The sequence below is a fragment of the Halictus rubicundus genome, chromosome 15 (genome assembly GCF_050948215.1).
Source record: "Halictus rubicundus isolate RS-2024b chromosome 15, iyHalRubi1_principal, whole genome shotgun sequence".
NCBI classification, from domain to species: Eukaryota; Metazoa; Arthropoda; class Insecta; order Hymenoptera; family Halictidae; genus Halictus; species Halictus rubicundus.
This window is the reverse complement of record NC_135163.1, coordinates 3867779-3939867: the sequence shown is the minus strand read 5'-3', so window position 1 is coordinate 3939867 and position 72089 is coordinate 3867779. Positions and strand designations below refer to the sequence as shown.

General features: G+C 43.1%; 1 long non-coding RNA gene across 1 annotated transcript; it reads left to right on the top strand.

Moving 5' to 3' along the window:
* The first annotated feature begins 40592 nt into the window (after positions 1-40592).
* Positions 40593-51671, top strand: LOC143361526 (uncharacterized). The gene is made up of 3 exons (XR_013083481.1): positions 40593-40642; positions 50058-50391; positions 51376-51671. It is a non-coding gene; the product is annotated as an uncharacterized LOC143361526 (long non-coding RNA).
* The last annotated feature ends 20418 nt before the right edge of the window (positions 51672-72089 follow it).

Genomic DNA, 72089 nt, shown 5'->3' with positions numbered 1-72089 from the left:
CTTTGCTGTCCTCTTGTACGTTCGGCGTGGATCAAAGAATCCCTCTCCTGTTCGATATATGTCCACGGATGGACCCGTGTTTTGGACATGTATCGAGTAAACACTGTATTCCTGGGCAACAGAGTTTTCCAGAGCTTTGCTGTCCTTTTCTACGTTCGGTGTGGATCAAAACAGTATGTCCTGTTCGATCTATGTCCATGGATGGACCCGTGTTTTGGACATACATCGAGTAAACACTTGTGACGTTGCAAAATTTGCGTTCACAGGTTTAGGGAGCGTTCTCCGAGGAACTTGCGTATCGATTCTCGATCGATTGCTGACGTATATTGCGCGCGTCGAGTATGGCCGAGTTTCAGGGACGTGCTGCGCGTGCCACCGAACCTTCCGACAAAAACAAAGGGCGCCTTGATTCGTGGAACCGTCCGACGACAAAACCATGGCCATTTCCGGGAAACATTCCGTGCGTACGGGTAATTTGGAAATGGAACCACCGCACAAAGGCCAGACAACCCGAACTGCGCCGACGCGGGACAAAAACTGTCTTTTCGTACATTCGACACTTTCGCGGTCCTGCCGCCGCCTCATCCTGTCAAAAAATAGATTTATGGCGTCGGTAGTATGGTCGTACCGTGGGGAGGGTTCGAGCCTCCCCCTGTCGCGAGGCGCGGCCTTTATGGCATTCCGCGGTATGGCTCGAGGCCCGAGGACCGAGGGTACGGTCCTGCAATTTAGGATTTCGCGTGCGAAGCCGTGCCCCATTAGGGTCGGATTATCTTAGGCAGGTCAAATTCTCTCGGCAGAATTTGTTTACCCTGTTTTTCTGTCTAGCGTTTATAAACCCTCAGCGTCTGACCTCCTATTATAATGTGACCCTTAGGCAAGTCGCGGATAAGGCGTAGCGTGGGGGAAATATGGATCGGCGGAAATCGTTGGATCAGTGTCGTGTTGGCTCCCGCCGCGTATCGATCGTTAAAGTGAATATCGTAGTGCTCCCGCGTCGCGACGCAACAGCATAGAAGCGAAGCGGTCCCACAGCTTGAGAGAGAGGATCGAGAGAGGATCGAGAGAGGATCCAGACAATCCACGGAAACGGTAAGTCAGCACAGTGATCCTTTCGATTCGTTTCGCGAATTGGCTCGATAGTTTTCGCGAGAGAACGACACGTTTCCCGTCTCGTTCTCTATTTCGCGTGTGCCTAATTCGCGCCTAATTTAAAAGCGCTTTGAGCATTTCGGTAGTTTTCTGTCATGAAAAATTCCGGAAGTCTTCCTCGAAAGAGTCGCGGACGTGAGGAGTATGTAACATTTCGTTTCGAACACCGTCTCTTTTAATGAGTTAACGAAGCACAAATCATACAAAAGTGACACGTCTTATAGAAGGGAGAAGATTGAATTTACTTAACACGTTAACTGCCACGTCACATATGACAGTGACAGTGATTTTTGACTAGGTTTCGACGTTCATTTTTATTGTGACATATTACGATAAACCGAATTTGATTAAGATCTTTAGAATTCAAAAGGGTTAGAACAGCATCCTCTATAGTACATTTAAAATTTCTAGTTTCGCTTCCATTAATTAATCTGATTTTGTAAGAATCTCTGCGAATGATATGTGGCAGTTAGCGTGTTGAACTCTGTACGATTTTCATTGTAATAGGTTCTTAAGTAAAGAAGTCAATTCAGTCGTTGCCTATGAAAACGTTTTTATAATTTCAATAATCGTGAAATGGAAAACCGGTCGTTTTGACCGTGGTAGGTTTAGTGTTAATAAATTCAACGCCAACTGTTACATTTCACTCGTTCGCTTTCTTCAAAAGTTAACCATACCAAGCAAAAATAGTAAATGTTCTCGTAAAATAAAAATGGCCACACTAAATGTATCTTAAATGTCCGTAATTAACAATATAAACAGATGCTTGGACGGAACAATGAATTCCATTAATTTCCATAAATGAACTTCTATAATTTCAACAATTGCAAAATATAAAAACCCTTAACGGACCAATGCCGCCATATAAGTGGGGCATAGCACTTTTACTCACCAGGTCCAATGCCGCGTATATGGCGGCAAAAATCATTTTATTATTTTTATCACTCTTATTGTTCTCATATTTACATAACGAACGCGTTAAGCATTCTGCCAGGTCACTTTTGTGAATTTGTTTCTCTCTCTCTTCGTATGAAAAATAGCTTGGACCTGATCGGGGAAGTAAACTCGGAATACCTCGGGACCGTTAAGGGTTAAAGTAATTCGCGTTTCCAATTAGCGTCGTTAGTTGCACGCATCGTAAGCTTCGTTATCTAGGCCGGTGGCGTGAGCGTGGAAAGACTTGACAAGCGCGATTAAATCGTGCAGCAGGGACAGTAAAATATTCACGATCGTCGAGTGTCTGAAAAGAGCATTGAATTCTTATCGGTCCGTTTGCGTGGCCTGAAAGAGTGTCTCTTGAAAAGCTGATGATAAAAGAGCGGGGCTCCTAAGTAAGATGGTTCATCAAAGGGAGAGTAAAATGAGCAAGGACGAGGCGAGGCGTGGCGAGATGCGACGAGAAGGTGCGGTGTAACGGGCGTGACGACGGTATAGTATAGGTGTATCCCTCAAAGGATCTTTCGACGATCGAAACACGATCGGCGACGGATTTTATTTCCCGGTGTTCCCATTCAGCGGCGAATCGCTTCCAGTCTGCGGCGTTGTTATCATTGGCCCTCTTCTCGCTGCGATTGTATCGGTTATTTCAGACAGCCGGCAGAGCGGACAGAAGCGATCGAGTCGATGGGGGGATGAATGGATATTGATTTGAATGTTAACTCGACTGTGCTCGAACAACCCTTCGTTTTGTCTTAAACGAGTACAGGATCGGCGGGCGGGAGGGGGGGAGGGAGCGCGGGACCAGGACTGATGGCGGACAATTGTGGATAGATAGTCGGCGAGAGGAGTCCAGGAGGATAGGGACGACAGGCAGAGGATGGTGGGGACGGATAGAGAAACAGGCGCGGCTGAGAGAAGGAGGGAAGATAAAAGCGGACGGTCGAGAGTAGAGCAGAGAGAATCGAATGTCTGCAGGGATCCAGGGATAGGTACTCGATCGGAATCTATTTACCAGGTACTTAAGTGGACTCGAACTACCGTCCAGGATTAAATTGACCTGCAACCAGTTCGGTACGGCTTCTCGAATCTCGTGCAGTTGCTCCGAACTCTCTCTCTCTCTTTCTCTTTCTCTCTCTCTCTGTCTCTCTTCCTTTCCATCTCCCCTCTTCCTCTCCCCCCTATTTCTGTCCCACCCTTTCGTTTGTCGGTCGTTCATCTCCCTCGTCTTTCTCTATCTCGAATTTTCGTTCCCGACGACTTTTCCATATTTTCAGAAATTCGCTGATTGGTTCCGCGTAGCTGCGACTCAAAACGATCACGAAGATCTATCGGTCGGAAACCGGCGTCACCCATCCGCCCGGGGTGCTGTTGCTGCTGCTGCTGCTGCTGCTGCTGCGCGCACCAGTGCGACCGATGTTACACGGCAGGGTCAAACGTGTCAGGAATCCTGCAATTTGTTTTGCTGCCGCGATGTAACACTTTCATCACAACGCGACGCGATCGTTCCGAGACACATTCCGGAATATATCCAGCCGGATTCAGCGGAGCGTTTTTTTGTTGCTGGAGCTCTCAATTTTCAGCATCTGGTACGAAATTTTAAATCGCCGTTTTCTCAGTTTTTTTTTTTTTTTAATTGACTTGGTCGTCGGTGGATGACTAAATTGTTAATGCCTCGAATAATTTCATCGCTCACTGGTATCAATTGTGTTTTTCGTCCTTGAATTCTAAAGCCGAGTAGAGTATTTTCCATCGCGGTTGACCTTCGACGATCTTAAATGACCTTGAGTCGTAGGCCACTATACGCGGCTTAAAAAGCCTTATTAGATAGATACTTATTAGATACTTTTCTAAGTTTATCATTCTTATTGGATAAACGGAGTTGACCTTCGTATGTCCTCTACGCGTCCACCTACAACACAAAAACTATTCATATGGAATTGTACCACCCTCGAAACCAAGTTTTGTCTGACAAAATAGCAACCGAGTTGTTCAGGAGGCCTGTTTTAGGTGACTCACCCTGTATCATCAATTAGCTTATCAACGATTGCATTGTTTACATTTGTCGTAGGGTATAACTAGGTAAGATGTTTACAAAACACCTCTCGCTTCACGCAGGTAAATAACAATAGACCATCGCGAACGCCGTGTTCAGACTCCACTGATTCGCCAAGGGGCACGATAAAACGAATACAGTCTTTTCTCGATATATGTCGCAAATGTCTGGCTGATAAAAGTAGCAGAACTATCCCCACCACCGGATAGTATACCCCGTGAGGGTCCAAGAAGCTCGAGAGACCTCCGTCGCCGATGTAAGGTCACGTGGATCCAAGAATAGTATCTCCTGGCCGATATACGTCCGTGGCTAGACCCGTCTTTTGGACAAATATCGAGTAAACACTGTACGTCCGTGACTTTTCACAGATGCACACTTTTGGACAGAATTCAACGGCAACGAAACTGCAAATATCTGCGGTAACTTTTAATTTTTGTCGAAATCATATTCAGCAAAGCGAAAGGAGAGTATAGCAGGTGTCAAAATCTTGGAGGTGGGGAGGGGGGCATTTTGAAAGTGTTAGTGGAAAAAAGGAAAGAAAGTGGTTGGAGGAAAGTCCTGTCGATACCTTGTTTTAGCAAATTTGCCGGAACTTTATCCGACAGAGTTCCTCTGGCCCGCTTCGTAACGCATTAATGAAATCTGATCACTCGGGTATAGGGTGTCCCAGATAAATTCGGTGGGAACTTGTTCGGCCACAGGCGTGTCGATTCAACTTTTAAAAGGTGCACGATGATTAATTGGCGGGCCGGTGTAAACGAAGTAATAATTAGGAGGCGAGTGGCAAGTTTGCCGACGCCTGTGATCACTGTTTCGAGGGAAAAGTTTGCCGGGGTTGACGAGAGAGAAATAGTCCGTCGCATTGGCCGTTGATAAGGAAAATCCATTTGGTAATTATAACGCGGCTGGCCGGAAAAACCAGTCGATAAAATTCCTACGACGCGAATCCCGCTGTTCGTCAACGCCTTTAATGAAAATCTTTTGATTAACAACGCCACTTGGCTTTCGGTACATTGTTATTGTCGTTATCAATCCGGCCTTTGTGGACGGGTCCCGGGTAAATAATCACAGAGGACTCGTTTGATGCGGAGAAGTATGATTATACGAGTGGAACGCAATCACCGCCGCAAATTTTCAAATGAGCTCTCCCTGCGCCGCCGTGCCGTGCCGAATTGCTTCAAATATATCGTCGATATTTATTCCAGAAATATCGGCGCTCTTAATGAAGCGTGCGTTCGCATTCAGAATCTAGGCCGAGGTCTCGTTTCGTCGAGGATTGATGATCGAAAGGATGCTTGCGAAGCGCTCGAAAATATTCCATGCAGGGTAAATGAACATGCACCTCGCCAATCGAAAAGTGAGGAAAATTTCTTTGCCCGACGCGACGCCACGCTTGAAAAGGAAATGATCGAATTATGTTTCTTGACAAATGGTTACGACGCGAATACCGGGGTGAATGGGGTAGTGATCGCATTCGAAAAAATGTTCGTTGTAAATTTAGTCTAGTGCAGTAAAAGTCGATACTCGTGAAGTTACAATTGTCAAGATAAAAGAAACATTCACTGTTTTCTTTTTATATTAAAGAAATTCGTTCATTCGAGTGTTTCAAATCTTCCAAGCGACTCATATCAGATACCACTTTTTTGTATTATCTGTTTCAGTATTTTCTGTTATTTTCTCAAGACTTTTAAACCTTTAAATATTGAACTAGTATATTGGAAAATAATTTGTTACACATGCTTGACTATAGAGACCGTGCTGCTAGAGCTACTTGAAAGCACTATATTTTAATAGGATTTATAATAAAATCGTGTTTATTGTCGTAGCACATATCCTCTATGATAATTCGCGGTTCGGAAAAAATGTTTGAAATTTCATTTCAGGAAAATGGCGTATCGTCAGATACTGCGGATTGTACATAAACCCGAGGATATAAAGTCGAAGGAGTATGTAGGACGATTGTAGACCTCTTAACCTCAGCTCCCCAGTTCCCTCGTGTTCCTAAAGGCATTCTCATCCTACTGTGATATAACATGTCATCCTATCTGAGAACTAAAATCTATTACTCTTTCCCTTCGATATTTCTTCTCTATTTTTCCTTCAGCTCTCTCCTTAAACTGTCTATTTTCATTCGGAACGTAAATCATTTCGTCGCGAATCAAATGTTTTCTATAACTTCTACGAAATACGACTGCAAGAAAAAATTCTATAATACAGTAGAATATAATGTGTATATATTTACTATAGAAAAACGATTGGCGTGAAAGCGTGGGCGATAGTTCCGAAACCCGGTCAAATTCGAATCTGAAACTTCGCAAATAGGTTCATTTTGTATTAAAAACATGTTTCTCAAAAATATTTGTGGCGGCTCGAAAAAATTTATTGGACACTCGCTACAGCAAATTCTAGCATTTTTAATTGACGGTACACGTGTCTTAGGGCGGCACCCTTTCAATACCCCAAATCTAATTCAGCCTCAACCAAAATTCGTCGGTAAGGTAAGAAATGATATTAGCATGATAAAATTTTTTGTGGAGTCGCCAAAAATCCTTTTGGGAAACACGTTTTTCCTGCAAAATCGACCTATTTACCAAATTTCAGGTCAATCGGACATGACCAGTTTTCGAAACTTTAGTCAAAGCGTAGATCAAGACGAATTTACTCGGATGTAACACAACGATTTCCAAGGTTATACAAGGGCAATAATATCTTCTCACACCCCGAACAATACAAACATATTCCGTAGAAATTTTCGGTAGAAGACAAGATCCAAAGCAAGTCAGATCCCTGCAACCCCTATTCTGGCTGGCAGGGGGTGTCGAAAAGCGATGGGCTTGAGGTCGGAGGCGACTCGATTGGCTGATATCAGGACTTGAGACGTACGCGGCTACTTAACGGGTGCTCGTTCTTCAAACCTCCGATAATAATCGTGAGGGGAGTCTTCCCCATCTGTCCATTTACTCCCTGGTTCATTCGAGCGAGAAAAAGAGAGAGAGAGAAGAAGAGAGAGAGAGAGAGAGAAATACATCTCGAGCATATATATAGCCTCCATTAATGTACCTTCTACTTGGATTCACTTTACCGTAAACCCCTCGAAGCGGCCGGCGAGGCGGAATCGAAAATCGAACCGCGCCCCGAGGTACTCCCGAAATACCGAGGTAACAATGCCAAATGGAACCCCTGCTATGTATCCTCGGCCGACTTGTCTAACTCGATCGTTGGTCGTCGAGAAAGTTAAAGACTCGGGCGAGATTCTTGCAGAGTTCACCAGCTACCGATGGGGAACGGCATTGTCTCCGGTCTCTGGAATCGGCGCGGATCAGCTCGGCGAGAAAGGGGTGGCGGAGTGCTCGGCTCGTTCCTCGTTCTTCGATTAAATCCGTTTCGGTTATCAAGCGGTGTATTAACTTCCAAGGCTATTATGTCAGCTCGAGCGACAGCGTTTGATTGCTATTGCGAACGGTCGCCCGTATTCTCACGACGATTAAATCTATCGGCGTGCCGCCACCGGCTTCATGAAAGTTCCGATGGCGTCCGGCAACGTTGTCGAACAAGGACCGAGCCGATTGTCTGGTAATTTTTTTCCCCCAATGCGCTTTTTGTTGGAAATACTATTGGACGATTGCTAATGTTCCGAGCAGAGGTCTCGAACAGAGGTCCCAAGTGTGGTTCGTCTGCTACAGTGATTTCTCTATATATGTCGCCAAGGCCTGGATGATAAACGACGCAGAATTATCCCCACTACCACGGGGTATACTTCGTAAGGGGTTGCGAAGCTTGAGAGGTCTCGGACGCCGAGGAGTATAAGATCGCGTGGATAAATGAATGTCCTGGACGATATATGTCGCTGGCAAGGGCGGTGTTGTTGACATATATCGAGAATTCACTGTACCGATTTTCGTAAGCCGCTGATTTAATCCGTACCGCCGGGAGAAACGCAGCAAATTGATAAATAAACAGTTAGCAAATTTTGATTAATTTTCCCTGTTTTTTCGGCCGGACAATTAACGCGCTTCGTGCGAAGGTATAGAAGGTGTAGCACGCTTTGCTAAAATTGTTCGTGTGTAGAAAGTGAACAAACCGTGTTTCTGAAGCGATCCTCCACCCCCGTCGAAAACTTGAAATTTTTCCGGGCCAGGGGTTGGGGCCCGTTGTTCTCGCGGAATAGTACTGCGAAGTCATTAACGCGTTCGAATAATAAGCGAACTCATTAAACGCGGCATAATAAACGAACGAAATAGCGGCCGAGCGCAAATAAAAATGGTGGTACGAAAACTTTTAACATGTTGTTAATTCGAGTTGCCGGGCTCGAGTTAAGTTGTAATTAAAAACGCGATGAAAATGAAGCTGTAATTAAAAAACGTAGTTACTTGGTCGATCGCAAACTTAACAGCCTTGCCTTTTCTTTTTTCTTTTTTTCTTTTTCAAGAAGTTTCCAGTTTGGAAAATGTACTTTAACTTGCCTTGCCGCGGCAACGAAACTTTGAGGAAATGTTGCGTGAAAGGAGTTCACAGAGAGATGCTCACAGATTAATTTCGGCCACAGACTAATAATGGCGGGCATCAAAGGGAACGTCATGAAACGCGCGATGCTTTTTGCGGAGAGGGAACGAGTGTCGTTTTTGTTAATTTCCGACCATTATCACCGTACATACCGATATAAGTTTTGGGCAAACAAACGACGCGCGGCGCCGACACCGGACGAAAACGCGTGCGTCGCTCGCCGGCCTCTTTCGAACAAAATCCGTGCGGGATTTGAATAATTTTTGTCCCTTATCGTGCACGCGGCAGGGAACCAGGCCACCCCCGGTGTAGTTTTACCCGGGAGGCAATAAATTATTCTTGGGAAATATCGAGCAGCTTCGACGCTCCCCCCGAAGGCAACGCGCGCGCAACTTTCGAATTTCGAGCGGGAGTAATTCTACCAGGGATTAACTGGAGTTAATAGTTCGTCCGCCGAATTTCCATCCCCACGTATCTCCGCCGCTAGCGATAGTGCTCGCTAATTAATCGAACGTCCCGGCGAAACGAGCTCTCTGCAATTCCGGCGTGCCCAAACTTGAAGAATTCCCGAAGATAACTTGGCCCTTCCTTCGCCTCGATATTTTTCCTTCCTTGCATCTTACGCCCGCTACATTAATGCTCGAACAATGATCACCAGACTGCGGATCTTTATGCAATTATGACAAAAATGGGCAAGCACTATTTAAAGCAGTGGACATAAAGATTTAAATGCAGCGCATCGGTTTTAGCTGACTAAAATGATTAAAGGAAGAAAGAAATTTTTATTTCGCTCCTGTGTCTTCCAATCAATGCAAATATTTTTTATTTTCCATAAAGATCCGCAGTCCACTGATCGCAGACGAAGAAAATCCCATTTCGATTTAAATTTCGACGAGATTTGCTCTTTATTTCTTAAGAATAAAAGTGGTTAACATCAATAATTTGATTGAACCACAGGTTCATGTTCGGAGGAATATTATAAACTAAAAGTGTGCAAAATTTGAAGTTGACCCGTCATAGTTTTTGCAATTCGGAATGGTACGTCGACGTCTTCGACGAACCTCGAAGAGTTCATCGGTTCGAGATCTCTCGGCGTCGCCTACTTCGATCGCACTCATGCCTGATTTACGTGGCGCATAATTAAAGCTTTCGCCGCTTTTTCTCGATCATCGAAATTACCGTCACGGGTATTTCAATCTTTTTCCCGCCTTTCATCGTGTGTCCTCTGTTCCGCGGAACGCTTCTCGCACCTCCAACGACGACGACGACGACCGGCGTCGTTATGTCTCGGGGTACGCTCGTTAATTGGCAAGATTAACAACTGACTACGCAACCCGTAAAACGACACCGCAACGACCCGAGACGCTCCCTTTCTAGCCTCGTAATCGGAGTCCTCGCCAAGTACCCGGAAAATTGAAGCTGCGTACCACCCTTTGCATGCACTTTTTTCGGAAAGCTCGGTGCTCTTTCGTTAGATGCTACCGTCACGTGAAATCATGTTATTATACATTGACACTGAACCAGCTGCTTTTCATCCCTTATTTAGCACAAAGTCGCACAAACCCGGAATAACTTCAATAATATTCAAGTGGAACAGACCAGATTTATTATTAATTATTCCATTACAAATCGATCACTTTTTGACCCCATCATTGTCTTATTATACACTGACACTCACATTGACACTCAGCAAGCTGTTTTTCATCCCTCACTTAGCACAAAGTCACACAAACCCGGAATAACTTCAATAATATTCAAGTGGAACAGACCAGATTTATTATTAATTATTTCATTCCAAATTGATCACTTTTTGACCCCACCATCGCGTTATTATACATTGACACTCAGCAAGCTGCTTTCCATCCCTTATTTAGCACAAAGTCACACAAACCCGGAATAACTTCAATAATATTCAAGTGGAACAGACCAGATTTATTATTAATTATTCCATTCCAAATCGATCACTTTTTGACCCCACCATTGTCTTATTATACATTGACACTCACATTGGCACTCAGCAAGCTGTTTTTCATCCCTCATTTAGCACAAAGTCACACAAACCCGGAATAACTTCGATAATATTCAAGTGGAACAGACCAGATTTATTATTAATTATTCCATTCCAAATCGATCACTTTTTGACCCCACCATTGTCTTATTATACATTCACACTCACATTGGCACTCAGCAAGCTGCTTTCTATCCCTTATTTAGCACAAAGTCACACATACTCGGAATATCTTCAATAACATTCAAATAGAACAGACCAAATTTATTATTAATTATTCCATTCTAAATCGATCACTTTTCGACCTCACCATCGGCGATTTTGTTCTAAATGAAATACCTTGTGGTCCATGTGAAATTGGGGGGGGGGGGGGTTAAGTCATCATTTTGCCGGTTTAGAATTTGTGTAAAAATTGCAGGTCTTCCAAGTTTGTAATGTTTGTTCATTTAGGAGAAAATGGGCTTCGCTTACGAATTTTTACGAAATGGCCTAGTTTTAGTTATATTCCATGACACAAAAATTGTTCGATTAATTTCACCTATTTTGTAGGAGCCACTGTGCGGCTGCGACAGTTATAGTTATGTCAGCGGCTCGGTCGGGGCGTTTCGCAATCGTCTACAAACACTTCCGCTGACAAAGAATTGGCTCGACATCGGTCAGGTAGGCAAATATTGGAGATCTTATTTTCAACGCGTGCAAACACCTCCGGCCGTAACGAAGGGCGCAAGGCGCGACGAAGGGCGCGGTTGGCGTGCGCTAATTAAGATCTAACATTGAGTAATGGCTATTAATCGTTGCCCTGCGTCGGTGGAAGTATAACTCACGGTGCGATGCAATATAATTCGGTGAACGGGGACGGTTTCCACGAACCGCATTTTCCTTCAGGAGCGTGCTGTGTGATTTAAGCGGTCGCGGGTTAATGAGCACCTGCGTTCCGTCGAAATTGTCGACGTGATTTTACCACTTAATCGCGGCAAGTCGCGTTTAGGCTTGCATGTTGACTGCTTTTTAACATCTTAACTGAAAAAACGCCGGCCAGGTATCACACGTTGCATTCGCTCGACGCTCCCACCTGCTTTTTGTCACACACGAAATTCTACAGTGGCTCCAAAAAGTATTTCAACACTGAATTTTCTATTTAGTCGCGATACACTCGTTTTTACGCTTTTCTTTAAATTGGAGCATTTTGTTTGAGAATTTATTATTGGCTATTTTGGACTAAAAATGAGAAAAAATTTGGGTCTTGTAAGACCTGAAGTCCAGTGAGACTCGCACGATGCCAAGAAAATATTTGTTCTTATGTTATTTATTTTTTTTTAGAGATCTTTAGGTCATTTTGTTAAACAGGGCCTATGATGGTCCCTTTCATTAGGAGAATTCAGTGACTATAACTGCTCAAGGTTACTCAAGGTCATAGACAGAGGAAACTTGTAAACATACACGTTTCCTGTGTCTGTGACCCACAATGACCTTGAGTAATTGTAGTCACCGAACTCCTTATTAAAGGAATTACCATCGTTGGTATTTACAAAGTGGTGATCCCGTTTAAAAAAAATAGAGGTGACCTTGAGATCTTTAAAGACAAAAAAATAACCTACGAGCAAATATTTTTATGGCATCGTGTGAGCCCCACTGAACCAGTCACATTGTCCTTAAGACATCTGACGTATCTTTTAAAACAACAAAGATATTTGGGGTTGCAAACGTCAGGTGACTCACCGTGTATAATGCTTAAACGTCTTGAAAGTAGAGGTTTCAAACTTTAAAACAAGTCAAAATTTCTCGTTGTACGATTCCCCCTTTTCAATGATATGGCGTCGCCATAAACCAGGCAATTACTCCGAAGAAGAAAATTAGAAACAGCCTGGAAATCGTCGGAACGAATAATTCCGAACAAACAACAAGTTAACCCGTTTCTCTCTGTTAATAAATGAAATTAATTTCCAAGAGGAATAACCGTAAGCAAACCGAAAATTTTACGCGACTACAGTTCAAGCAAGAGTGTAATATAATTAAGGCTGAACTTTAATTAAGTTTCACACAAACATCATTTCCTCCATTGCCTGCGATAACGTAGTTAATTCCTCGGATGTTTGAGAAATTGTTACCGTGACACTCTCTGACTTGTGCTAACATTCACTTTTAATTACGCAAATTTGCTTTTATACACATACAGCAATATGCAGACACACTTCGTGAAAACTTTATTTGTACATTTCTACAGGGAGTTCAAAATAGATGAAGGGAAAATGTGTAGAAATAAATTTTCGTTGTACAAACGTTGTTCGTTGAATGTTTGTAGTATTAAAGTTTCCGTTAATCATCATCGATTATTTTTGTAAGAAATACTCGTTTACAATAAATACACGTTTTATTACGTCTATGAAAATAGGGGAATTAAGAGGCAAATTAATGGATGGATGCATGGATTAACGGGTCCAAACAATTCGATCTTTCTCCGCATATATCCAGAACACAACATTTAAAAAATATAATCCTAAATCTTCTTAATCGTATCACAAAAACAAATATACAACGTGGGTATATACAAAAGTGTGACACAAAGTCTCAAATAATTGAGCCATTGGCGTGCTTCAAATAATATTCTGAAATCCATAATTAGAAATCTAAACTATAGTCATTTCTCACTGTTTCTATTAGTCAAAAATGAAATGAATTTTCATGACAACTTGATAATTGCATCCGAACGTATATGTACGTGTTACAACCTAATAAAACACTAATTTATCCATCTTTAAATAAATTCCGAACAGCACGTGTGTATAACGGTGGTAACGGATGAGTTAATATGAAAAACATCAAGAATGTCTGAATTGATGACTGTTGTCATGGATTCGCCAGAAGTCACACACACTGACACACAGAAAAGGGCGCGCGTCGGATGAGTTTTGACACATACGCAGTGCTCGAGGGAAAAGCTTGCGCACGGCTAGCTAAGAGTAACCGAGCGTTGTCACAGGGAGATTTACTCGCGCGTCGTGCGCCACTCAAGTTTTCTAATTAAGTACACCTAATGAGGAAACGCGGCGTCTTGCCGCCTGTCTAAATGGCGAAGTCTACACCGGTGCCGAGGCATTGCGTAACGCCGCTGCATACAAACCGCTGCCATTTGCGGCAATACCGGAAACTGACGCACTTGTGTTTGTCTACACCGTTGCCGAGAGATGGATGGCATCGTCTGCGACTGGGCAAAGATAGTTCGCAAAGAGTCGATGAACAAACACCATTGCCGAACATTTCACTATCACGGTCCCACTCGAGCAAAAATTGTATTCTTCACTTTGCTAAAATTTAGTAATTTTTTCTTTAACACTTTGACTGCCGAACTAGAAACCTCAAAAATTCCATAAAATCAAAGTAAGTTGTTTAATGAAAATAAAAATTGAAAAAAATTAAATGTATGGTATTGAGTAGTCCTCCAAACTTTCTTGCATTTTACAGATCCTAATCAAATTTGATACAATGAATTTAAAACCTGGACAAATAATTCCGTCACCCACATATGGGTGAAATGGCAGTCAACGTGTTAACTAAATGTTAGCATAAAAATGAATTGTCATGGTTCACTCGGAACACTTGACGAGAGCTTCGCAATCAGAGAAAAAATTCCTGTTTTCGCTGAAATTGTCAAATTTTGTGGTATCATACATTTGTAACGATAGAAATTTCGTCAAATTTAAACATTATATCTAAGTTTCCTAAGCGTTTTTCTTTCCTAAAAAATATTAAACGGCTACGAAAATTGCGAGACGAATTGATGACCTGAAATTCTACCGTTTTCATGAAAGTATAATATAAATTCTACTGAAAAAGTACCGTTGATATTAATCACTCCAATCTGTTCGAAATAATGACACGTTCGTGACACATTGAAATTGTACAGAACTGGAGCGATCAAACGACGAAGGTATTCTATATATGAAGGCACCATTATGGCGTTCTCTGTGTTACTCCTCGCGTCAATCTGCGCTAATTAATAGCAGTGTATATTTGGGGGTGGGGGAGGGGGGATGAACAGAGAGCACTCCTCGAAACAGAATCGCAATTATAGATCTACGTGTCCGTAAGACCTTGATATCGTACAAGTGCGGTCGAACGTTTAGTCGTTTCGCGTGAACAATCGGTTGACGATTAAATTAAAATTACGACGTGTGATCGCACGCACGCGATATTGCATTTCGATTCTGAATTTCGATTGGCCTCTTCGCATTTTAACAAGAGCCCCTCGAGTTTCTCGTTCGCGTCTCTACGGTGCATCTGTTACGCGCCCCTTAACCCGAGGCTGCAGCTGTAAAATTGCTTTACGATGCAATCTGTACGGTAACGTATGTAAACCTGCAATTCTCAACCGCTGATATGTAACTAACAATACGCCGCGGATGCACCGTCGCGGGGAGACGTAACTTATAGATAATATAAGACGCAGCTACGCTCGTATGCGGGTTCACCGCAGCACCGTGCAGACTCGGGAGAAGCGAAATATACGCGAGACTCCGTTGCCGCGAAAAGTTGCCAGCAACTGTTGCCAGGGCTGAGCAAAAATTAACGATTCACGAGCTCTACAATCTCATCGAAAATCCTATTTCTGGTAATCTGCGCTACCACCAAAATTCCTTTACCAATTTTTCAATTCGAGTCTGTCGAAGACGTTCATTTCGTTGGGACAAAATCAAGTTTAACCATTTAAAAACTAATTTTTTAAAAATTGGACCATACGACTCGAGTCTTTTCGTGGTAGAAAGATTAGACTACTTGGCAATGTGTAAATTTTCTTTTTTTATTTGCTAGTAATTTTGCAGGAACAAGTGTGAGGGTCACGATTTTTAACTGTTTTGTCTGTGCCTGTAACTGAAAATTTAAAATATGCCTTTCGTAGATCTAGGTTAGATAAAAATCGTTAACGTTGCTACGAGCTGTAAATAATTAAAAATGTGAAAAATTTTGAGAAACCGCGATTTAGGTCAATCGTACGCCCAGAGTTCAAAGATTCTTACAACTTTCAGTGTCTATGCCTTTGTTACGCGCCAACCGATTCCGATTTCTAACATCCGAGAAAAATTCTAATCCTGTGGTCCCATTTAAAAAAAAAGTTATTTATTTCTTAAAGGGCGTCCACTTAATTTTGTTCCCAGCAGTGTATAGATGAACATTAATATTTTATGAAAACTTTTGAATAAATATTAACAGCCTTTTCAAGAAACATTTAATCACAGTGAGAAGTAATTTCTAGCAGGAATTGCTATATCAGTTCGCTATTAGAAAAAGTATAGTTAACACCGTATGTTTTTGGGTAAAATCGAGTCGAAGAGTGAACTGGCGTGGAATTCTAAATGGAGACGCGATGTGACACGAATCTGACACGGGCGAAAGTTCGCGACACGTTGCGCGAAAACGGATATTATGATTATTATTATTATGATGATGAGACACACTGGTTTTTCGAGCGACGTGTTTTTTCTTCTTTTCGAGGGACATAGTGACGGGCCACATTTGGTCTTCCGGGCGAAATTACCGATTCCACTCAGCGAGATTGGAGAAGAAATCTTTGATCTTCAGCGACGGCAGGGCTGGAAACTCGGAGCCTGAATGTTTTACGACTGTCGCACGAGTCTGCGGAACCGCCGGCACAGAAATTCGCGCGGAAGTGTCATCAGATAGTCCTGTCGGTCCCCGCTCGCAAATAGTTCGCGCACGTTCTCTTCTGTCTATGTGACTGTGCGCTTTGGAATAATGATCAACAAAACTGGTCGCGGACGAACGCATTCCTTCGGCTGCGGCTTCGACAGTCCACGTCACTAATTAGGAAATGCTACTACAATATTCTATATTATTTACTCAAGTGGTTGTGCGAAAAGGGTGTCCCCGAAAAGTATCGAGCACCCCGAAAAGGTATTTCGCGCTGCAGCCTTTTGTTTTCGAGTTATTAACGAAAAACACAAATCAGTCGCAGCGTGACAGGCGACGGGCCACGCGAAGCGTAGCGTCAGCGACGCGCTGTCGTCGAGTCGTGAACAAGGGAAAGAGCGGAAATTGATTTCAACTCTTTTACATTGAATGCGTGACATGTCGGTCGAACAACTGCTGAATACATCAATGTAGTGGCGTATAGTTTATAAAAATTTAGATCTCTTTAGCGAGACATCAACATGCATAACTTCCGAACTATGGTTATCCTGGGATTAAAACTTGGATTTTCGGAATTTTCGCGGCAAAATCGACAGGATTACGTTTAGAAATGTTAAAAATATCTGGTTTCCCGAGGTAAAGTTTCACCGAATTGAACAGTACTGTTGTATTACTGATCTCCTGGGATTGAAACTTGGATTTTCGGCATTTTCTCGTCAAAATCTACAAGATAACATTGAAATAAGTTAAAAATTTCTGGTTTCCTGAGGTAATGTTTCGCCGAAACAATTAATTTTGACTAATTCAATTGATTCAGAATGGAAATAAATGTTTGCACGATGTACGAGGAACTGATCGTGATTTTCACTGACCAAAAGCTAATGTAAGAGTCGCATGTTAGTGTCAATAAAAGTAGTAGCCTGATCGATTATTCGTGTTTAGCGCGAGATTAGCTAAACATCGGCGAAACTAATAAAGCCCGGAGAATTTGAGATTCTATTGTCGGTTTAAGGATTTACGAGGTACTGATCGTGATTCTCACGGAACAAGGGGGCTAGACCAAATACCGACGGATTTGTGCGAAGCCGAGCAACGAGAGCTGCGTCAGATTATGTTAGCGTTAAACCGAGTATGTTCGTTCTATTCGCCTGCACGAAAATTGCGAACGTAAATTTTCAGACTTTGCTTATTTTGTAAACGGATCGGGAGCCGGCATAGTCAACTAATTCTAGTTTCGCATAAATTACATTATATTTCAGTGCCATGAAAATTCCAAAAATTAACCGCACCGAACCGAACCAAATCACCTCATACTCCATATTATTTGTGTTCACCAAGAATAAGAATCTCTTTAGTTTCTCGTCAAAAGCAGCTAAATTAAATTCTATTCTTTTTGTACCGAAAAGAAAATATTTTGATTAGCAAATAAAATATCCCTGAAGTATCGAAAGTGAATATTGCATACTGTTTCCATAAAAGATTCCTAAGATTCGCACTAACTTTATTCATTTATTCCAGGATCCCTCCTTAAGGATTTAATAGTTCTCTAACCGGAAGTAACGTGGCATGCCGTTCCACTGAGAACCTCTGCAACTGTAGCGAAGAGATACTGACGCGAAAGGCGGTGCGAGGCATTAACGAGGATCGAGGAAGATCAAAGGGGAGTAGAATCAGCAGATTCGAGTGGGAACTGTGTTGGCATCGACGCCGACGTGCGCAGGCGTTCGCGCCGACGAAAATGAAGAGCATTTTCCAATTTTCGTCTGGATATGACGTGGGTCTTAGCCGCTGGAATCCGGAATGCCTGATACGTGATGGCGTTACCGATTTTTCCCCGCGAAGAAGGTCGGGCACAGCCGCGGAATGATAACGTTTCCAACGAGCTCTAGCCTCCCTGCTTCTCCCTTTTCTTTCCCTTCGTTTCCCTCTCCCTTCCATTCCCTTTCCTCTGCCTGTCCGTCTGACCTTTATGCCTCACATACCGCGGAAGAACCAACGTGCCCCGGCCGGTGTGTCTGTGCGCTACATCAGCTAACGTTCTTCTGCTGATGAGAAAAGATCAACGGGGAACGTGGGAGATGATAGGCGGATTGATACATTGCGCTGGAGCAATACACCTGACGAGCATGAAACGCATTTCGGTTCCTCCTACATCGTGGTCGATTTCAAAAATGTTGTTGCTGTTTTCTAGGCGTGGTGCTCGATGCATGTCCAAACCACGGGTCTATCCAGGGACATATATCGGCCAGGAGGTCATCCGACGGAGGTTACACTACACCGCACGTGTCCAGTGAATGGTTGAAGCGAAGTAAGATTTCAATTCGATTCCTGTTTCTCGTAAGCGAAATAGACTATTTTTATTGTGCGTGAAGATCCTCGGTCCACTGACGAATCTTTGTGTCTCGGATCTGAAACAGAGTGCCGCGTGCGGAAGCGGTCGGAAGCAATCGCGTTCCGCACGATGGACCCTTTAAAGTCAAATTTTCAATTGGCCGTGATCCAAGCGAAACGCGGCGTCGATAGAAAGATAGAAACGGGAGAACGGGGTGCCGTGAAGATCGCGAAGGATAGGGATCGGGTGACAAAGCGACGCCGAAGGGGTTGGAGGTGGCTGGAAAGGGTAGCTCTGATATTACGTAATAAATCATCTGAATCTCGCGGTGTCATACAATATGGGCCTGTGCGAGAGCGAACGACGTCTATACCAATTTTCATTCCGAGCGACATTCGACGTTCCCGTTGTACCTCGGAGTCCTTTCAGCCCACCGTCCCCCGCAACCCCCCGCAACCCCCAGCAGCTACCCGGCAAACCCCGAGCAAGAGTCGACCGGACCAATTCTATAACCCGGGTGCTGGCCTTCCGGTTCGCGCCGGAGATTAATTCGTTCTGCGTCAACCCGCGAGCCGTATTTCAAGTTTGACCGTGCCAGAAAACTTATGGCCCTCAAGGTCCACCGGTAAACCTTCGGCTGTCCTCCTCGCTTCCGGTACCTCTCGGACAAGTTAATCGAACCCGTCCGTGTTTAATTGCTTGCGGTCGCCGAGCGTTTTGCCACGCAGCGGAAACGAATATTGTTCAAACTCGAAGCATAGTCTTTCGTTCTTAGGGGCGGGGGTGCCAACCCCCTTGCACTGCGATTTATTTTACGGTTACAGAGCTCCTTCTTATCGTCCGTAATTTCTTAGAACAAGAAGGAAGGAGTGACCCAAAAATGATGTCTCTCTGCACTCATTGGGTCACTCGAATTTAGTTTTATTTTTTGTGCGAAATAATAGTTTATTATGTCGGGATACGAGCAAATTTTTAGGTTAATTTTATTTCGAGATATTACAGTTCGTTAACGCGTTGTATTGCACTTTTTAGAGCCTTTTAAAACATTTCCGTCACTTCAGAAAGTTTTTCCAGGTTTCTCAAAATTTTAATAACGTATTTATATGAAATGCAATTTCATGTTACACGGAAAACCGAATGGAGGGAATTTTTCTTATCCCTCAGTTCAGACCAAATTCCAAACACAGAACAACGGCTTTGGATTATAGCAAATGCGGCATTGCGGTAGTCCATTATTAGTGGAAGCATATATTGCTTTCAATTGAAATGCCGTATTTGCTATAATCCACGATACCGCAGCGCAAACACGCGATGAAGGCAAAATCGGACGTGAAATGCCCTAGCTGGTACAGTCGTGATTCACATCTCTGGATCGGTGGAGATGTGTAATACAATTTTTCCGTAATAATGCCCTTGATCAATGATGATGTCAAGATTTTTTTCAATGCACTCGTTACGGGGAACAAAAGTCTCAAAGGAACCATCGGACCGCAAACAAACCGTCCTCTTCAGAAACTGCCTTAACACGTTCACTGCCGTGTCACCCATATGTGGGTGACGGAATTATTTGTCCAGGTTTCAAAATGAATTTTTGCGTTAATATATTCGTTGTACCAAATTTAATTAGGATCTGTAAAATGCAAGAAAGTTGGGAAACCTCTCAATATGATACATTTAATTTTTTTCAATTTTTATTTCATTAAATAACTTACTTTGATTTTCTGGAATTTTTGAGGTTTCTAGTTGGGCGGTCAAAGTGTTAAAGTTTCGTAATTTTATTCCATATGTCCATTCTACATGAGAAAATAAGTCGAAAATATAGAATAAATTTTTCTCATTTGACGTGCTACTGAATAGGAGACGTGTCTGACCATTACCGACCAATTCTACTTCCTGCATTTACTACAGCACGTCAAACGGAAAAATATTAATTTTTTTTCGATTTATTTTTACATGCTCGATTTATTTTTCACCTGAAGAGGCCACCGGCAAGGGTCGGCCTTCACACAGTATTAGGCCCGAACGATAGCATAACCGCTTACGAGACAAATCTATTTGCTGGCCTTGGTCCGCGGCGTGCTGATGTTCGGTTCGAAAGATATCTCCGTGACATTATGATTTTTATTTACTAACTACTTTCTGATCACTTTTAAATTTGTTACCGGAAAAATAGCTAGGAAATAATAATATATTGGAACAATAAATTAACGTGGAAAATTGATTCAAATCAAACATGCAATGCATAATATTTCGAACTGGGAAAACGTGTTTATTAAGGCAACGAGCTGCAACCTAATTGTTATTTTAAAAAATTATTCCACAAAAAGAAAAGAAAGAATTTGGATTAAAGTCGGCAGTCTAGTAATGACAGTGGTCACCTCGATTTAACGCTCTAATTGGTTTTCACGGAGCAAGAATAAAGAGCAGGCAAGCACGGTAGTAATTTCCTCCGCAATCGCATTTATCATGCGTCCATGATTACCGCGAGTATAGCATCATCGAAACTGTAACGTGACGCAGTCCATATGAACATTCTCTAATATTCATGACGAACCTCTACACACTCCGTACGTTAGCATGAGCCGATCACGTTTGAACAACGTTTCCAGCTGGTACGAGTGGCTTCAATTGCGCTCTGTTCCCTTTTACAAAATTGAAAAGTAAATTACAGGGCTGCGAGGGAAAGAGGAAAAGAGGGGGGGAGAGACAGAGAGTGAGGGTTGCCGGGAGTAGAAGAAAAACGCTGAGCATCGCGCAAGACTGTCGGAATCCATCGAATTCTGAGGATGATTATTTCATGAGGCACTCTTCGAGCAACTGCATATCTCCCTGGTCCACGAAGATGTTCCTCTCACGCGAGACGGAAAATTATTCGTACAGGTGTAAATTGATTTCGTCCGTGCGAGCAGACTCAAAGAAGACAACCGGCGCTGGATTCTTGAGCATCCCGAGGCGGAAAAGTCGAGCTTCCGCCGGGCTGGTCCCCGGGAAAAAGGCGTACGTTTACCTCTCTTCTTCCAGTCTGCAAGCTAATAGGTGGCTGCGTGGCGTGCAACCTTTTGAGGCTTCGCCTCCACCCTTTACCTTGATTCGCAAGGGTCGCGCGGTGGCCAACAGGGCGACAAAGCCGGGTTCGCTTTGTTCACCGAGAATCCGTCAAGGAGCTCAAAAGCGGCCAGGACTCTGCGGAACTTTTTAATTTCCAGATACTTCCGACCGCCGTCGTCGTTGTAAAATCAATATACGTCCGACGTTCGCCGTACCCGACGAGGATAGCTTCTATAATTGCGGCCTGGTGCTCGGAACGATTCTATCGCGACTGTTTCTTCATTTATAACACGTTCGCCGCCACGCGAATTCTACGCGTTCCACACGAGTCTCGTCGGTTTTATACATAGGAACGATTGGCGTCATTAAATAACAATGGCTCGTTATTCGGTAACGAAGTTCTCAACTTGCACTATGATCTAGTTCATTTCGGAATTTGATATTCAGTGGCACCGATTTTAGGACCGTCGTTTCTAATTCAATAGTACCGAAATTGGCGTGTGGCGAGATTCAAAAATATTTTAATACATTGTCGCACAGTGTCACCGAATGACCCAGTGACACACGTTTCGAAGCAGCAATTAACAAGCGAGTTCTAATTAAATCAATTTCGGCTCCTTCTCTTGTTCACTACTTCACCACGGTTCGATACCAACGCTACGCTCAGCGAAACGCTGCGCTCTGATTGGTCCGTGTTTTTCCTTAATAACTCCTTAACGAGACGGACATTTTTGACCTCGTATATTTTGGAACCACCCCTTAAGCTGCCGTACGACACTTTTGGGACACCCTGTACATGCATAGCCAGAAATCAACTCTTTTTCGGTGTTTTCCAGTAAAAATTCGATGTCGATATACCTTGTAGTCTTTTTTGATATTCCGGTGAACGAAACGAATCGGTCCCGAAGTGCTGTTAAATAAAACGCAATTTCGGATGTAGCTCGACTATGAAACTTCATTAAACTTTAATCCGAAAGTCGAACGTTGAAGTTCATAGTTCATAGATTGCTATAAACCAAATTAGGGAGTCACGGCACTTTTTTATCCAATCCTTTATTGCGCTTCGAGGCTATTTGAGAGTGTATTTTGATCGATTTTTATGTGCGTTATACATAACGCTGCATAAAATTGTTAGAATTGAAGATGCTACATCCGAATATTGCACAAAGACACCTGTTTTTTTTTTAAATGTGGCACTGGTGTTAGAGGAATTGTAGTTGAAACTATTACCATAACCAACTATTAGTTTAGATCATTATAGAGATTATTACAAAGTAATCCCTGAACTTTAAAAATGCTCATGAATTGCTGTTCGCCTAGCTCATGTAATGAAATTATAAATGCATAGCAGATCTTAGTAAACATTCTGAAGATAATAGTTTAGAATATTTATTTCTAATGGAAGAAATCATTTTACGATAATTGTCCTATTAGATTACACTTTCACTTATTTATTTGTTCCAAGGTACACTTTGTTATTACACTGCGGGTTTGTATGGACGATCTACACGATCCACCGTGTTTACTCGATATGTGTCCCAAATGCCTAGCCGATAAAAGTCCCAGAACCATCCCCATTACCGCGGGGTATACCCCGTCAGGGGCCACTAGATCTTCGCTGTCCTTTTCTGCGTTCGGCGTGGATCAAACTATCTCCTGGCCGATATATGTCCCTGGCTAGACCCGTGTTTTGGACATGTATCGAGTAAACACTGTATTCACGACATCAAGCCCTACAAATTTCTTTACTTGTCTACACGTAATTTATTCATGTACACTGCAAAATATCAGTACATACCGTTCATGTTCCCGTTACAGTGTTTACTCGATATATGTCTCAAACGCCTAGCCGATAAAATTCCCAAAACTATCCCGAGGTCACTAGAGCTTCGCTGTCCTTTTCTGCGTTCGGCGTGGATCAAAGTATCTCCTGGCCGATATATGTCGCTCGCTAGACACGCCTTTTGGACATATATCGAGTAAACGCTGTGTGTCTGGCCCGAGGATTGCGCTTAGATCAAAACTTCACTCTACATATTCCCGTCAGCATTTCCGTGTTCCTCGTTGGCAAAATTCGTTCTCGGGACGGGACATATTTTTTGGAAAATCTGTTTTTCGCCGAGTCCAGCTGGGAAATGTTGCGGAACGTTGTATCGGACACGACGCGCGGCGTGTTTCGAAGACACGTACCGGAATCGTGTCCTTTCGAAACGTTTTCGATTGGTCGCCGGTGGAAATGGCGAACACGACGCACATGTAACCGTGTCGCGGGTAGCGGAGTTAGAGGATCACTTCGCAGGACGGTACGGAACGAGGAAAATGGCCGCGCTCGCCATTAATTTAATGCGATCGTTGTAAGGTCGAAAAGTTCCTGAATATAATGCGCGCTTCTGCGTGGGAGGGAGGTGGGGGGAACGCCGGGAGGTTCGTGTCCGAGAATTTCGAATCTGTTCGAGCCGCGGGTGATTGATTGGCGAAAATTACTGACAGATTGATGGGAATTAATGGGTAGCGCAGGTGGAAATTAATGGCTCGAGTGTCGCGAGCCACGGGCAAAGTTAAAATGCCACTCGATCGGTGTACACGAATAAATTCGCCGGTCGGATGACGCGTAATATCGGTACACGGCCGTAAGTATGATCAAATTTATGTGCGGTCGCGAAGTATCGGGATTAACGACCGGCTGGCTCCACCGAAATTCACACCCGCGACATGTTCGCGAGAGAACCGCGCGATTTTTTCCCGACACTTGCTGTCACCGCACAGCGGTCCAGTAACCGCGAAAACGTGGCCACGATTCAATTTTTCAAGTTTAATATTTTGGAGACATTCTGGTTTTTTCTGGGAAACCTTTGAAACTGTGAAACACAAAATATTGGTTATTTTAGGTAGTCGTCTTGAAGACAAAATTCTTAAATTTAAATGGAAATTTATTTTCTTAGGCATTCATTGTAAAATATCAAATAGAAGGTTTGTAAGCATTATTTTATTCATATACAAGTGGCGCAAGGTACGGGACAGTTTGTACTGTGAGAAGCGGTTTAATCTCTTTTTATATGACAATTTAGACAATTTAGAGTATTACTTAAAAGAATATACAAATTTCAAATCCGCTCTCCGGTGGTATTAAATTTGGCGTGTATTTTTAGAACTTTTTACTCCGCCATTTTCCCTTATATTTACTATTTTCGAGGAAAAAGCTGGACAGTAATAACGCGTACACTTCGTATATGGGTCAAGGAGATTTAGAATAAAAACTTAATACATTACACGTTTTTGTGAACAGCAAGCTCTGCAAATAAAATGAGCTTTAAAGCTTCTTCATTGTAGAACAACACTATGTAATCTGCTTAAGAGAAGAACTGTTATTATAGCTTTTTAAAAAGTCTTTGCCCGTTATCCTGCAACGCTGTCGGCTGAATCCGTGTTATCCACCAAACTTCTGTAACAGTCGATATATTCTTACTCGTAGCTGTTGCGCAATAACCCAACAACTTTATTGTCAGAAAAAGGAGTTGTACTTCTGGCTGAAAAAGTAGACAAATTATTTGTCACAGCAGGATTAAAAAATTAGAATCAATGAACCAGTGAAAATAGCTGACTTAAAATCTTTTTACAAGGTCTCAAAAATTGTTTATTCGTAATAGCTTGTCAAGATGGCAAGAATGCATTCATTCGCAGTGTTTTAAAATTTTCTAAATGTTTTCACTATTCTGATCTATTGATTTTTGCCAAGCCAACTTTTGGGAAACCTGTGGTTCCAATGTTAATGCATTCTCTGTCAAAAGTGGACAGCACTGAATTATTTTCATAGATGCATAAAATCTCTATCGAGTTTATGCATTCTCTGCTAAAATTAGGCAACACCGAATTCAATTCACCCATTAACTGCCAAATTTTAGAATGAAAGAATGAAACTAAACTGTCAGGCGTACCAAATATATTTCTGGCGCCGAGTGGTGTAAAATTCCAAAATCCCCAAATGGGGATCGTGGCAGCTAATAGGTTAATTATGGGACTAAGGCTAATGGGACACCGTGACGGCGTCCACGGACGATAGTTTATTTCAAGTTTGGTACCGGTCACGTAGCCGCGAGGAGGCTGCACCGGACGATTCTGGACCGGAAAGAAAACGACGAACCGAGAAATTAAACGTTATCGATGACGGGGATTCCTATGCACGTGTCCAGAATTCCGTCTCTCGGTGCACGCGTGTAAATCCGTCAGCGAAATAACACCTGGTCGGCTTGTTAGCCGGCGCAGAAAACGAGCCAGTAACTTTTTTCGCAAATACCGTCGCAATTTCGGCGCTGTTTCGAGCGATCGCGTCGAGATCCACTCTTGAATCTCGACAGCTGTACAGCTATCTCTCTCGACATACACCGGCTCGAAATCGTATTTCAACACAAATATTTCTGATTTGAAGCTGGTAGAATTCCGCAAAAAAAGACAACAGATTCGCACAACAATAAACCCGGATTCATTTTATAGCTTGAAACCTCTACTTTCCCAAATGCAGCGATCAACAAATTTTTCCAACGTTTTTGGAGACTTTTCAATTTGCAGCATTTTCTATCGGCTTGCAAGTTTACCTCTCTGTATCATGCAGAAACGTTTTAGAAGAAAATGAATTAATACTACCGGATGAGTCAAAATGACTTGCTCCTAATTTTTGCTTTTAGAAGTAATGAAGTTATAAATGTGTTTTCATGAGAAAATTTTTTAACAAATTTCTCTGTCGAAGCAGATATTTAAACAAAACTACGAAATCTAAACTACGAAAATGCAATTTTGTTGTTATTATAAGGCAATGTATGCCAGTTGCATTTACTGCTTGGTAGTTCTAGTGTTAAGTAAATTGCAGGAGCAATGGATCGTGGAAGTGCTGGGTTCGAATATTTTTACGAAATCATGTCAGGCTGAGCATCGACAATTTTACGCTGTATGTGCATAAAAATTGGGACCACTTGAACATTTTCAATATTTTCTAAACTCGCACGTTTGCGTAATGAGCAATTTGTGTGTTGCCACCCTCGATTGCAGCGTGCACTTTTCTGATGCAGCCTGATCGACTTACTGATTGATCATATCTTTTCTGCTTCTATTGTTATGTCAAATGTGTTCAAAATTTTGTTTTCTTAATTCTTCAAAAACGATTCTCGGTTTGTTTCGAGTTGTCTAGTGTTGGAAACGTTACCGTGACACGTTGATTAAATTAGACATTCGTATCTATCCACAACTTCAAGAAATAATAGCAATAACGGATGAAAGCCTGTCGTAATTAGTAATTTGGCCTCGAGTAATAAATTTTGGAACGTTCGTTAGAGTCAGTACGGTGCTCAGACGTCATCCCTGAAGGGTTAATTGGATTTTGCGGCGATCGGTGATAGACAGACAAGCGATTTGACTAGGTACCTGGTGTTTTCATTGCCTGCTACAGGAATGAATTAATATCTAGTAATAAACAGTGAGATATTATGTACATGGTGTCAAACTTAAACGACCAAACTTCGAGGGCTTAATCTCCACCTAAAAAGAAGAAAAAATGTTATATAAAGTTAGTCGGGAAACGATTTGTTACAGAGTTGTGAACAAACGTTGTACAGTATAGTACTCTTATAACTTCTCTGAGAACACGCTTTAACCTAGTGCAAAAATGGCAGCAATTCTCCGAAGATCCTTACTTTAATCATTTAGCAAGTATCAGGAAGAACTTACATATAAAATAATTGGAGTTCAACCGAATAATTTCGTTCTACCCGAAAATAACCGGTACAACTACCATGCCCACAGAGAATACGATCGCGAAGAGTTAAAATCAATTTCTGCTGCTTCTCTTGTTCACGACTCAACCACAGCGCGGCGCTGTCGCTACGCTCCGCGAGCGGGCCTCAGCCGCGCTTTGATGGGTTCGTGTTTTTCGTTAATAACTCGAAAACGAAACGCTCCGGCGCAAAATGGCAAAGGAAAATGGTGCTCAGAATCACCTCAGGAACCACCCCTTGCAGGGTTTTCGATACTTTTCGGTACACCTTGTTGTATATATTTTATTTTTATCCTATCGATGGGCTGGTCAATTTCGATGATAAACACAGGAGCCTCGGACGGCAAGGTTCGGCGATTTCGCCTCATTTCGCGAAAATTGATGCGCGACAAACAAGTCGATGCGGCAATATAAATAAATCGGCCCTCGTCTCCCGTTGGTTGGGCTCTCGTTGAAAAACGGATTTCAGATTTCAATTTGTCCCTCGCTGTGAAAGGCCGATAAATAGTTTTCTATCCCGTTCCGTGCCACGTACAAGAAGCTTCCATTATTTTTTCCGACCGGTGCGGCCGACAGGGTGGGGGGAAAAAGAAAGAAAAAATAGAAAGGAAGCCGGGGCCGAGCTTTCAGCCTTGTTTCTCGTCCCCTCTCTTTTTTTCTCTCTCTTATTTCCTCGATATTTTCTCTACTTTCGGTAGCCCCGTGTTCTTTTTTTTTTTCGCAACCGATTGACGTCAGCGTGAATCCATCTACGCGACTGAATTGATCATACTCTCGTGGTACGGGAGGCGACAGTACGCGCTCATCGCGCACGCTATCCGCAGGAAGCCGTAGCCCGTTCGAACGGATACGATAAATTCGGGAATAGCAGTGGAACGACGGTATTTATTTTTATTCCGAGTTACGGTGACGTGTAAAATGCTGCCTATCGATTAGAAAGAAAGCACCGAGAACGGTTCATCCGGTGACGATTCGGACCACCACGTGGCTTTTTCGAAACGCGACGGACGCGCCGCGCCCCTTTGTTTCTCGCCGTACGCGTGCAAATATGACGCCGCGTTTCTTAGGTTTTCCCGGTGAAAAGATTGTTTTCGGAAAACTACGGAATCGTCTTCAATCCCGATGATAGGATACAGCTGTCTAATCTGAGACGTTTCTCGTAAATATCAACCGAGATCACTATTGTTTAACCTTCGTTCTGTATATACGATGCCCCAAAAATGTATTTCCTTGGAAGGGGTGATTCCTGGCGTCATTTGAAGCAACTTTTCCCTTTGCGAAAATGTTCTCCGCAGCTTCGTTAACGAGTTATTAACGGAAAACACCGACCAATCAGAGCGCGGATACAGCAGGCGGGTTCTGACGCAGCCAGTGCCAACGCCACGCCCAGCGGACCATGATTGGTCCATGTTTTTCTCGAATAACTCCTTAAGCAAGCCGCGGAGAACATTTGCGGAAAGGAAAAAGTTACTTCAAATGATCTCAGGAGTAATTCCTTTCAGGGAAGTACAAAATTTTTGGTACCCGATAAATGTCCCAAATATATAGCCTGTAATTGTCACAGACATGTCCCCACTATCCCGTGAGAGGCTTCTAGAACTTTATTATCCTTTTCTATGCTCAGCAGTGGATCAAAGAATAGTATCTTCTAGCCGATAATTGTCCCCGGCCAGACCCATGGTTTGGACAATTATCGAGTAGTACACGGTTGAGCTGGTGTCTTTCCTCTACTCATCATGGTCACTTTCTGATACACTTCTAATTGTTCTCAAATGTTCCAGAGATACTGATAATAGTTGCGTAGAAAACTTTATGGCTACAGAGCTGGCTACCACTTCCCCAGAACCCGGTCCCGATCCCGAATAAAATCGTCGACCCGCCCTAACCCGACATTTCCGGGCTCTCGCATTACCCTTCGTTTCCCTTGAGCCCTTCCGAGTCTCTTCTTTCCGGTCCCCAACGATAGCAAATGACCGCCACTGTACGCGTCCATAGCACTTGAAAGGGAATCCGTTGATCTCGACTAGACTGTCTTCGTTTCGGATAAATGTCGCTAAACCCTCCGAGGTTTGTCAAATCTGGCTGGTCTCTGCACACGATATCACGATCCAGCGGCGAGGACTCGCGTCGCTTTCGAGCGTTCGCGCCGATATTATGAAACTTACAAACAGTATCTTGGCCCGTGCTCGCCACTTCTGCCAGCACGTATAAGCCAAGGCGCGGGAGGGAGGGGTGTGTGGGGGCGGGGGGGGGGGGGGTGGTTGGGGCGCATCGAATTCGTGTCGGCTCGAAGGAGGGAAGGCCGCAAACTCGACCGAGATAAAGTTAAAATTGACTCTTCAACATCGATGCGGAGAGCCTTCGGAAGTTGCTAAGTAGTTCTGAGACGACGAGGTGATCCCCTCGTGGCCCGGCCAACCATCCCCGCCAGCCCAGCCAGCCGTTTTCCATCGTTCCATCGTGGAACCACCGAAATCTCCTCGCTCGCTCGCCGATCTCTCGATCTTATCCGGCGTGGCGTTCAGATTTTCAGGATCCGCGACACGGTGGATCGGTACTGTACGCGGGATCGAACGGGGTTTGCTCCCGGAGGCGTGTTCGATCAGGGACACCGGGGTCACGGGACGGTGTCCGCTGGCAGAGGATTTATGTAGTAGAACGGACTGATTGCAGCCGCGTCGTTGAATCAATGGAGGGATAGGTGAAAAGCCACTGGACGAGAACCAATTTAATCGCGAACGGAAGGCCGCCGCGCCGTTGCCGCTCGAAGAAAAGGAAGACCCGATTCATACTGTATGACCGATATTGGAGGACCTTCGAAACGGTGCCCGGAAAGGACATCCGATCGCATGGAAGTGTTCGCCGCAAGGAAAAACCACGGCAACCTGCCAACGATGAATCTTCACCACCATATCCCCCCCACCCCTCGCCGATGTTCCCGATCCGAGTACCTTCGTCCCGTTCCTCCTTATTTCCCGCCGAACACCTTTCGTGTCCCCGCTTGTCGGCGTAACAAACCCCGCGACACGTTACACAAGCTTACACACACTGTCTTCCTCCACCTAATCCCCTTGACAGTTGCTCGATCCATCGGGAATGGAGGATCTCGTTCGCGCAGTCTTCCGAGATCAATAGACCGCTGGCCTGTCCCTCTGACAAGAAGAGAACCTCTCGATCTTTCATCCGTCGATTGGAATGCTCCCGCCATATGTCCCCCTCGTTCTCTCTGTCATTCTCGCGGTCTTGTCAGCGAACCTATCCAACTTACACGAGCCCATTTTGGCGAAACCGACACATAGTCCATGGAAAAATGTTTGATTGATACACAATGTTTACTCGATATACAATTCTCTATGTATGACGCCGAAGCATGGACGATAAATGTCGCGGAACTATCCCCACTACCGCGGGGTGTACCCCGCGAGGGGCCGAGAAGCTCGCTGTCCTTCGTTCGGCGCAAAGTATAGTGACTCCTGGACGATAAACGACATCAAGTTGCTGACATATATCGAGGATTTACCGTGTGTCCAAAACACGGGTCTAGGGACATATATCGGCCAGGAGATACTATTCTTTGATCCACGTAGAGTGTAGGACAACAGTGAAAACAGGAAGTAATGAAAGATTAGAAAGTTTTGTTACTGGATTAACCCTTTGCACTCGAAGCCATTTTGACTTCAAAACGAAACTTTTTTTCCGACCTAGAATATTTCCCTTCTATATATATATTTTTTAATGGTATACATACGAAAATGGTGCAATTTACTCGTACAATACCGAAGTGTTCAGTAATTGATCAAGTACAAACAAATTTAGTAATGTAAAAAATATTTTGAACAATGATACAGCAAATTTTAGTGGCGCCTTACAGTCGCCATTCGAGTGCTAAGGGTTAAAAATTGTTGCACCAGTTTCCAGCTTTATAAGTTTGAGCTTTCATTTGTAGATCGTGGAATAAACTAAGAAAATTGTGTGTTCCGATTTTCACAGATACTGGCTTTTTACAGTAATGTTAACATTTGTAAGATGTATTTTCCATGAATTGTGGGCTAAATTTCGCGTCAGTCAGAACAAGTTAGGAGTTAGTGGTAAATGAGGATGCGCGAGAGCGAGAGAGCGTGAGAGAGACAGTCTGGCAACGGATATTGGAACGGTTTAGGTTTACAACGGAACTATTAACTGAGAGGCTACGAGACGCAGTAGTTTAATCAAGAACAGTCAGCCTTTGAAATAGTCGCGTCGTAAATTAAAGATCTACCGCAAACATGAGACCAATTTTATGTTAAACACAAATTCACGCTATTCAAACATGACACCATAAATTACAGTTTCCTGCGTTCATAATATACCGGGTGTCCCGCCCGTCTCGAGTACCTATAATATCTCTTGTATTTTTGACAATGGAACAAACACAAAGAGGAGTCATGACATTAAAAGTGCAAATATTTCGACAAGCGAACAATTTTTCTCAAGGTCTTACTACCCAAGGACAAATAAAGTTCATTATATTACAGGTCACTGGATTCGCGTTAACTTCGGCTATCGTATAATGTTAATCAAAATATCCACAAACCTATGAAACAAAAAGTTGACTCTAAAATATTGAAAAAATTTTCATATTTCTGTCATCATTTTTTCCGTAATATCGAATTGAAGCAATTAAATGTATTTATTTATTCTGTCGGAGAAGTTAGCAGAAATGGAAAACCACGAGGCACCTTGTACACAGAATAAAATGCGCTTTCCAGTAAATTTTGGGAAGACAACGAGCATTCGACTGTGCCATCGCTCGGCTGTTCGAGAATGAAATTGGGAAGAGTGTCCGGGAACCTCGAGAAATTTAATACTACGTTCCCTTGCCAAAACTCGCGTCGCAAGTCGCAACCGTTGCGGCCATCGGTAATATCGCGTCGGATATTCTGCAGTGGAAATTACTTCATCCTGGCTTCCGGGAACATTTGTTCGCTGGGTACTTCCGCGAGAAGTGGTGCTCATGATTACGCGAACTTCGAGTGTTGACGCTGTTAATGGAATGTTGTTGTCTCCTACGTTTCTGGGAAATGTGTTCACGGAATAGATGACGAGAACTGCCGATTCAGTTAACACACAAAGTCCAGGCTGGTTGCGATATAACTCCTTCTAACTTCGCTAATTCTTTGCACGTGTATGTAGTATGTACACATCGTTCCGCCAGTACGAACCGGGTCAGACGCAGTTACAATCGTAACTTGCGTGTCGCAAATTGTGACTGTAAATTGGACGAATTGTCGAAGTGCTCTCAAAATGTACTGTCAACACACTCTCCGAAGTTTTCAGCAATTTGCAGCATTCTTTTCCTAATTTATTCAAACATTTTCACCTCGCTGGGGCCCGAAATGAGAACCAACATGTATTTATCACTTGATACGTCACTGTCGGATAGCCGCAGTTTAGGTGGATTTTTAATTCTTAGTAACTAAAAGACGAGGCCGAAATCGCAAATGTTTTATTTTTCATGTATGTATTATATTGTCATGGAGGACCACCCGTTAAATTATCTCGGTAGTCGAACACCCAGTATGTGTGCAATTTATGTATTCCAGGAGTCCTCAAAAGCAAAGTCCAAAAATTTGAATGTTTCTCAGTTTACAATGAGTTTCGTTGAAACTTGAAGTTTTCAGAAACAAATGACAATTATCGAAGCATTGTCGCAGAACTGCTCGGCAATCCGAAAACATTCGCCCGGGGGTTTGCACGCGTCGTATCAATCTGTTTACGCCTGAAATCTCGAAATACCGAAGCGGCGCTCACCAGAATCGGCGAACACCGTAACAATTCGCAAAACAGTTCCTCGGAGGGTAGTAAACGTTTATGGAAACAGTTGGCTAAAGCGAGTGAGACTTTGAGCCTCGGCGGATTTGGTGTCGCGGGAAAAGTGGATATCGCAGGGTCAAACGGCAATCTATTCGTCTTTATGTGCGCGGCGTAGCCACAGACGAAAGAGCGGAAGACAGAGCGCAATGTCACGAGGCTGGCCGACGGTAAATTATTCCGCGCCGCCGACAGGAAACCGTTCCAAATTGACAAATCGATAAAACCACGTACTCGTTCGACGTCCACGGCCGTCCACCATTCTCTCCCTCTCCCCCCCTCTCTCTCTCTCTCTCGCTCTCTCTTCTCTCCGCTCCTTCAGCTTAACTCCGGTCAAAGGGTGCACCGGCCAATGGGCTGCCGTGGCGTGCACGCCGATCGCCGGACCATCCCTTGCATTTGCTTTTAAAATGCAATACGCGAAACTTGTAGCTTGCCGGAAGTCAAAAGGAAAAGGGATACGCAAACCGATCGGCGGAAACGTTCGCGCGAAACCACGCCGAAGCAATACACCGCGGGTTTTCCAGGGACGAAGTCGATAAAATTTTCGCGCCTCGCTGCGTCCGCAAGATCGCTCATTATGACACCATTTCGCCACTGGATACTGCAGCGACAGCTTCAATCGTCCCGTTCAAAACCGGAAAATTGCACACTGTTTCGATTTCAACTTTCTCTGTCTATCTGAAACAACTGCACGCTGTATTCTTTGAACTCGAAGAACGTGTATAACAACATGCAGTGGGCGAACTTTTGAAGACTTGTGTGTGCTCCAATTATTGGACATCGGTCGTCAAATGTACAAATTATCGGACGCTTCTCGACGAAGCTTATCGTTATTTAATTTGTGTTGCACGAGCCCTACCAATTAACACGTTGACTGCCATGTCACCCATATGTGTGACAACATGTGTTTTGAAATGAATTTTTACGTTAATATATTCATTGCACCATACTTGATTAGGATCTGTAAAATTCAAGAAAGTTGGAGGACTGCTCAATATCATACATTTAATTTCGTTCAATTTTTACTTCATTAAAAAACTTACTTTGATTTTATGGAATTTTTGAGTTTTCTAGTTTGGCGGTCAAAGTGTTAACTAACACTATCCAGTTCTCAAATTACTTCACAAATTCCACGTGATTCAATATCCGAAAAATTTGATTTTCCATCTGCAATTTTCTTCACTAATTGTTAACTGTCATCTGTGAATACAAATATGGGATCTGGTGTGAAGGGAAGTGTTCTGGCTGGTTCCGTACAAATCTGAAATTACTGCAAAATTAGACTGCGGATGCTAAATAAAAATCGTTTGCGTTCAAGCTGCTAAGAACCATTTAAAAATTCACAATGCAATCAATAATATATAAAATAAAATATGCTCATAATTTCAGTCGGTCGAAACTAACGAAATGATACTCGTCGACATTTTTTAATCCTCCTGCTGTTTCAAATGCATAAAATGCATATAATCCGCAGTCTAATCTGGAATATTGCTATCATTACTCGATTATTTTCTCGCGACACGAACGTTTCGTTTCGGCGCTGCACTTTCAAAGATCAAACTGACGGTACCTTCCATAGCTTTTAATTTTTTACCGTGCTTATTTTTAAAGCGGAGTTTTAAAACGATGTTCGCTTTTTATAAAGCAGAATATCGGAGTTTTAATTTCGCGAGATACCAAATACGAGCACTCCGGTAGCGGTGCAGTCATGGAATATTCTATATTTTGGTTGCACGTACATCCGCCAGATTCGAATAGACACGTCTAACTGAACCTATTCGTTGTCGAAGAATATACATCGTGTTAACGAGTCGTGTCGTCGACATCGTGACTACACTTTCAGCATGAATGTTTGACGGGATCATCGAATTTCGAAATCCCTTGTGAAAACCGATGGAACTCCGTTCGGTAGTAAAAACAACAGGCCAGACGTTCGCATAACGTCACGTGCACGCGTTCGCGTGCAGGTTGCAGACGGGCTATCTACTTGAACACGGGGAGCACGGTACATTTTGCCGCAGACGTGACACGGGCCGACGCGGGTTTCAAACTCGCAATCAGCCTCGCACAGCTCCTAACAATAAACCCGGTGCCATTCGCTATCGCCGCGTTGCCGCCACCGATGGTCACTCCGTACATAGCGTTCGTGGATTAGGTATTATCGTCGGCATTTCCGCCGCGGTCGCTCGCCAGACAAACCGCCTAGCGTTAGGCGTTCTAGAATTATCTACCCTCGAACTCGACCCGCCCTTTTTCTCCATTTTCCACGTGCCTAAATGCCTGGGCAGCCGTATGTCCGTTCGCTAATTCCATTTTTAAACATGCCCAGATGTAGGGTTCATGTCTGGACTTTGAATAGGTCATTCTAGAGTTTGAAATGACAGAATCCATTGCCAATTTTTAACGCCTTCTACCACAATAGTCGTGTTGAAATATGATGTCAAATTTTCTTCCAAAGTGTCTTTGGAACATTAAAATTACTACAGTCTTTCCTCGATATATGTCGCAACTACCTGGGTGATAAAAGTCGTAGAACTATCCCCACTACAGCTCGAGAGTCCTCGGACGCCAAGGAGTGTGAACATAACGGATCAAAAAATAGTATCTCCTTGCCGATATATGTCGCTGGCAAGACCCGTGTTGATGACAAATATCGAGAAAATACTGTATATAATGGGCCTTGTTGTAGAAACTATGACAAACCAACTACCAGTTCATCTCTGATGACGGACATGAACATTACCACGGACATTATCAACATTGACAACAATCACGGACATAAAACAGTTCTTGTCTGCCAAAACAACAGTACAAGTAACACAAAGCACAGAATTTTTTTGGCCAGCCTACATAAAACAATAAATGTTGCTCTTTCTTCGCATTCTACATGAAAACCTGAAATACTATTTACGTTAAAATTCCCCACGTGTGTTCAGTTTTGTTCGCACATCAGAACCGCCGCTTTATGGTCTCCGTACAATATCGCATTGATGAACGGTTGACGAATCGTTTGTCGTTGAATCGCGATCGAACGGTCGATTTCGTTTGACCCTTGATCCGATGAAAATCTCGTCGACGAATTTCGGGTATGAACGCGAATCGACTAAGCTATTGGCCACGCCGCGCCGACGTGGACGCAATGACGCGCACCGATTATGGAATTAAAGCGTGCGGAAGCGTTAATTGCGCGGTTTAAATATCCATCGGAGAGCTGGCACGGTGTAATTTCATTTCGGGCGAACGCGAAACAACTCCGCGGCCGTTTCCGAGCCGATCGTCGCGATTTTCCAGCGGTTGCTTGACGCGTGTTCCGCCGCAATTATTCACGTTTTAATCGGAAATTCCGGACGCGGGCCGTTTACCTGCCGGGCTGCACCCCCCCCCCCCGGCATTTTCGGCCATGAAGTGCCTGCGCGGTCGAGGGTATGCCTGCACCCGTCAGATTTCCACCTTTCGCCACGGTTCCATCGATTCGCCGCGCTGTTCACCGACTCGACGGATAATGACGTTACGGACACACCGGTGACAGCTTCCCAACGCTCGCTCGCAATAAGCGACAAATACGATCCAACTATGGTCTGTCTCGCCGGAGTATAGTGGCGATATCACGGTGGAACGGAACGCCTACATACGGGGTGTCTGTTTTAACTCAGTGTAGCGAAATATCCTTTGAGAGGGTGTAGAGCAGTTAAATTAATTAAAAACTGGGCCGTTCCGTGTAAGAGGAAATGCCCGAAAATATTAAAAATTGAGATTTCTTTTAATACTGCTGCCTCCTAGAACAGTGATGGGCAGTGGGGCTTGGTGGGGGAAGCAGGCGTTTGAGGGGCCCCTACCGTCCCCATCACTGTCCCAGACCAGGTCCCACCAAGTCCCACTGCCCACGACTGCTCTAGGAGGTAGCAGTATTAAAAGAAATCTCAATTTTTAATATATTCGGGCATTTCCTCTCGTTCACAGTGGGCGCTAGGACAGTGGTGGGCACGGTAGGGGCCCCTCAAACGCCTGCTTCTCCCACCAAGTCCCCTTTCGTGCAGCGCGCATCTTCGCCGCGCAGCGGTACTTCGTGGATGTGGATAGACAGCATAAGTAAGGGTTGGCTATGGCGGGACGGAGGCACGAGGCACTGCTGCGCAGCGAAGGTGCGCGCTGCATGAAAGAGGACTTGGTGGGGGAAGCAGGCGTTTGAGGGGCCCCTACCGTCCCCATCACTGTCCTAGAGTCTAGTTATGAAAACTCAACCCGTTTGGTGCAATTTTAAAACAGTTATCTATTTTTAAAAGACGACACCTATTACACTAACTGTATAATAGGAAAATATGTCGTCCATTTTTGCTGTACGTTTTAAATTAGCAACTTGAGTTTCAACACTGAGAATGTTGCATAAAAAAATACATTTTACGCAAACAAAAGTAAACTAAACTCTACAACACAAACGGGAAGAAATCAAAATTTTTGAAGTATATAGAAGAAGGAAATAGGTTACCCTGAGGAGCGTATAGTGGCTGAAAGAAAGTTAATCACAAACATGTTTTTTGACCCAAATGTAAAAATTTATATCTATTCAAGTTGGACAATCTTTTCATAAATTACGTTAACGATTATGGAAATACAAGGGTTCGAATCAACATGAAAAAATCCTTGTGTGCTCAAAATAAATTCCTAAAATAGAAGACTATATGCTAATATAAGACTGCATAGTTCCTCATTCCCAAGAACAAAGTTCAACAGTTCATTGTGCTTATATTTTCCTGCCTCGATGAAGAAGTTGGGCAAAGAAATGGCTTCTGTTTGTTCTCATTTCAGTAATTTTCTTGTAAAATTCAGTCGTGAACTGGCGCTTTACTTCCACAAAGTTGCCAAGAAATTTTTATATTTTATTTTATTTTTTTCTTTATTGTATCATCAAAAACCAGTGTGTACGGATACTGTTAATATTCGCACGGACTAAAAAGAAATCTGTTTGCAAGCACACCTCGTTCTGCTTTTACACGGTGGCAAAAAAATGTTGAAAGCAGCGTAAAAATAAAGAAAGGCTGCTCGCAAGAACGGTACAAAAGCCAACAACAAAACGTACGTTAAAAATCGTGCGCAAGGAAATAAGACGTGCTAGAATCGGTGCAAAAATGATTTATTTAGAAACACGCTTTGTTTTACAAACAGAGAGTCAGGCGTGTACAATGTACACACAATATCTACGCTAACAAAAAAAAAAAAAAAAAAAAAAACGAAAAACCATGGAAAATCGAGCGGATTCGAACGCTTTGAAGTTTCACGAACAATAGGGAATCCCTTTTTCTCGCGGTGTTCGGTAACGCAAGTAGACCCCTTTTTCATCGGCATCCCCTTGCAATCAGCGGTCCCCTCGACACAGCTCTTTCATCGGCCGTCAATTAAAACGTTTTACAGTTGATTGCAACGTCCCCGCGAACCACTTGATTTCAATTCAGCCGAACTTCGATTGGCAATTAAATGTTACCGCTTTATGAATAAAAAGCTGTGCCCGCTCGAAGACTCCGGCCCGTCTTCGCATCAATCGCGGCCGCGCAGCGCCGCGGGCAAAAGCAATTTTTACCGGCGATCAATCGCAGTGTGAATCGATCGATAAGCTAGCTCGATCGTACGGCCCGGTTTGTTCCAACTATTCCGTGCTGCGGGTTCTCGGGAATTAAGCGAGACCTCAGGGTAGGTACCTTTCATTTCGCAACCGGTCATTAATCCTCGGACGGTGTACCATTCTCGAAACTTTATAATTGATGTTTTTATTCGCTACTTTATTTATCAATTTAACATCGATCCAACAATTTTCCAATTTCACAGAAGAATGTTTCCACCTTCTCTCGATGGCGCAATTGAATATTAGGGGGACCCATAAGTAGTCAATTATTTTGAAATCTAGAACAAAATTTGTAGCAAATTCAAGTTTTTATTTCTTAATTTATCATATAATGACGAATATGATCCTCGGAGGGTACGGACGCCGCCATTTTATTACAGGGTTGTAAAAAAATATTATACTTTTTAGAATATTGTGAGCACAGGCTGCTTCACCGAAAACTGTAAAAGAATGTATGTTTCCTCTTCAACGATCGGTACAGAACTAAAGGCGAAACAAATTCTCTTTGCAAATAGTTGATTACTTATGGGTACCCCTAATAAACGAACAGCTCTTACAATTAGTTAAGTTCGCCGATAAATAAGCTCTGGTGCAAGCATACTCGCTCCACGTTGACGCAACGTGTGCGCCGCACAGTTTATCGATGACAAAGCCTGGAAGTTGCAGGAACTTTCTCGATTACCCGTTAGATAAATAAATTTTCGAAATCAGAAGTTTCCCAATATTTTAACGTCGCGGTCCTCCGGGGCGCGGACGGTATTTCGTTGCGTGGTCCAGCGGTGGGAACAGAGAGAGAAAGAGAGAAAGAGAGAGAGAGAGAGAGAGAGAGACCATCTCTCGATGAGAGCCGAACAATGGCTGGAAATAAGCGAAGAGAACATCGTATGGGAGCGCAACTAAAATTCCTATCTCGGGAGCGATCGCGACGGCACACGGTCGCAAAACGGCTGCCGCGAAACAAAAGACTACAAAGCGTATAAACTGCGAAAGAGACGTCCTCGGGAGACGTTCCCGTTCCGCGGCGAGAGCGTATCGTAATGAATTATCGAGTTTCCCGCGTCCTTGTTAAGCTTCCGCGAGAATTCAAAAGAGAGAAGCTGCGCTCCCGGTTTGCTTATTCATGCGAGAAGGGAGAAGAAACCGTCTGGTCGCGGACGTACGGCTACGAGTGGCATAACCGGGCACGTAGCCGACTATGATTTCGAAAACCTTTTCGCGGACTGCTTTACAGGCAACGTTTCCGTAAATCAGGCAAGTGCAGGGTACGCGGTAATTCGAGGGTTGCTGCTTGAGATTTTCCATTAACCGCTTGTAACCGGTGCGACCGGGACAAGTTGATGCACTTTTCAGTATTTATTTCCGCCATTTTTGTTCGTGTCAATCACGTATCAAAAGGGTGTGCTGCAATATTCATTGGAGATTCCTCTTTACATACCCTAAGTGTGACTCTTAGAAAAACACGTGTAAAATGAGCTATGAAATATTTATTTGATGCAAGATTGCCGTTTTGTCTGTACGTTGTCTTTATACGGGGTGTCCCACGTAACTCTGCCACTCCTAATAACTGTGTTATTGTAAATAAATTTGTTGTTAGTACATACATAACTTTGGTATGTATTATTACAGATACCATAAATATTTGGAGAGGAAGTTATCGTATTTGGAGGGAGCCGTAAGCTTATTTGTTTGAAGGTCATGCCGAGGTCATCTTTTCTTTCCATCCCGAGGTAATATTTTTTTTTTAATGGAATGATGTGGTTTCTTATTTACATTTTAACAGAGCGTTTCAAGACGAACGCAATGACCTATTACGGAGGGCATCGGCAAAGTTAAATGAGACACCATGTATACATATTGCCGCAGTGCGTGGCTATCAAAACTACATTGCGATATCCTAACGGTGGATCACTGCAGGTTACTTTTAAAAATGGTACTTATATTTTCTAATAAAATGTACACTCCACCCTAAAACGTCCCGGAGCGATGGACCACCTTAGAAACAAAGCATTCAGGAGAAAAATGTTTTAGACAACAATGTTATATCTTTGATCGGTACAAAGTCCAGTAATGCTGTCCCATTAAATTGCTAAAACATCTCAGCGTGCAATGCGCGGCGCAGGAGCAACAGTTGGCGGTTAGACGCGAAATAGAAAGCGACCAACGTTGGAGAAAGTGGTGTACAGGGGGAGGGGGGTGGGGGAGAAAAAAAAATAAAAGGAAACGACGATGAAATGCGAAATTTCCGTGCGAACGGGACCCGGGAGACACGAGACGGCGTGGAATATAGCGTGGAATTATTGGTACCGGTGGACCGTTCGGCGACCCCGAGGACACAGGACACGGAGAGAGAGAGCCAGGCGGAATAAAGAAGAACCGGTCCGATTCGCTGTAACACGCCTCCGGGGGCTAGACAATGGGTTAATCTTACCCCGGGCTTCATTATTCCCGCGTTATCTGGCTCGGAGCAGCCGCCGATAATCGATGTTTAACGACGCTGTTTACAGCCTAATGGCCTGCCTAATTTGAATGAACGCCGGCCAATCGAGGCCCGACGATCCGCCACCATCGCCGCCGCTGCTGCTGCTGCTGCTGGCTGGCCTCGACTCGCAGCCTCTTTCATGGCACGGTCCACGTTCCACCGGATCGAAACCTTTTCGTGTTAATTTATCATCCGGCCGTGCTCACCCGACACGCGTCTCTAATCCTCAACTCTGGAAAATCGATCGCGAAATTTGATATACACTACTGTAGAACCTTGTTCATACCAACCAATTAACGCTAAACCTCGCGTACAACAACTTTTCACCGAACGCTTATTATCCGAACAATAGCCCAGCCTACTGTTAGCTGCATGAACGTGCATTCTGAATACAGTGGAACCTATTTTATCCGAATGGAGGGGAATACAATTACCCTCTCTCTGTCATTATTGGATTAGTCGCGTGACGTTTTGTGACGCACAACAGAGAAGAAACACGTCACGTGACCGTGCCTGAGGCGTGGGGATGCTCGCCGCTGGAAAATGGGGGAATAGTATCGTAGAAGGGGTAGAATCGAGTGGGGGAAAAGTCCTAATCAGGAGACAATGGTTACAGAATCCCCCACTCTACCTTCCCCTTCTTCGACGCTGTTCCCCCACGCTTCCGCCATGGCACGGTCACGTGACGCGTCTCTGTCGTGCGCGTGTCACGTGACTGATCCGGTACTGGCAGAGAGAGGGTAACTGTATTCCCCTCAGCTCGTGCTCCCTCCCCTCATCCGGCGACAATGGGTACAAGGCTGTTCAGTCTCATGATTGATGGCACACGCTTTACATCACAATAACCTTTTTAGAAACGGACCAAACGACTTCAGTTCTTCTGCCCTGCTTGATGAATTAATTTACTAGATGATATGCATAAAGCTGCTTTTCTCAACCTTTTTATTTGGGCTTGAAATAAAAATTTAGTAAAGGTGTTTTGTTGATCCATATTAGCTATATGCATGCAGTATTTTCTTAAGTATGCTTAGAATTGAAGTTTCTTTTTACTTACTTTTTTAAAATAAGGAATACTAACAGAGGGAAAGGATTGCTTTTATATTAATTAAACATTTTCCACTCCTTCCGCATACATCGCAAAATACTGTTGGGGAATTAAAGAAATTATATTATGAAATTTTAGGTTTACATTCCCCTTATTCTCCAGACTTGTCTCTGACGAATTACCATGTTTTTAAAAATCCAGATCATTTGTTAAACAATAAGCAATGTAGATACGAAGATAAAGAATTCAATATTAACGTTTATAGAATCTAAAGACTCGGATATTTATAGAAATGTTTTAGAACCCATTAGGAAACGTATATCTAAGCTGATGGAGCATATTCTGGCTGAAGAAAATTTCTCTAGTAAGTGAAGCAATGAGAATGTTATTTCAAGAGAAAAATGGTAAATGGTAAAAGTCCGTAAAAATGCTCCTTAAATAATGCTTGCAGCAAGTTAAAATACGCCCCGACTCGTACCCCGTGAGAACGTACCCAGGCGACAGTCGTAGATTCGATCCTGAATGAGGATACCACCTCCCATAAAACATAATGATCGCGGTTTAATAATGATTGATGTCGGGGACTTCGCCTCTCTCCTCTCTCCTCTCGCCGACAGCGATTTATTCTAATTTATTCTTCAGGGAGCGGTGTTTCCTGTGTGCTAATCGAAACGCTGCTTTCATTCCGGCGAAGGAATCGGTTCGATCCGCGGCGCCGACGGGCGAAGGAGAAAATATTCTTTGTCCCCGGGCGGTCCTGGCGTTCGCGCGCGTCTCCTTTTCATTCATTTATGCGCGTAAAGATAGAATGAATTTCCCCGTGATTGTAACCGTGGTCCTTCAGTTCGGTTATCCCGAGTTTCTTTCGGCGCGAACTAGATTCGTTATCGGATGCTCGGCGATTCGGAAACTGGGCTAACCTCGTCTGCGCGTGATCAACGAAATCGACGAATTTCCCCGGGTTAAGATCTTAATCACCGTCGACCTTGCGTTGTAAAGTCGTCCACGAGCTCCGGATTTCCTCTTTTACCGCTGGTTTATGGGCTTCGATGAGAATGATTCGCGTCGGGGACATTCCGTTCTCGTCAATCACTTCTTCGAACGAATATTGCACGAATGAAGCTGAAATGTTATTCCGTCTTCGGCACGTCTTCCGGTATTAAGTTCTTGTCGTGTTTGAATTGCTGTAGAGCCTCCCATAATGTATTGCCTACCGCCAAGTCAATAGTTACCCTCATCCGAAATACGGCGAAAACCGGTGCCGAGCGATCGTCCTATATCGAAAGACAACTTTTTATGATCTATTAGATTCATTTGCGCCGTTCATTTTCACGGACAAATTCACGGTCGAAGTTTTAGTAAAATCATAACGAATTTCCTGAACTGCTCAATTAACAAAATTTATAACTACGAGTTTGTACAGTGTTTACTCGATACATGTCCAAAACATGGGCCCGGCCAGGGACATATATCGAAACTATAGTAAAATCATAACGAATTTCTCCTAAACTGTTTAATTGACAACATTTGTAATTAAGAGTTTATATAGTGTTTACCCGATATATGTCCAAGGGCCTGGTTATGGACATATATCGGCTAGAAGTTGCTATTCTTTGATACACTGCCGAACGTTGAAAAGGGCAGCGCAGCTCGAGTGTAAACATACATGTCTACACGATCTATGTCCACAACAAGTCAATTCGACAATATCGCATTGGTCTCGCCGCTGGTTCAACCTTTGGCCTCGACAGAACAATTTTCAATTCTTCCGAGATTCATTGTTGTCAGCAGAAGAAGCGTTGAAGACGCTGCGTGTTTTTTTTTTTTTTTTAATGCAGCTGAAGAAGATTTATGACACGTGATATCAATCACCTGGAGCTGTGTCGTCACTCACCTGCCGGCATTTTTATTAAATTCTCGTACAGGAAGTTCAATGCGCCGCGTCGGTGCATTTCCCAAGGGCAATATTGGCCCGGTCAGAAGCCATCGAAATAATTAGTTACGCTTCTCCGGTATTGAACCCGGGACATATTTTTATTTAACGCACGAACCTTTTTGCTCTCTTGCTTACCCTGCGTCTACTAATTGTCTAGACTCGCGTCGGGAGTTACGGCACGCTCGAGTGGTGTATTTGTAGGGGTGTGCAAGAACCCGAGAATGTCGGGAATGGTCGGTTCGCTTAATTATTCTCGGGATTGGGTCGGGTTCCCGAAAGTGTCCCGCGACATAAGAATGTCGGATTACCGAGATTCCGAAAATCCGAATTTTGTACGTTCGTAAAACTGAATAATTATCGTTTCCCGATGAAGGATTAAAAGTGGTTGCACAAGAGAAATATAAAGTAGCTTTCATCGCAACGAAAATAACGCGGCTGCTAGCCTATCGCGTGATGTACAGTGTGTCACGGTAATATTCGCACACTTTTGAAAGGACCTTTTTAATATTGGACCATGGGAATTGGGTTTTTTTTTAGAAGTTAGATCAACTAGTTTTATTACACGATGCGAAAGGAATTTGAAAAAATTGCAATTGGTCGGAATTACAGAGATACATAGTCCTAAAAATTGTATTTTACAACCATTCTACGTGGGCCCATATTGAAGATTTAAAATGCGTACAGTGTTTACTCGATATATGTCCAAAACACGGGTCTAGCCACTGACATATATCGGCCAGGAGATACAATGGAGAGAGGAGGTCTCTCGAGCTTCTTGGCCCATCACGAGGTATACAAGCAGTAGTGGAGACAGTTCTGCGACTTTTATCAGCTAGGTATTCGCGACATATATCGAGAAAAGACTGTACTTGTAACGCAAAGTAGGGATATCAGGGGGTGTAGATACCTACAAGTTCCTTTGTGCCATCTTCTCGTGGACGAGGAATGCTTGTACAGAGTTTACACGATATATGTCCAAAAACGGGTCTAGCCACTGACATATATCGGCGAGGAGATTCTTTGATCCACGCGACCTTAGACTCCTCGGCAACCGAGGTCTCCCTTGGTATACCCCGCGGCAGCGGGGATAGTTCGCGGACTTTTATCGACTAGGCATTTGCGACATATATAGAGTGAACACTGTACTTGTTTATTCCTTCCTTTCGTTCGAACAATATTTTATCCGAATATTTCCCAACACTGCGTAGAAGTCGAGAACGCGTTCCCCGTTCCACGAGTTTATAGCTATTTATCACCAACCGCTCTCTAACAGTTGTTCCGCGCATGGTTTGCGCGCGGAAACTTTCGCAGGCTTTTTTTTCCAACTGAAAAATCCTTGAGGGTGGGTTTCGACTCGTTAATTATTCCCGCTCGCAGGAGAAAATTCCGAGCGTGAACGGGTTGCCCGGTCCCGATTGATATTCAACGCGTCAAACTGACGCATCGGTTCCGCTTCTGTTGACGCATTCGCGTCACGACGCGCGTGTTATGTCAATAAACAGCCAAATATTGTATATCTGTAATTGGCTGCGCTGGTCCGTGTTTGCGATGCCGTTTGTAGCTGCCGGGCCACGGCTCGGCGCGCGTGCGATTTTAAGTTCCCCGACGATGGGGTTTACAAATCAAACATCCTTTTGCGCGCGGCGCGTTTACCGGAACGTAATCGACGGAAATTGGCGAAATTTCACGAATTCCGCGCGCGGATACGAGCCGAACGGGGGAGGGATCGATAACCGCGCTTCAATCCCTAGCTTTTGGTTCGTTTGTTGCCCGCCCTTTAATCTCGGGACCGACATCGATAATTCGAATTCTATCGAGATCTTCTTCGACGGTGCTCGCGGGTTCAAGCGTTCGTCGCTGTTCACGATGAATACTCTCCTTCACCATTGTCGGACGCATTCCGCGGCGAAGCACAGTGAACCACCAGCTCCCAAAATCAGAACGAAATTCAAGATTTTATTAGACATTGCTGAAACTTTGCGAGTTATGGGGTTTCAAGGTCGTTGAAAATGAACAATAAAATTTACAAGTAATAACGAAGGAATAATAAAATTGCGTAGTCGCATATTCAGTAAGGATGCTATAGAATTTTCTGTAGTTTACTTGCAATGTCTACGGTTGCTCACAGAGTTGAACACACACTATTAAAGTTTTATTTGCTCGATAAACAAACGAGAAATAATTTTTTCGCATATCAAATGTTTGTATACACAATCTGAGGTCCTAAACAAAATAATTAACCATTACATGCATACATACATACATACATACAAGGTCGTCCCGTAAGTCGTGCCGTGGATATGTTTATATTATTCAGCATTGAAAAGTATTTTAATGAGACACCGCATATAGTGACGGTATGATGTCTTTGTCAAAAAGGTCAGAAGAGGTTGTGGAATGAAAGAGTGATTACATATTTTATTTTTAGAAGTAAATAGTACAAGAGTAAACGGCACAAACTTGTGGGACGACCTAATACATACATTTTATATCCCGTTATTAACAAAAATTACTACCGTGAAGAAAGTTATAATCAACTGTACAGGTACATTGTGCAAGTAGGACGAGAAAGGAAAAGAATTTTCGTCAAATTAATGAGAATTCCGAAATTAGTGTTCCTACATTAAGAACGGATGTTGCAAAAATAATTGAAAAGTCGATCCGAACAAAAACGGTACGCAGAATTTTGCGAAATAACAACTATAAGGGAAGAGTAGCTCGTAAAAGTCCTTACGTTTCTAACGTTAACAGAAACGTTTGGAATTCGCCTATAAAATTTTTTAAATCGTGATCCGAGTTTGTGAAATAAGACAATATTTTCAGACGAGGTAAAACTGGATTTATTTAACTCGGATGGTAGAATTATAGTGCGGCGGAAACCAAATACGATGTTCATAAGAATAATACGGTAATAACTATGGCTGTATGGCACCCAATGGAGTTGGAAATATGGAATTTATAAATACAACCGTGCACAAGAGAAAATACCTCAGCATCTCAACAAGAATAATTCGTAGCAGTCGGCTCTGATTTGCAAATGCCTTATATTATTAAATATTATTTATATTATTAAATAGCACGCCATAGTCACTGTATTTAAATCCGATTGAGCATTTGTTTCAGGAGATGAAAAGAAAATTTAGAGATTACCAAATAACGAATAAAATAGAGAAGAAGACTAAGATTACCCTACGTTAAATGTCACCTTCAGAATATAAGTCAAAGTCATTTTCGCGAGAAATGTTTCGCATAAATCTCCAAACCTGTAGAATCATTGTACATCGTACGTACAGTGGAGGTATGCGTTCATGGGTAAACTAACAGCAATAAGGGGGACGGTATTTCATTATTGTCGCCGTCAGTGAGTTGATGGGAAGCCACACGAACCTCCCATGCGATCTTCGTACTGGCCTCTCTGTTCTGCCGTCGAAATTATAGGGCGTAATAATTGTCTGGCGATAACTAGTTATGCGAATGTAATTACTGTACGCGTATTATTAACGGGCAAACGGAAATTTCGGCCACTCGCTGCAACGAAGAGTGACGAGAAATTCGCGGGCCGTCGCGAAATTGAAATATTGATTCGATCCTGTCAAACCGCGTTTACATTCGTCCCGAAGAAGTTGAAACTGTCGGCGGGCTACGTGTGCATAATGTAATAATAACTCCGGTACTAATGGCTAAGGAAACTTTGATATGAATTTCCGTAATAATTATAGTTCGCCGCGCGGCTACGTCGAAACTTAAACGTGCCTGTACATCGATGCGTTCGGAACTTTCAAGTCTCCATTTGCTTCGCCCATTGTCTACTCTGTCGGATACTCGCTGTCTCCAGTTAACTAATTCTTAGCGTATCAAATCTTCATGACCGAACCAGCGATGATGTTTCATTGTCTTGTTGCCATACTGGCTTAATTTTGCAAATCGATTTAATTCAGTCTGCGGTTGCAGTTTTTAGCGGTTAATTAGTGAGAATTGCAGAGAATAAATTACTTCAACATTTTCTCGTTCTTGTAAAGTAATAACATATACAAATTTTAGAAGATGAATCTGGGAAGTATTTTTCACTTTTCGCTTATATTTAAAGAAAATTTTAAAAATTAATTTTTTTGGAAATTCAACACCAGTATACCTCCTTAAAAAAATTATTTTAGAAGTGCATTAGAAATGTTTTCAAATTTTCGCCACAGTTACTACGCATGAAAATTATTTCCTTAACATATGATAATAATTTGCGATTGTTTAAGAGTTTAGCTTTGAAAAATTTATCTTCTCCACTTGAGAAAAATTGATTGTTCGAAAATTGAAGACCAGGGTACTCTCATAATCGGATTAAATCTCTTCGCTATTTTCTAAGTGGTCCATTCGGCGACAAACGACGCGCGTAATTTGAGCACGTTGCGACGATTCGAACTCGATTTGCGTTGCGGTCGTATGCAAGCTCGGTCTTCGTCGGATTGTTATTTCGAAAAATTTCGCGGAAGCGTGCTCCGCGAAAATTTCCCGTTTGAAACGCGGCCGGAATATGTTAAATAGATTTTCCAAGCTGAACTTTCTCTCCATTCAGCGGCCACTTTTTCAAACGAGTCGTTCCTTCGTTCGTTTCTGAAACTTTAAATTGAAAAATTACGCGACAAACCGAATTTCCCGGAGTTTCCGGTGTGAAGCGACGAAACGCCGCTGGTTCGAATTCGAAAAGTTGCCTGGCGAGGTCGACTGAAGAGAAATCGCGAACTGTCCCGAGACCTCTTTGCTCGAGAACACTTTTCTTAACGATATTGCTGTTCGTTTAGCGAACACCGCCGCGCCATGCCGGCGCCATGCCCCCTTCAGCAACGATGAAAACTGCGCGCAACAGTTTTCCTTTCTTTCGACACCTATAAGCGGGTAACCACGTTCCGCCACCATATTTGAAACGCTGTAAATTAATGCTGGGAAATATTTTCTTAATTGGCTACCCGCGAACGCTCGACCGTAATGAAGGTATTTGAGCGTAGCACGTTTACAATTACTCGTACGCTGAACTTCTTCTCCCGACCCACATTTATTTTAAAAAAGCAATTGTACTGTGTGATAATGGCGAGCCGCGCTGCTACCCAAGTGGCGCACAGAACAAATTATTATATTTCTTTACGACTGGAAATAGTAAAAATGTTATAAGGAGAATTTTATTTTCAGTAATTGTCATTTTACTCTTATAATAGTAGCATTAATGGATAGCTGAGATTCTTGCGATTGAAACGAGTCCAAACACGAGGTAAATCGGACTAATTTTACTGATTTAATATAGAGCAAGCTACGTCTTAATTATGAACCTGTGCGCGTCACAAGAAGTCCCGTTGAAGGGGCTGATTGGTTGGAGTGGAAGGGGCGTGCCTCGTTCCACACGCATGCGCGACTGTAGCGGTCCAGCTACTGGTTAAAGCGGTCGCACATAGTAGTGTGTGAACGTCAACGGTGGGGATAATAGGAGCGGGTGGGGGAACCCCCTTCCCCTGTGCTGTCACGTGGGACTTCTTGCGAGGCACGAACAGTACTAAAATCGATAAAAGTGGTCCGATATGCATCGTGTTTGGACTCATTTTAATCGGCAGGATCTCGACTATCCATTGGTACAGCAATTATGAAGGTACGACGACAATTTACAGAACATGTCCATTATCGCATGTTTATTTCTTTCAGTCGCGGTCGCGGTCGTCAGTACTCAGATATCTTTGGTTCCTGGCGTGATGTAAACTTAACGACGGGCTGCTGTATCTGGAAGGCGAAAGCATGCGACAGGAGGCGTCGTTTTTCTCGGCAAACACTGAAAGAAATTGAGCGGCTGAGCGCGGAGTGTCGTGGCCGATCGGAAGAATTAACAAGCGGAAGCAACCGAACCAACTAATCGAAAGGGATTGAAGGAAGCAGCTGTTGCAACGAACCTGTAACCGTAGTAATTGAAGCGGAAGGCGGTCGAAGAAGGTTCCGAACGTGGCGCGGGGGCTGAAAAGGGAACGAGTCCGGGTTGGTTACGGTAAGCAAGTTTCGTAGTAAATTCAGCGAGTTGAGCCGCAGCATCGGGGCGCGGAGGTCGGCGCGCGCGTTAATACGTAGCTCGCGGCTATTCGAAAAAAAAAAAAAAAGAAAAAGAAAAAGAAAAAATCCCGCGGGATCCTGAATGGCGTCCGCAATTGCGAAAGTTCCGTCGCCGCCGCGCCGCAGCCGGAAGAAGAAACTCTCGACTGTTGGCCGGCAATGAGTTGCGAGCGTAAATCTTCGCCGTCGGCAGAACGGTTCTCGTGTTAAGATCGCGCTTCTTCGCGAAGGAAACGCGACGGCGGCCGCCATTCAGCAAACCGGAAGCTGCGCTTCGCGGGCCAAGTTCCCGTCACAATGGCGGCCGATTCTTCTGAAAAATCGGACGAAAATCGGTATTGCTTAACACTAAACCTACCAAGCACGAACAGCATCTGGTAAATATTGTCTCACACAAATGGCAACCCTAAATTTATTGAGATTGTCCCTAATTTTCAAGACAACAAATGCTTGGACAAGGAAATTTATTCTACCATTCTCCGTAAATGAATTTTTATAGTTTCAATAATTGTGAAATATGAAACCGGTCATTTTGACCGTGGTAGGTTCAGTGTTAAAAACCCATCAGCAAGTAGGATTTATTTAAAAAATTAAACATTATATTGTACATGGTTTGTTCGAAAAATTGTCAGATTGACTTTTTTACAGACAGTAAGTCGCTAGTTGCTAGTAGTCCCATGTATGAAGTTACCATATAATTTTAGTTTTTATGCGTTGTCGCGGTTGCAACAATGCAGCAACGTTAAACAATTTTTTAAAACAAAAGCATAACTGTTATTAACCACCAACCATATTCGCCAGCACCTGCTGACTACTTATTACTAGACTGCGGATCTTTATGCATTTATGGCATATGAAAATTTTCAAAAAATGCTACAATATAAAATTCGATAGAATTCAGCACGATTTTTATTTGTTTTAGGTCCGCAGAGGCTGTTCCCACAAAGAATAGGATTTTATTTAATTCCATTTTCTGGAAATTTGTCTGCAAAAATTGAAAATTGCATAGACATCCGCAGTCTACTTATTTCCAAAAATAAAATTGCTCACGAAGGAAACATATTACGAGTGCGACAAGGCAAACAGCAACCGAGCAATTGAAACGGATAACGAAACAGGAATTCCCCGAGGCTTGCAAAGCATTGCATGAACCTTGTAGCGAGTGTGCAGCTTGAGGAGGGATATATGCAGGAAACTAAACAGTATAAACTTTTTAATCACCAGAATCCAATTTTTTATTACACCAGTCTTGGAACTTTCTGAACGTTCCGGGTACAGTCGCCTCGGAGAGTAAGTTAACCATCGCAGTTTGCGGGGAAATTAAGTCACAGTGATATTCGCAGACTTTTAAAACGACGATTAACTTTTTTAAGATTGGACTATAGGACTTGGATTTTTTTTTTAGAAGTTGGAACAATTAGCTTATCGGAATTGGAATCGGAATTACGGAGAAAATACTAAAAGTTGCTTTTTACAACTTTATTACATAATCTATATAACGCCTAACTGTTACTAATATTACCGCAAAAATTAATTTTGCCAACGTGGACAAATAATTTCGTCTTGCATTTCTGGGAATCGTGTCACTCGAGGTCCTAATGAGCGATTCAATGAAAATTAGTGACTCGATGGTCTACGAATAGCAAACTGTGGAGCGCATTGTTATTTCGAGACCACAGTAGCCTACAATTAGTCTAATTGACTTTTGGACGATCTATTGTATAACGAACGAAGTGAATTATATGGTTCACATAACAATATGAAATATTCCTCTTGACAGAGGAACAATTTCGTATAGTCTGACAATTAAACAAAGTGTATTTAACACAACCGTGATCTCCGTCGGACCCGTCTTTATTCATTCTGAACAACAAGCATCCTCGCCGGAACGTGAATAAATTAGCTAACTATATCCAGAATGGCGGGCATTACCCCGCTGCGGTCGTTCGAGATAATAGGGGTTGGTATTAACTATTTACGCGAAGATTTCAATTAAATACGTGGATTAGATGGAATTATGAAGCAAGGGTGGATAAGGTTCGGGTAAATAAGAAAATTCCACCGCCGCTCGCGCCGCGTCCTGTATAAATATCAGAATCCTAGGCGGTTCGTTTACAAGTGTATTCCACCCTCGTCCCCGGCGCAAGAAGTCCTTTAGAAGTTAATTACCATCGCCCTCCCAGAGAAATGAAATCCTCGGGAAATTTCTGGGGAAAAATTCAATTTGGCTGTTCCACCGTTGGACGTCGCGTCACGTTGTTCTCTCTCTCTCTCTCTCTCTCTTCGTCGTTCTTTGCCGGTTTCGCGTGAACGTTACGAACGAGAATTAGAGATAGGGCGAATAATCAAGTTACCGTTCGAGTTAGTCTCGTTGCTCGCACGTCGACTGGCGAAACTTAACGTTTCTGTTGTACAAATTTGCGAACGTCCTCGGGAATGATCTTTCGCTCGGCGCCGCGACAGCTTCCGGCGGATCCTTTGTCTTCTCGACGACTCGCGCAAACCGGTTGGCTCGAGTGTCGAATGCCTTCGGGCCGTTCCCTTCGCGCCAACCTACAATTTCCTGTCCCGCTTTTTATCTCCGACTTTGTCCCTGCAGAATCAGCGACGACCATAAATGGCTATTGCAGTCGACGAACCTTCCATAGGAAATATTTTATTTCTTATATCATTTTGAACGGACCACACACATTACTCTTTATTCTACAAAATGGACGCTGCTCCAGAAAGCAAATAGAACGTTCGTAAGTAGTGGAATATTTAAAGTAGTTAAAGGTTACGTTGTAAAATTGTAAAATGCCTTAAGGAAAAGAGGTGAAACTTTGTACATTAATATTAAAGGTGTACAGCGTTTGCTCGATATATGTCCAAAACACGGGTCTAGTCACGGACATATAACGGCCAGGAGGTACTATCTTGACCCTTCAGGAGCATCTTGACCCCTCACGAGGTACACCACGCAGCAGTGGGGGTAGTTCTGGGACTTTTATCTGCTAGGCATTTGGGACATATATAGAGTAAACACTATAGAGCAAAAATTATGCATTCACCACATTCCACTAAGATCAGGCCTGTAGTTGGCACTCTTAGCTTTCAGTATTTCGAAAAAGTAGCTGTCGAGAGTTGACGGTGTCGTAAAATCATTTTTTATAATACAAGGTACTCGTGTTATTAGCTTGCACCGCGTTTCCACCATGTTTACGAATTTTTTCGGAAGGAATATTTAAACTATTTGCATTAGGATTTTGCACTCACATTTATGGGTATTTATAGTACATAAATTATTTTTTCCAAGCAAAAGTAATCAAAATTACACAAGTTATACATATATTGTTTTATAGGATACGTTTTGAAGAACGTTTTGTTGACTTTTGCCATGATTGATTTATATTAAGCAAAATAAACAAGAAATGTCGACTATTTACAAAATGGCGGCATTGTGAAATTGAAATGACGACCCGTCCGCCATATTCGATCGGCCAGTTTGTTTTCAAAAAGTTTAAGTTCAAATTCGTGATCAGAGACCCAGAAACAACCAATTATCAATTTTTTTTTTTGCATAACCACAAATTCGACGATTGAGGTTTCCCCTTCACCCCCTAAACATTGATACACAATATTTTTGATCCTTTTTTGGAACTTGAAATAAGAGGTGTATGCACAATGTTGCTAGTTAATGACGCGTATGTTCGTAATTAGCGAACATTTGGTTTTCGCGTGTTGCAACTGTTGCAGGAAATGTTTATTTAACGCAAAAATCCGCAGTCTAATTCCGTAACGTAGAATCACCGCTGAGGCGAATGCTAATGAAGTTTAATTTGATGGTTCAATTATCAGCAGAATTGTTTGAGATCTAGAAAGAAGAGGGTAAAAAATACTGTCATTACGAATTCGCGTGGAAGTCTGAAAGTTTCGTTGGTGGATCCTCGAGTTATCCCATTTCAGGGGTTAGTGGAGGCGGCGGTAACAAACTGCAGTTTTAAAAGCACTCGCGGCCTATCTATAGTTATTATCGCAGAGCGTGGCGATTCTCCGAGAAGTTTAGTTTTAATTTGCCCGAGAAATTCGTCGGGAATATTCTAACTCACTCATCGTGGAGACCGAAACTTTCCAAATATTTAACTTCGCCGAAGAATATTTTAGGGAGTAACCTTAAATCGATTCGCGAAGTTCAGGCGAACCAACTCCGTCGCGACGCGACGCGACGCGACGCGACGCCACGGCGAAGCGTATTGCCATTCCGGCGAACGACTTTCATTGAACAATGAAAATTCATCGGATTAACATGGCCGCGATTTCATTTCTGGTCGCATGCCAATTTCAAAGTATTGCGCTCGAACAGCGAGACAGGTATGCGAAACAAAATTTTTATCTTCATTCACTTGGCCATTAAACTGTTAGCAATTTTTATATCCATCAAACTTAATCATGCAATTGTCAAAAATTGTATTCTTAACAATAATGCACAGCATCAGGGCGCCTTACAAGATTAGTTTTTTAAATAAAATGTATGCTGTTTCTAAAATTTTGAAATGTCAACCAAATTCAATGTTAAAGTGAATTTTATTATTTTGATTACTTTCGTTACGCGAAAATTAGCCACTGTGGTCTTTAAAAATGGGACTGGGGGCACTATAAAACAATCCACTCCTTTGAGACCATCGTTAATCCTCTTATAAGGAATAATAAATCAGCTGTTAAATGTTTAAAACTGAGAAGCTCTATAACGAGATAGCGGATTTTTATGGAAAATCAACATTTTGTGCAACAATTGAAGTTCTTTCTTTAACAATTTTAATAAATCATTCATATACTCTTTCAATCTTCCAACTATTTTAAATTTCATCTATTAACTTTTGCCATAAATACATAAATTCCACGGTCTACTTTCAGTTCAGGTTAAGAAATTCATTTTCCATTTAAGTATTAAAGATACGCTATTACATGGTACCTACGGTGTTTTAATAATGATATCGTTCCGAATATACCCGCTGCTCCACACGTTAAATTCTTTTGAAAATGTGCTAACCAAGCAGAAGTTTCGACGAAGATATCTTCCATCTCCTCGCTTCAATAGCCGTAATTGAAGACAAACTCTTTTCTTCCGCTTAGTTTACACTTCGCCAGATCTTCAGAATATTATCGTGGTAATTCAAAATGATCTATTCTTTCCGGGTCTTAACATAATTGGCGAGAAGACCGTGTGCGCAAGATGTACTATTCTACATGTTCTCATAAGAATCGTTTAAAATCTGCTGACGTGGCAGAAGCTTCTCCAAAGTAACTATTTCCTGCAGACCAAAGACGGACATATTTTCTCTCGGTGCTCCAATACATTTAGAAGACCATAACTACACCCAGACAGTGGATTTTTATACAAAATAAAAATTGCATCCATTATTTTCATCCATTAGTTTCTGTTCTTAATAAATTTAAAAACTTGAAAATAATACAGCATCATTTTTAAAATCTGTCAATGTCGTCGCGCTTTTGCGTTTGAACTATTCATTTTTATTATACACGCGCAACAACTATCTTTTGCTGTCTTTGATCTAACTATGAAAGAAAACACGAATAATTAGAAATCAATTTGTCGCTGTTCTTAAAAAACTAGATAATCTCCAGAAATAAGAAAAGAATGTTTGCCAATCACGAGTATGCAAAAACTCTGTTTCCCGGAAGCTTTTGTGCGCGAGTTATGGAACGCTAATCTAACCCAATCAAGTTCTGAGCAAAATGAGATTCGCTCGTCTAGATTGACGATTCGCAACGCTGTGTATACGAAACGCGTCTAAAAAGTAATGAGGTAGATATCGATTTTCTCTGAAATTCATCATGGCAGCGTGCCCCCTACGCAATTTGATACCTGCATATCTCTACTCTACCGTCGGCATTAATCTCAATTCGATCTAGCTATCGCTAGCGATTTCGCAGCCAGTTTTATACAAGCGTGATATAGCGACGCGTCAGGAAAATAGAACGGCCACGATTCGATTATGCGATTCAATGTTGGCGCTGAACCTAATGAAAACGCGAAGAGAACGTTTAATAATTTCTAACTTGCTTGCGAAGACAAGCTCCATCAAGGTCACAACCATTTAAATGCCATAGGGCATTTTTAAGTGACAGCGAGTCCGTGGAGTCTCGTTATGAAAGACACTGTGTCGCATTGCAACGTCCAGTGCTGTATTAACCAATAAGCAAGCTGAGAATTTTTCACTTTTTACATGGTAAAATATTTCTAAGTGAGTGGAACGATGAAAATCAGTAGCGAGCGAGCCAAAACTCTAACTTCTGTTTAGAACACTTTTCTGTTAATTCATCGAAAATGCCTAAGGGATTAGGCCCGTCCTACATTGCGTTGAAGGGAGCCTCAGAATCTTTTAAGTCATGGCTGAGCACGTGTGCTTCGATTAACCCATTAACTGCCAAATTTTATAATGAAAGAATGAAACTAAACTGTCAGGCGTACCAAAATATCATTTCTGGCGCCGAGTGGTGTACGTAAAATTCCAAATTCCCCGAATGGGGATCGTGACAGCTAATTTTAAGGTAAAGGGAAAACTTGTCCCACCGTAGGACCCACTATCCCCTTCCAGTAAACACCATTGCCATGGAGAACGCGACGGATCATAGTTGCCAGATCAAGACTTGTTCCCCCACTCTAATTTCCCCTTCTACCGCGCTATTCCCCCACGCTTCCAAGTGGCCTGGTCACGTGACGCGTCTGCCACAATGTCACGTGACTAACCCGGTGCTGACAGAGAGAGGGTAACCTCTTCCCCTCGATTTGTGCTCCCTCCCCTCATCTGGCGACTATGCTGAGGTGCGCGCTGTGTGAGAAATGCACGTGCATTTACAAGCGGCACAGATGGCCCCTCGACTATGTAGCATATTTTTCCGAACAGGCCTTCCCTTTTTTCCGCCGTTTTCTAAATGACTACGGAAAAGGAGGCCATAAAATGGTAAACGAAGGCCCCGAACGGACAGAGTGGGTCCTAATACATGTGCAGGCCATCCGTGCAATTGGCACTACCCTTGGCCTGTGCCAGTCGAGGGGGCCATAAATTAAGAGGCCCATTTTAGGGTACCGTAAACGCGCTGCTCCGGGAGTCATACTTTTTAGAAGTGCACTAAAACGACTTGAGGGAGTGACTTTCTCCTCCACGGATCAAGAAGACCCTCCTCCCCCAAGTCGTCTAGCGAATAGGGATGATTTTTCCCCCGTTAGCGGATACCTCCGCCCAGTCAATTTTAGTTTAAATAGAGCTGACCCCGCAGCAGAAAGTTAGGATTCAAGCATTCGGACTGTAGAGTGTTTCCGGTGTGTCGAGATTTTTAGTGTTCAAGTATACGCGACACGCTGACATTGACGGTTGTAATTTCGGTCCGGATATAATTAATAAAGTCTTGTTTCTTGTCTATTCGGAATCCTCGACTGTTTTGTGAAGTGTCCTTTTTTACTCTCACCGTTCCTTTAATAAAAACAACACGCTGCATGAAGGAGCCTCTGGTGGGGGAAGCAAGCGTTTGAGGGGCCTCTACCGTGCCCAGGCTTGTTTGAAGTGCTTAGGTCCTCAAAGGGTTTTGACCCGGCCCTGGAAAATATTGAATTTCTAATAGAGAAACATAAATATATTTAAAAAAAAAACAGAAGATTTATTCTTTTTCCGTGTAGCTTCGCAGGGGTGTCATTTTGAAGGGGACAGTCCCGTTGCAGTTCGGATATATGTACACGTATTATGATCGCGATTTAATCGACTCGAGCAGAGCTGGAATCCTTGAACACGATCGAGGAAAGACGGGGGGGGGGGGGCACGTGTACAAGGGTGGCGAGCGAAAATTGGGACAAGTGAATAGAAACGCGTTCCGGGGAAGTTTGAACGTGGCTCGATGGTAGGTAGCCACGTATCTCGCCGCGACGATCTCAATTGCGACCTTCGCCGGTGAATCTCGAAGCGGAATCCGTCGGTACGAACAATTTAATCAGCGAGACCGAGTTTATTGGCCAGGACGTCGAACTTAACCTCGTGTTGACCAATTTCGACGGTTTACCCTCCCTGCCTCGTTACCGGGAGAACCTCGGGAAAGATAGACCAGCTCGCTCGACTGAGAGCTGGACGAAACGGCGGGGAAGGGTGACACGGGGATGAACGCGGGGAGAGAGGGTTGCATTTACCGTTAACCGTGTCACGAGGAGTTTGCCGTACTGTAGTTATAGTTAGCGCCATCCTCTCGGTACCGGATCCGAGCCGAGAGGGAGAGAGAGAGAGAGAGAGAGAGAGAGAGAGAGAGAGAGAGAGAGACACTGCTCGATGGAGAAGGTGGCTCTCCCAGATACTTCGAAGGGAAGTTGCTATGGTTGATATTATCTCTTCACCCGGTGGCTTAACCCTATCCTTGTCCCTATCCGGCTGCAGACCACAGTCCCGTCGTCGTCCTCGGACAGCTAGTCCTTCTGAGCCCCCGGTCCTCCACTCGTTCGCACCCCTTCTCGTGTCCGCTCGCCGCAAATAACTAGCTTGGCCGTTGTCCAGAATTCCACGCCGCCGCCGCCGCATTCCAATAGGGTTTCCCTCTTTGTAGCGGCCAGAAGAACCGTAATATATGCGAACGCTGGATCCAACGAGATTCTCGTCCGATCCAACCCGATCATTGGATCGCGGCACGCACTCACCGCGAATTCCGACGCCTCAGTTTTTCCGTCGAACGGTATTATAATACCAACGCGATTCACCGATGCGATCAGACCCGATCCGTTTGCGACACAACTCTCCTGTATTAGGGTACTTGTCCATATTAGTCTGTACGCGCGTAGATGGAAAAGATCAGTAAATTCGACTTTTCTCACATCTGTCACTCCTGCTTTGTTACCTGACACATTATTTACCGGCGATTATTTCATAGCTTTTGAAAGTCTTTATGGTCCATGGTTGAGGATTTTTTTAATGGATCCTTCTACAGCATCAGAAACTTCTATCGTGAACCAGCAACTCACCCTCAGTAGCGTAATATAATAATTTCGCTTGGAATCATTGTGTAAAAGAAGATTTGTAAGCTCCCACTTGGTATAGCACAATTATTGAAAAGCCGATTGATAGGCTTCCGGTAGATAAAGTGTTAAAATCGTGCTAGGTAGTTCTTGTTTGAAGGGTGTTTTGAGCGGTAGAGAAATTGGACAATTTGTTGGTAACAATAACTTTTACTTTAATTGTAACAACTGTACAAAGATGCGGTGTAAATGAGGACTAGCTGAAGACTAACTGAAGACTAACGAATCGCACGCAGAGATGGTTTTTAAAGGATGTGAAATTGGTGGTGGAGGTGGTAAAGAATAGTGAGAGGAAATTTGGGTGATTGTTAGAAGTGGTCCAGACGCTGTCTTAAATTGTTAGTGTCATGGCGTCGGAAAGTCGCAGAAAACATCGGACGAGTCCCGTCGCTTGGGGCTCAAGAGTTTTCGACTCTTAGGCTAATTTATTGCTCTAGTAAGGGTGGTCGATGTGTTTGGGACTCGGTGTCAAATTCGAGGGACACTTTCGTGGGTCTCGCATTGCGTTGCGTCTCAACACTGTCCCTATTAACCCTTAGCAGTCGAATGGCGACGGTAAGGCACCACTAAAAATTGCTGTATCGTTATTGAAAATATTTTTTACATTATTGAATTTGTTTGTATTTAATACTAAACCTACCGACTCTTCTTGTATACCTGTTCCTACCGTGCGTGCGTCAATTTGTTGCTGAACGAATTAGTAGATGAACAACTTCCATAAAATGACGATACAAATTTATTTTCATAGAACTTCAATTATACAGAAAATACTGCGATGCTCTCTCCTCGATTTACAAAATTGTACTGTGTCGTCCACCTTTGCGGTTTGGGTAAATTAATTTCCCATGAAACAGTATAATCAACCAGGCACGAGCGTAACTTGATAGTCTCATTCCATAAGGCGGCTCATTTATTTTGAGTTGGCTATGCCACATTGAGTATAGCCTTTCTTTTATACTGATTGTTCAGGTTTAGAAGAGCTATTTAAATACCATATTATTATCTCGTGCGGTCAAATTGACCGGCCGCGGTAGGTAGGATAAGATACATATATTTCTTGGAGAAAAGAAATGAAACGCGAAATAAATACTGAAAAATACATTGTATACATACTTTAACACTTTGACTGCCAAACTGGAAACCTCAAAAATTCCATGAAATCAAAGTAAGTTATTTAATGAAATAAAAATCGAAAAAAAAATTAAATGTATGATATTGAGTAGTCCTCCAACTTTCTTTTATTTTACAGATCCTAATAAAATTTGGTACAATTATTATATTAACGTAAACATTCAATTTAAAACCTGGACAAATGATTCCGTCACCCACATATGGGTGACATGGCAGTCAACGTGTTAAGAAAAGTCTTAATGATAAATAGCGATGTGATAATGTTGTATGTACGAAATTGTTCGCAGAAGTTTGAAAAGCTCAATTTGACCGACCGTGGTAGGTTTAGTGTTAATAAGTTACTAAACAATTCAGTACTGTACGAGTAAATTGCACCATTTTCGTATGTGTAACATGAAAAAAAAATATATAGAAGCAAAATATTCGATAATATAATAGCTTCGAGTACAAAGTGTTAATGTTTCACGATACACTTTTTTCTGTTTTTAGATTTTATTCGCCGAAAATTGGACTTTCCAACATTGTCTCGAACAGCGTGGCCTCTAAAATTTAACGGAACACCTCGAGCATCGAACGGTCTCCAGTAACGGGCTGTGTTCGAACTTGGAGGGACCGGTGTGCAGAAAACAAGTGAACTTTTCGAAGGTCCTCGAGGGAGAGCAGGCAGGGTCGGAGTCCGAAGCGTTCCCTTTCACGAGGGCAACTGCGGGGGCCGAAGAGATCTCGCCTTAATTCCAACAGGCCGCAATCGATTCTCGCGCGCAGTTTACCGCTGGCAAAGCAGAGAGATAGTCTGGGACGACTATCTATACACGGCTGCGCGAAATTTGCCTCGTCGATCGCCGGCGGACCGTCCTTTCAGCCACTTTGAATGGCTGGGGACGCGATACGTCGGCCTGGCCGGTTCGCCGGCCTGCGGTTTTATCGCTGACGCGATAGTTTGATCGTTCCGCGCGTCATCGGCTCCGCTCGGAAAAACGATCAGCAAGTGGTTGGTCCCGGGCACCGAAACTCGCTCGCTCGTTTGCTTGTTCGTTCGGCCGCGCACGCGCCTCGTCGTTCGCGAAAAAAAAAAGAAAAAACGACAAAAAGGAACATCAATTGTGCGCGCGAACCGGAAGAGCCGAGGCGCGTCGTCGTTGGAAATTAGCGACTGGCAAACCGGTGCGGCGCGGCGCGAGCGGTGGTCTTCCGTAGGTCAATAATTAAATCCACTCCAGCGCGGTCGAACTTTGATCCTCATGAATTTTCACCGAGGCTAGGTGCCAGCGAGTTACGCTCGCCGAGGGAAAAACAGGCAAAGGCTGCCGACCCGCAAGTTTCACAGAGGACCGCGATGTTTCGCGCGATCGGTGCGGTCGCGCCAATTTCGCGGGAAAAGGGACCCGATATGCTTTTGATGCCGTTAACGCGAAGCATGCGTTTTCGTCGAAAACGTGGGCAAAATTGCAAAAATCATCGATCCGTGGGATGAAGGATTCGAGCACCTGCGCTGTGAAAACAAACTACAGTGACTTCTCGATATATGTCAACAACTCGGGTCTTGTCAGCGGCGTGTATCGTGCAGGAGACATACCCGTGTTATGTTTACATAACACCTCTCGAGCTTCGTGGCTCCTCGTGGGGCACACCCCACGGTAGTGGGGATAATTCCGTGACGTTTGTCATGCGGGTCTTGACGACATATATAGAGAAATCACTGCAAGTTTTTGTAGTCGAAACATTTAACATTGTGGAAGCTATAATTCCTTGAAGGGAGGCATATAAAACAAATGTCTCACTAGCTGACACGATTCCTGCCGTTCTATTGGTCCGCAACAAAAGAAATGATGTAGCATTTCAATTAGTATGAATTTAGTTATGTCATATTTTTTCCTGTCATTTTTTCACTGTCCTGTCTGTGCAGGAGACATACCCGTGTTATGTTTACATGTGGCACACCCCACGGTAGTGGGGATAATTCCGCGACGTTTGTCATCCAGGTCTTGACGACATATATAGAGAAATCACCGTACTTGTCGTTCGCCTTCTGCAATTGACACTTTGCGGTCGTATGTCTGCTCTCAGCCTCCACAGCAAAGAGCCATATTGATCTTATATTATATTAAGTTGACAAGAAAAATATAAAATACAGTTTCTATACATAAAATTAAAACATATGATTGTGTTACATATATCGAAAGTTTAAAAAAGAATTAACAAATACTGTTTTTCCTTCATAATCTTGCACGTTATGAGTTACTGTTCGTTCGAAAATTAATTCCGACCAACATGACACCTATGTGTAAACTTAGTACGACCGCAAAGGGTTAAATCAGTATCGAACAAACAATGCGTTCCGCAATTATAAAACTCATTCCCTGCACGGAAAAAGTTCGACGCGCAGGACACTTGACGTTTTCGCATTGTTGCAACTAACGAAGGTGCTCAAAGCGAACAATGTAATTGCTGGACACTTTGGGTATAATAATTCGTACAACAGTTTTTAACGATGTGAACGGGCGCAGCTGGTCGGCGGATAGGAACGTTCGCGCGTCGGTGTATGTGTAATTCTCAAAGAACGCGGAACGAAGTAATCCGAGTGTTAAGCAACTTGGTTCTCGGGTACTCGACACAGCGGTATTTACCATTTGGCGCGATGCGGGACCCCGTTAAAACAACCGAACGGGGCGCATGATTAATGCCCGCGTCTCTCGTGAATGCAATCTGAATTTCCGCGATGACGAAGCAATTCTAAATTAACTACAACGCGGGCTCGCGACCGCGGTTCTTGCTTCTATTGCGTCCCCGCTAGGTACGTGTGAAACAATGGAGCTCTCGTCCACTTCGAAAAACAACGGGACATGGGACAATATGCGCCACGGTACCAAAGGGCTGTTGACGGCCGCGCGGACTTCATTTCTCTAAGAAATGTTGGTAAGAAGTTTCTCAATTCATTATGAAAAAGGTAAAACTGATTGTTTGACGCCGTCAGGAGAGAAAGCTCTTCATCCCCTTTCATTATAAAGTGAATTCTCGATGTATGTCACCAGCACGGGTTTCGCCAGCGACATATATCGTCCAGGAGACATACCCGAGCCGTCCTATGTTTACACTACCCGGCGTCCTAGGCCTCTCGAGCTTCGCGGCCCCTCTCAGAGTATTCCCCGCGGTAGTGGGGATAGTTCTGAGACGTTTATTAGCCAGGTATTTGCGACATATATCGAGGAATCACTGTACACGTGACCGCCTTAGCCAATAGTTCGTTAGACCCAAAACTGTGTGTGGGAAAGGAGGCGTGTCCCTTCGACTCTGACCAATCAGACCTGCATTCCTTTCACGGGACTACTTGCGAGGCGCGCACAGTACATTTTATTTATGGGAGTCCCCGAAAAAATTCCGGATTTATCTCGACAGGCCTGTAGATCAATTTGAATATGGTAAGGACATATCTCGCTAACTACTACACGAAGGACATATAAAGGTTAATACACTGAATTCTCGATATTTGTCAACAGCGCGGGTCTTGCCAGCGACATATATCGTCCAGGGGATATACTCCTCGGCGTTCGAGGGTAGAGGGGCTAGTTCTGTGACTTTTATTACCGAGATATTTGCGACATATATCGAGAAAAGACTGTACCGTGACGCCTAAAATGTTCATACCGTCCCATTAACGTCGCGGACTTTATCCGAAGGCAGCACGATACACCACGCCGTGATTCTCTTCTGTCCAGCAGCGACTTCCTGTTTCGCAGTGTCGGCGATGCCGGTCTCCGGACGCCCGCACGAACAACGGTAAAAACTAGAAAAGCGTGGCCACATAAGAAAAGCGCGGCTGGGTCGCCACGGTGTACGGAATGGAACGGAATGGCACGGGACGGGACAGGATACGGAAATGGCACAGCGTCCTACGGGATACGTCGCGCGATTGTTTTGGCCGTGCTCCCATTTCTCCGGCTTTATGGGCAGCGGACAGAATTTGTGGCATCCCGTGGACCGGCAACGAGCGGCACTTTTGCCTCGCAGGTCGCGGCCATTCCGCCATTAGTTACAGACCCGCTGGCTTTTGCGCGATTGTTCTTATTTTTCGAACTTCCCTTGGCCGCTCGTCCTCCGCGCGCTTTTTCCTTCTGTATCTCCCGTTCCGTAGGGTGAGTACCCCTAAAACCGAACGCTGAAGGCTTTCCTTAAACAATTAGAAAAGTGTGATATTTTATCTGTTTTATTCGAAGTTATTTAGAAATTAAATACGAAAACGCGAATATTTTTAATGTCATATTTCAGTTCTTTAAAGTTGGCAGTATGACTAGGTCGGTGGTAGCGGCCATTTTGTTGTACGTTTGATGAACTAGTGATAATTTGTTACAGACTTATTCGTTAACGACACGTCGATACCACGCAATAGGTCGGCACAGAGTAGTTCGTTAAACGCACAACAAAATGGCCGCTACCACTGACATAGTCATGTTGCCAACTTTAAAAGACTAATGAGGCATTAAAAATATTCGTGTGTTCACATTAATTCGCACACTACTCTAGAATAAAATGAAAAACTATCATTTCCTTGTATAATAATCAACTTAAACTAACTTTTTATACTTTGGTTCTGTGATTTTAACACTAGGTTTACGGGTTTGTGAAGATCCATCTACGTGGAATTACTCAACAAATTTATTTCTTTAGATATATAATATTTAAAAAATGGCTGAAAATTTTGATAGACACGTTCTTCTTATTTCTATAAAGTAATGTAAAATATTCGCTTTTAGTGCTCCGTAAACCTAGTGTTAAGAGCCAAGACTCCGTAGATTCGCGATAACGTAGAATGACCACGTTACCGACAAAATCAGGCGAAAAATGGTGTTACGTGCCTCAACTTTTCGTCCTTACATGAGAATATTTTTCGCTGGGAAAGGTTCAATCTAGTGCGCGCTGGTCAGGAGCTGACGAGATTATGCAGATATTTGGTAACATAGGCGTTAGAAGTAGGCCAAAAATTGACGACGTGCATGCCGTGGAATCCAAGCATTTTCGTGCCATGGATGAGTTTTCTGGATGAAATCGAGAGTAGCTCGCACCAGAAAATATCTCCAGCTATAAATTGAGCTATATTTTGTCTTGATTCCCTTTGAAATAAAGCCAAAAGCTTGAAGCACGTTTCTCGCGTCAGAATTCATAATATCGATAATACGGAGCAAAAAAAAATGTGACAAATTTAGTCGCAGACTCAAGATCCGTCGGATCAATACCAAGACGGATCTCTTAAGTCAGTGGCTGAAGGCTGTGGACGGAAATTCTACAGTTACCGACCTGCTGACACTGAAAAAGTCACGTGACTACCCTTGGCCCTTAAGAACAGCCACAAATGAGACTCTGGAAACCGCGCAGCAATCGAGGTGTGCCACGTCATTTTTGGAAAGCTCCCGCGTAAATCGAGTGACCTTGCGATTCCGTATTTCCTGGTTCTTTCCTAACGCCGCGAATGTAATACATATTCCGCAAACTAACTCGCGATCCCGGAAATCCTCGCGCGCGCGGGAATGCCTGGTCGGACCCTCGGCGAGTCGAAATACACTCTTGTTAGCGACACAAAGCAGGGAGATCCGAGGCAACGAGCGAACGAACGGCTCTCCCCACAGTGGGAATTTCAGTGCGACAGCCAAGAAACAGCCCGCGTTGATTCTACTTACCCCTGTCGAAGCCGTTCGTTTATATTCAACCGCCTAGCGAATTTGCTCGACTTTACGCACCGTCGATTCGACGCGTGGCCAGGCTCGTACCTTTTTTTCCGCGAGGCGACGGTCGAGAGAGGCAAATACGATTTCCATAATCGATACCGTGTCGAGATCAGCCCTGTATCGAGGCTGAGACTCTCGTTCTGCCGGTGGGATCGTCGACGCCGACGTTTGCTCCTCTTCCATTCTCTCTCTTTCTCTCTCTCTCTCTCTCTCTCTCTCTCTCTCTCTCTCTCGCTCTCTCTCTCTCGCTCCTTTTCTCTTCTATTTCGCCTTTTCTCCTCGCAGCGTGATTCCTTCATCCGTTGGTGCCGCTGTCACGATCTCCACCCGGTTATTTCCCGAGAGGAGAGTCATCATCCCCGAAAGAAATTTCGTCGGCAGACCTTCTGCGGACGGAACGCCTGTTCCGATTATCCGGAGAGCCGGATCGAATCACGATTTGTTGCGTTCAACGTCCGCGATGATAAACGCCCGTGGAGAGAGAGAGGGAGAGAGAGGGAGAGAGAGAGAGAGAGAGAGAGAGAAAGGCGAAATCGGGTTACCAGAGGTTCCATCCGAGGAAAATGGGGAAATCGGGCTTGTTTTTCGAGCGAGATCTTTCTGTTCGAACGTGGAAATGTAAAATGGACGGGTCGAGAACGAAACGCGAGATTCCGGTCGTACGGTTGCTCGATTTCGAACCGTTTGACGGTCGACGATCTTTCGAAACGGTGCAGGGGCTGTTTGAATTATTTCGGCGCTTGAAATCGATGTTTTCGAAATTGATTTATCGCTGAATTGAATGAATGCCTCCATTGGAAACGATAAAAAGATACTCCCTCAGTCCCGTAATAATAGTGCAGTTGATGAATTTAATTTGTCCCGTAGTAATAGTAGCAAAATATAGAACGCAACGCATTTATCGTCAAAAGACTAGGTTAAATTAACCCTTGCGGTCGTATTACGTTTGTACAGGGTGTCGAAAAATTAAATGTCACGGCCACCATAGCGTGATTCTACACCTACGATTTGGTGGAAATTGACACAAAAAACTCCCCGCAAAATTGACCTTGACCTTGAAAATCAAGGTAAAAAAAAACAAGAATTTTTTTGTTTAATCATGTTCTACTGGTCATAAGGATCAACTTTGTGAAAGAAGAGGTCGCATCTCAACCGTTCTCTTAAAAAATGATGTTGCATTTCTTATAATTTTTGCAGCTTCTTTATTTGTAAATTTTTTACATCGAGCGCCAATATATAAGTAAATAGTGACATTATGCGACCCATGGTTTCTTTCACAAAGTTGATCCTTATGACCAGTAGAACATGATTAAACAAAAAAATTGTTGTTTTCTGACCTTGATTTTCGAGGTCAAGGTCAATTTTGCGGGGTGTTTCTTATGTCAATTTCCACCAAATCGTAGGTGTAGAATCACGCTATAGTGGCCGTGACATATAATTTTTTGACACCCTGTACATGTTGGTCGGAATTGATTTTCCTTGAACGACGAATGGTAATACATAATATTCAAGATCATGAAGGAAAAACAACATTTATTAATTCTCTTTTAAACTTTATATATGTGTAACACAATAAGATGTTTTAATTTTATGTAATAACTATATTTTATATTTTTCTTGTCAACTTAATATAATATAAGATCAATATGGTTCTTTACTGTGGTGGTTGAGAGCAGACATACGACCGCAAAGGGTTGAACAATAAATTAAAAATATTACCCTCAATTTTTATTTTGACTGTTCGCAAATGAATTCACAAATTCCACCGTCTAGTTATGATGTTAACGGTACAAATTTCCGTAAGAGGGCTTCACGGTGCTCTAATTGAATTAATGTTGACAGATGAGTTGCCCGTTCTGGAAAGTAGTGAGGGTAGTTTTAAAGAAGAAATGAGATGGAGCTAGTCTCGCTGAGGGAGTTTCTCAAGTGTTACGACGGCTTTTTAATGAGCCTTTAGTGCATTGCAGTTCTCGTCAAGCCGAGATTATCTGCGGTAATCTTCTGACAGTAAACAATGCAGAGTACTTAATACGAACGTTATAATTAAGGTGCGCATTTAGCACAATATCTCACCAAATTCGGAACACGGTAAATAACTGAAACAACTATTGCCAAGAATGTTTAACGAATCAACCGCGTGCCGAAAATCTTCACAATAGTAAAAATCAACAAGGGTAATAACGTACTATTATTATATAATATAATAAATTATATATCATACAATAAAAATTGAAAAGTTTCACAGTAATGAGTTTGTAGTGTACGAAAGCCAATTTACACGGGATTTACATGGGTAAATCTTCACAATATTAAAAATTAACAAGGGCAATAACATATTATCATTACATTATATAATTATATATCATATAATCAAAATTAACGAGTGTCATAGTAATGAATTTATAGTGTACAAAAGCCAATTTATAGAATTTCAAATCACTCATAGTTCAGAAGAAACAAATTGATGCAAATAGAATTACGTAAATTATTTCCTCGTTTTACATTAATTGCTTGAGTTTCGCGAGATTAATATAATTGCTATTTCAACGCATGAAATGTCTTTAATTTTTCAGGAATTGCTCGCTATGAAGGTTAAACTCGAAGACAGTGTTCATTCGATATATGTCCAAAGACGGGTCTAGCCACGGACATATATCGGCAAGAAGATATTCTTTGATCTCGAGCTCCTTGGCTCCTCACGAGGTATACCCTGCGGTAGTGGGGATAGTTCTACGACTTTTATCAGCCAGGTGTTTGCGACATATATCGAGTGCTCCAACAGTATTAATACCGAACTGATATTAGACAAAGACCGTTCCATTTCGATGTTCAACAGCGAACGCGTTTTTAAATCGAGAGTACACATAAAGTTTTGAACGCGTGCTCCGCGCAGTCTGGAGTTTCGAAATTTTTTAAACGAATACCTGGAACGAACTCGTACAAGAGCACGGAAATCTGCCACAATGGCTGCCAGTAAAAGTTTACGAGAAATTCGAGGAACTGAACGATGCCGTGTACGAGCGAATCGCGGCGCTTCGTTTCCCGAGCGGTGGATGAAACCGGAACCAGATGACACTTATGAACACTCTATCTCTGCAACATGGACTAATCTATTCCTTCAACAATGGGTGTTGATGACAATTTCACTAACCCGAAACGTTCAATCCTCGCTCTCCTGCTCTCTATATAATTAAGCTGCTAACTCGATTTCAAGAAATATTTCAGCTCGTTGACGTTACTAAACACTACATTCGTAACTCCGCGTAACTCGCCCCCTGCGCGGCTATTGATTGAATTATGCGCGCTGCGCAGCGCGTGTAAAGTGAAAGTAGGCAGATCGTATAGAATGTTAATTATTCGATAAATTATGACAATAATTACGAATTCGTTCCACCGACAAATTAAATTGCCGGGAACGAGGAGCTTTTAATAGCAGTATAAAATTAATATGCGGCAACGGGAATAAGAATGAAGCCGGCGAAGAGAATTTCGTAATTCGACGCCGTGTAAATATGATACCGTGCAATTAGAATTTGGTTCGAATACCGCGTAATTTATGTATTATTTAACGTTACACGTTTCGCCGGCAGGTAGTTCAGGCGACCGGAAAATACTTGTGCGATGAATATTTACAGGGGCACCGGTAGCTTATTTTCTTTCAGGCGAGCGAGTCAATTAGCAAGTGGTTCATAAAAGTGAACGGAACTGTCGATGGCCAAGGGACGACGCGAAGGTTAACGAACACTTGGTTGTCGTTTGCGTCGGGTACACCTTTTATCTCCGTTCCGTGACAACCTATTACCGGGGACCGTGACGTAGCTTTCGGATTTCAGTTGTCGCGTTTTCTGTTGTTCGTTCGATGCTGACACGTCCCAACAGCTAGGTCTCCCGATGGAAGGCTCGCATAATAAAAGGAAAGCACTCGAAGCTTTGACCCATCGATCGGTGACCCGGTACCATCGAAACCTCTCATTGTTTTCGTCAATCGTAACACCGATGCACAAGGTAAGCCGTCCCTCAAGGTGGTTTATCATACGAGACCTATTTACGGACTAGCTGAAGAGGCTCTGAAGAAACGCAAAACTCGAACGAAACTATTCAGTATTTCACGATCACCATTTTTTTTTTTACCATTGAACCCTTTAACTGCTTCGCCATATTTGCATGGCAGTCGTATTATATCTTCTAAACAACGTTATAAAAATTTCATTTGCGTATTGACACCTCTACGACGGCGCATATGCGCCTTTTGTTAAGTGAAAAGAGCGAAACGTTTCACGGAAAATCGAAATGAAATATTTTTAGGAATATTTTTAGGTCAGATATGGGCAAAAGGATCCAAAGGATCGTTCGAGGCCGTGGGAACGTTCGCGGACATTTGAATAAAATTTCTGCAGGAAATATCAGTACGCGGAAAGCGTCGGTAACATTGGAGAAACATGGCCGCGTCATACTGAGTTCTCGTTGCGCCGTAACGCGCAGATTCACGATACTATTTCGTATTTAAAGCGGTCTGCTGGCATTTACTTGGTCAGCAATGTACCCGCCGGAGCGTTGTATCACATAATAACGCGATCTCGCATGTGCAATGGAAATTCCGTGGATTCTTGGCTTCTCGTCGTTCCGGGGGGATGAGAGAAAGAGAAAGAGACGGAAAACGCGAAGCGATAGGGCAACGGAGAGAGAGAGAGAGAGAGAGAGAGAGTGAGAGGGGAGGGGAAGGCTTCCGATATTACTCCGGGGCTATATTAAGGCGCTTAATACTTTGAGACTCTCCGAGATCCAGGAAGATACTTCAAAACATCCACTACTACCTGAATTATAATATGATAAATCCACACGGATAACCGTTAAGACCGGTGAAATTCGATTCGAGATACTGGGTGAGATGAAAATTCTTATTGAATTACGTTCGATTATACCAGCAAAATCAAATTCGAATATCTCCGGTTGGCCAATACCACACTGTTCAACACCAATATCATTCGGATCAAATTTGCACTAATTTTCCGTTAATGTAATTGTAACAGGAAGTAGCTTTCATCGTGCAGCACTCAAGTAAATATTAGGGGGACCAATAAGTAGTCAATTATTTTGAAATCTAAAACAAACTTTGTAGTAAATTGAAGGTTTTATTTCTTAATTTATTATATAATCTCCATCATTATCAAGGACCGTCTTTCCTGCAAATTTTCACTCCCCCTCTTATAGAAATCCAGGACTCAAGGTGGCTCCTTACATCTTCTACAGAAGTGAATGTTTTATTTCTTAAATAATGCTCCAGAGATCTGAAAAAATGATAGTCAGAGGGAGCAATTTCCGGTGATTACGGGGATGTGGTGAAACTTCCCATTGCAATTCTTTGATTTTTTCCTGAGGGAGTTTCGCTGTATGGGACCGGGCATTGTCAATATTACACCTTTCCTGTGGACTAAAGATGTTCTCTTTTCCAATAGTTCTGAATACAGCCGTTGTAATTGTTGGCAATACAACTCAGCAGCAACTGTTTCTCCAGGTGTCAACAACTCAAAGTGAATTATGCTACGACAGTCCCACCAAATGCACAGTAACACCTTTCTAAGCGATAAGCTAGGTTTAGGGATTGATATTGCAGTTTGATTTGCAGAAAGCCATTGCTTGGAACGCTTTATGTTATCATAAAGAATCCATTTTTCATCTCCGGTAACGATTCTGCTAAGAAATGGATCTCTACGAAATCTGGATAGCAATGAA